General features: G+C 36.7%; 1 protein-coding gene across 1 annotated transcript; it reads right to left on the minus strand.

Annotated features, from left to right (window-relative positions):
* Positions 1-27,804: 27,804 nt before the first annotated feature.
* On the minus strand, positions 27,805-33,926 carry LOC121247222. Its single transcript, XM_041145595.1, has 5 exons — positions 33,670-33,926; positions 33,511-33,560; positions 32,783-32,888; positions 32,616-32,674; positions 27,805-28,344 (listed from the first exon to the last, which is right to left on the minus strand). The coding sequence occupies exons 1-5, from the start codon at positions 33,802-33,804 to the stop codon at positions 28,293-28,295; spliced, it is 402 nt and encodes a 133-aa protein (XP_041001529.1). The 5' UTR covers positions 33,805-33,926; the 3' UTR covers positions 27,805-28,292.
* Between the last annotated feature and the right edge of the window lie 38,163 nt (positions 33,927-72,089).

Here is a 72,089-nt window from a genome sequence, read left to right on the forward strand (position 1 = left end):
CTTAGATCCTTTAGTCGTATGAATGGTGAGGCATGATTGGTTATGGGTGATTTTAATGAGTTTTTTTTTTCATCATGAGAAGAGATGGGGAAAACCCAGGCCTGAGAGGCAATTGGCTGCTTTTTGTGAGTTTGTTGAAGCTTGTGATTTGAGAGATCTGGGTTTTTCATGAAACAAGTATACATGGTGTAATAGGAGAGAGGGTAGCCGCTGTGTTAGTGAAAGATTGGACCCTTTTTTAGCAAACTCTGGTTGGTGGAATTGTTTTCCAAATTTTAAAGTTACTCATGGTGTAGTAGCTTATTCTGATCATTCACCAATTTAGGTTGACTTTGGATGGTGATTATGAGTCTCGCAGTTTCAAGAAACATTTTTGATTTGAGGCCATGTGGGTGGGGGAACAAGCCTATGAAAATATTATTAAGGGTGTTTGGGACAGGAGCTCGAGTCAACCTAATATGGGAGAGGTTGCTACATTAATTCAAGATTGTGGAGCACAATTGGGTACTTGGAATAAACATGGTTTTGGTCATGTTCAGAGGCGACTCAATGAAGCTCATATCAAGCTAGGAAAACAACATGAACAAGATCCTAAAGTACATATGGATGCTTTGAATCTGGCTAGAGAAGAAGTTCAAGTTTGGTTGGAAAGAAATGAGGTTATGTGGGGCCAAATATCAAAGGTCATGGCTTAAAGAGGGAGACAATAATACTAAGTATTTCCATATGAAAGCTTCTCAAAGGTGGAAAAAGAACAAGATTGGAAAGCTTCAGGATGATCATGATCAATGACAAGAGGGGACAGCAAGGGACAGGGTCGTTCTGCAGTATTTTCAAGACCTATTTACCAGCTCTAATCTAACTGATTCCTTGGATTTTTTGGAGCCTCTAACTAGAAAAGTTTCTAATCTAATGAATATGGTGCTAATTAAGGAGTTTCATGTTGATGAAGTGAAGGAAGCACTACAACAAATGAATCCCACAAAAGCCCTAGATCCTAATGGCATGTCACCAGTATTTTTCCAAAAATACTGGCATGTGGTTGGCAGCTCTATTATCTCATCAATTCTTCATGCCTTGAATTCAAGTAATTTCCCCTCTTCACTTAATCATACTCATATTACTCTCATTCCCAAAAAGAAGAGTCCCATTAAAGTGAAGGATTATAGGCCTATTAGTTTGTGTAATGTGATTTACAAGCTTATTGCAAAGGTTCTCTCTAATAGGTTGAAAACTGTCTTATCCAATGTTATTAGTGAGAGTCAAGGTGCTTTTGTTCCCGGGCGTCTTATTTCTGATAATGTATTAATTGCATATGAGTTGGTACATTATCTCAAAAACAAAAGGAAAGGGAAAAAAGATTTTATGTCTTTAAAATTAGATATGAGCAAGGCCTATGATAGAGTTGAGTGAGAGTTCAAACAATCTGTTTTGGAGGTCATGGGATTTCATCAAAATTTTATTGCCTTGATCAGGTGTTGTGTCAGGTTAGTGTCATTTTTAGTGTTGATAAATGGGGAAGCTAAGGCCCTATAGTTCCTTCTAAGGGTTTAAGACAAGGGGACCGACTATCCCCTTATCTTTTTCTCCTTTGTACTGAGGGTTTGATTTCTCTTTTGAGAGATGTTGGGCTGAGGAAGGATATTTCAGGAGTTAAAAAATGCAGAGGGGCTCCCAATATAAACCATTTGCTTTTTGCCAATGATAGCCTTATTTTCTGTAGAGCTGATGTGGAGGAGAATAAAAGAATCCAAGATTTGTTGTCAAAGTATGAAGTTGTTTCTAGGTAGAACATAAACAAGGATAAGACTGATTGTTTTTAGTAGGAATGTAAGTGTGGATATAAGGACTGAGATCAAATCTTTGTGGAGTAACTGTGAGATCCAACAATATGAGAAATATCTTGGGCTTCCACCTGTCATTGGGATGTGATCTTATTAAAAGTTGTAGCTCTTTCTATTCCAACATACACAATGGGTTGTTTCCTTCTCCCTTCTAGTTTGTGTGTTGAGTTGGAAAGTATGATGTCAAGGTTTTGGTGGGGCCACAAGGGTAATGACAGGAAGATTCATTGGGTTAGTTGTGCTAAGACTGTTAGAGGAAAGCTCTTGGTGGGATGGGGTCTAAGGATCTTAGGAATTTCAATTTAGCACTACTTGCAAAACAAGGTTGGCAGTTGTCTCAAGATGAGAGTTCTCTAATGCATAGGGTACTAAAGGCAAAATATTTTCCTCATAGTAGCTTCATGCAAGCAAGATTGGGTAAAAGTCTCTCTTACACTTGGAGGGGCATTTGGGAGGCTTGAAAATGACTAGGGGCAGGGTGTAAGTGGAGAATTGGAAATGGAAAATCAATGAGTATTTGGCATGATCAATGGATTCCAGGACATCTCTCTTTACTATCAGAAGGGCTTGGGATGGTGGAAGGCTCAAGGGCTAACGGTTGACTCACTCTTTGTGGATAATGAGAAGGTGTGCGATATCAATAAGCTTAGATCTCTCTTCAATCCAAGTATAGTAGCTGACATTCTGAAAGTGTTCTTGTGCCCTACTAACATGGAAGATAGAATGGTTTTGTCTCATGAAAGGAGTGGTCAGTTCAGTGTAAGAAGTTGCTATAGATATATTTACTCTCCGCTTGGTACCCAAATTGCAGAAGCTTCTAATTGGCAGACTCAACATATTTTTTGGAAGCATTTGTGGAAGATGAGAGTTCCCAATAAGGTTAAAGTTTTTGCTTGGCATGCCTTTAAGGATGGATTACCTACTAGACAGAAGTTAGTGCAAAAACATGTTTTTTCTGATAGCACATGTAGTCTTTGTCTCTCAGAAGTTGAAACACTTACACATGTTGTGATGAGTTGCAGCTCCATTCAACATATGTGGTGGATGTATTTACCAGAAGTTTCTATTGATCCTCAAAAGTCAGTTTTCGACATGGCCTTGCAGTTATGTGATAGAAAACTACATGATAAGTTGGCACTTTTCTTTGTTCTGATGTGGAGTTTCTGGTTCTGTAGAAATAAGGTTGTGCATGAGCAATTAGTCCTAACTCCAACGCAGGTTACAGGCAATGCTTTGACTTTGCTACATAGTTTTGATAAAGTACAACAGAAAAATTGCTCCCAACTTCAGACACATTATAAATGGCAAAACCCTCCTATGGATTGGCTGAAACTGAATGTTGATGATGCAGTATTTACTGAGCTAGGCGGACTGGTGTTGGTGTTGTTCTACAGGATGCAGCAAGTAAGGTTCTAATGGCAACAAGCAAAACTAAGTTTAAGGTTGAAGACACAGAGGCTATAGAAATTTCAGCCATATTTCGAGGTATGCAATTATGTGCTACAATGGGAATTTCAAAACTTGTGGTGGAAAGTGATAGCTTGATCATTTTTGAAGCTCTACAGGATGACAGTATGAATAACTCAATGTTGGGTGTGTTATACCATGAAATTAAAAAACTGTCTTTTTGTTTTGGATCTTGTAGCTTTTCACATGTATATCGAGAGGGGAATATGGTAGCTCATCAGTTGGTTAGGAATGCTTTCAATGTTGAAAGTATTAATTTATGGTGAGATTGTATTCTAGACTGTATTTCTCAAGTCTTATGGCTTGATAATTGTCTATAATCATGTTTCCAATTGATTAATGAAATTATCTTTTCTATATAAAAGAAGAATATAATGATAGTGTTAAATTTCTTTCCCTTTGTAGTTGTCATCCTAAACTAATGTTTCAGAAGCCGGCTTATAGACATGAGAATTCTTTCCACTGCTTATGCTAAAGATGGAAAGTGTAATCAATGTGCTTCATCCAAGGGTGGATAATTGGAGCTACTTTTTTTTTTTTTTCCAATATGTAACTATTAGAATTAAGAAATCAGGCTTTCTTATCTAAATTAAACTTGACAAAAGGGACATCTCATTCTAGTCCAATGCCTAGGCCAATCAACCACCATGCAAATTGCTCATATCTGTATTTAATCGTTATTATTCAGAATATGAAATTTTACCTAATCCTCAACATTGAGTTAATCAAAGATTTGATAGTTGGCCCTGAAAAATTAGTGCAAAGAAGCATATATTGATGAAGGAAAATTCTTGTTGTAGGCGATCTGCGCACCCAGATGCAGTGAAACGGTGCGGACTTGAGGTATAAGGCAGTGGCAAAATCGGTATGTAGCGGGATTTCAAAATTTTGAATCCATTTACTAAAGTGGTGCGTTTAATCTATTTACTAAAGTGAAATTGAAACCCTAACCCTTTCATATGTATCTCCTCCCACACCTTTCCCCTTCTCCTTCATACATTTTCCACTAGATTTCTCTTCTCCTTCATCCATTCCCACACCCTTCACCCTCTCTCTCATCCATTTTGCACCTTTCTCCCAAATGCCATTCAGAAAAACTCTAACTTAAACGGTTTTGTCAATTCCTTGGGAATTTTCATCGTCTAGAAGCCCCTTCCTATCGATCCCAGGCCGAGCATCTGCTCTCCTCCACGTCACGCCTCCTAAGATGTGGTCACCGTTTAACAGTGCCTTCTCAGGTGAGGATCCCTCTCCTTTGCCTCTCTCTAGCTCTCTATGTCTCAAATTTTTGCGATTTGGGTGAATAACAGCTTTAGGCGGCTGTACCTTCAGGTTAGTCTCCAGATATTCAGAAATTGTGAGAATACTTTGCTCCAAATTAATATCATACGCCCTTTGAGACATTTCACCAAATATTTTGTAACCTCTCTTGATTTAAACTTCAATACGGATCATGTTTAAATTGAAACTTTAATTAGGTAGTAATCTAAAGTTCGGTGGTGTATTTAAGAATGTGGTGGTAGATTGGAAGAGTTAATTGTAATATATGCGCATTTATATCATTCAATATCTTGAAATTACACAAAAGCTCTGTCTAGAATATTCTAAGATTACTACAGGATAATTTGAAAAGAATTATTAAAAAAGGAAGACAAATTCAATAATTTATACATAATCACTTGTGTTAGGGGCTTGAAAATGGCTCAAGCTTTGCAATTATTTTTCAAACCATTTTCGCATTCTTATAGCATTTCAGAGAAAAGTATTTTTTATTTTTGGTGTGCTTATGTTCGATTTTGAGTTATGAAAATATAATTTATTGATTAACTCTTGTTTTTTTTATAGGTAAACGTTCAAGTGAGAGTTGAAATCTCTGAAACGGGAAAGGATATGATATATTTTTCTTGGTGAAGTGATGGAGTAAGTTGGGATTATGCTTTTACAGTGATTGGATTATACTCTTACAGTGATCAGTAATGGAGTAAGGCTGCAGTGTCGTGGATGTTTTTCATATTTGTATTAATATGATTGCTACTTTAATTTAGCCTAGTAGATGAAAAAAGAATTGATGTAATTATGAATTGCAAGATCTTTTGCAATCAACATTTGTATTGTGTTTCGTAATTCTATATTCAACTGATTTGCTCATAAAATTTCGGATTATAGCTATCGACTATTTATGCTGATAAGGATAGTTTTGCGGGTAGTATGCATGTGATATAAAATGCCTGAATGGTTGAGGATGACCTCTGTTAAGATCACGCTAACCCTTGTAATTCTAGCCCTTCTAGGAAAGGGTTTCTACACGCAAGATTTCACTTGTGTTCCAAAGGGGCTAATTTGGACAAGGCATGTAAATAGGTGTTCAGCTTTAGTGCTCACGTGAGCAATATTCTTTGCAATAATAATATTGATATTCTAATGGCATGCAGTATTCATTATGACTAATGACAACTTTTTTTGCAACTCTTTTTACAAGTCTATTTTAAATGGTGGGTGGTTTTCTCATCATTACAATTGAAGCAAATTATAATCCTGTTACCAAACGTTGCACAACAATTGGGACCAGAAATTAATAAAAAAATCATAAATCACACGCAACTCACAAGCCACTTGAAAATATCACTGATGGAGAAACTTGAAATAAACTTTTATGGGATTTCATTGATGAACAAATAAAATTTGTATAATTTCATCCACTTGGTACATAAACTTCCCACTTAGTGGGATCTAAGTAGTCCCATTTTCTTAATTGATAAACAAGATTTAATTATGCACAAGGCTACAAGATTCTAATTATGAACAAGTCTCATCATTGCTCATCATCCCACCATGATTGCAAACTTTTATCTTGTTGAACCCCTACGCCACCTTGCTGCCTGATCCACTTGTTCCAATCTTTCTAGTCCTCTACTATCTAAGGATTGAAGGTTTCATACTCTACCTTGAAGTTACTTAAGCCTTTAACTAGAACTACATGTTAAAACTAGCAAGTAGTAGAATTTATAGAGTTCAAGTAATTAATAGAAAAATAAATGAAAACCCAATTAGAGAATCTTGACCTGAGAGAAGAATCTTGTTAACTAGAACTAGTTGTCAAAATGACTGCACCTGCCAACAGGCTTGATCAGAAAAATCTAGATGCAACCTTAAAACCTGCAAAAGGAAGAACACGGTCAAGAACACATATTCAATGCCAAACACATAAATGTGAACTATAAAGCACCGCATCTTGTTCAACTTGACAACAAAAAATTTCAGATCTAATCAATAGGAAGTAAAAACAGGAAACTACTAAATAAAATTAGAAAAAATAAAAAAATCCAAAAGCATCCCAGATTCAATTAATCAATACACAAACCAAATCAATGAATGCTATAAATTAACATGAGCATAAGAAGATGGAATCGAGGGAGAAGTGGATTGAGAAGGGAGGCTAGATTTGGAGGCAATTTATGGATTTCTCTCTATTAGAATATTTTATACAGTAGTACGCCCCCATGCGGACAAGCATTGAAAATTGTATTGCTAACTAAAACATCTCTCAGAAAATACTAACTAAATTGAAACCACAATGCTCAACATCTCTCAGAAACCTGTGGTTATGTTTTTCAATTATCATTTTTGTTGGGATAAACCGGATATCAAAGACTAATTTGAAGTATTGCAGCAGAAATAAACAAAAGAAAATAATGACAATCACATACAGAACACCAAGATTTAAGTGGCTCAGCTTAATGTGAGCCTACGTCCACTAGCAGAGTCGGTATCAAAGCTTTCACTATAAACAAAGATGGAGTACAAGAGATTTAATACAAAACTTCTTCTCAAAGAAGTTAACTCTCATAATATCACTGTGCCTCTCAAAAAAAAATGACTGAAGTGTTAAAAAACTAAAGACATGTGTCGTTTCCTATTTATAAAAAACGGTGCGAACCCTAGTCTGAGAACATTGGCTCAAGCAAGTAGTCGAGCGGCACTCGAGCGAATGTAGGGTTTTGGCACCCCACTCGAGCTGACTATCGAATGGGTGTCGAGTGAACTCTCAGACTTGTATACCGCTCAAGCTGAATGTTGAGCGGTGCCGAGCAAAGTCTCTGACTTGCATTCCGCTCGAGCTGAATGTCGAGCGGTATTGAGCGAAGTCACTGACTTGCATTCCGCTTGAGCTAAAGAACCACCGCTCGTGCGGACACACTACAGAGGCGCTATTTCAACTAGATTCAAGCCACCTCTTAACAAATCTCCACCTTGGCTTGAACTCTACCAAGCCTAACACAAAAAATCTCTGACCACAGAACCAACCCCCTCCACCAAATAAATCCCTTAAGGGAATCACAAACCCCATACACCAATCAAGTCTAAACAGAGTTTGAACTTGTACACTACAACTAGCTTTGTCATCATATCTACTGGATTCTCAGAAGTAGCAATCTTCAGAATCTCTATAACACCCTCTGTAACAATCTCTCTGAGAAAATGATACCTGACATCAATGTGCGCCGTTCTCTCATGATAAATTTGATTTTTGGTCAAATGTATTGCACGCTGACTATCACAGAATAATGAAATCCCATCTTGCTATAGTCCCAAGTCACTGATCAAGCTTTTCAACCAAATGGCCTCATTAACAGCCTCTGCTGCTGCCATATACTCTACCTCTGTAGTTAATAAAGCAAAAGTGGATTGCAGTGTTGCTTTCCAACTAATAGCAGACCCACACAAAGTTAAAACATAACCTGTCAATGATCTTCTTTTATCTAAGTCCCCAGCATAATCAGAATCAACATAACCAGTAACTCTGGAACTGAAATCAACATCTCCATCAAATATTAAGCCAAAGTCCCTCTCAAATACCCGAGTATTCATTTCACAGCCTGCCAATGAGTCTTACCTGGATTAGCCATATACCAGCTGACAACGCTCACTGCCTGTGAAATGTCTAGACGAATGCAAACCATTGCATACATTATACTGTCAACTACACTGGAATAAGGAACACTAGACATGAACCATTCCTCCTAGTCTATATGAGGAGATAGGGAAGCTAAAAGTTTAAAGTGTGTAGTAAGTGGTGTACTTATTGATTTGGAATGTCTAATTCCAAATCTCTGAAGAACTTTCTCAATGTTCTTTCCCTGGGATAAGTACAACTTTCTAGCTTTCCTATCTCTGTGGATCTCCATCCCCTAAATCTTCTTTGCGGCACCTTAGTCTTTCATCTCAAACTCATTTCTGAGTTGGGTTTTTAACAAGCCAATGTCAGATATGCCTTTAGCAGCAATAAGCATATCATCAACATAAAGTAGCAAATAAATGAAAGACCATCAGATAACTCCCTGTGATAAGCACAACTATCAAAGTTACTCCTCAAATAACTATGATCGATCATAAAGGAATCAAAACGTTTATACCATTGCCTTGGAGACTACCTCAAATCATACAATGATTTCTTCAATCTGCACGCATGATCTTCTTTACATTCAACAATGAACCCCTCTGGCTAATGCATCTAAATGGTCTCATCAAGCTCACCATGTAGGACGTTATTTTAATATCAAGTTGTTGTAGCTCTAGGTCATACAATGCTACTATAGCACATAACACTATGAACGAACTGTGTTTCACAACTAGAGAGAAAACTTTATTGAAGTTGATGCCTTCTCTCTGACTGAAGCCCTTAGCAACTAAGTGTGCCTTGTATCTTGCATCTGTGTCACCTTGGATTCCCTCTTTTCTTTTGAAGACTCATTTGCAGCCAACAATCTTCATCTTCTTTGGCAACATAACCAAATCTCATGATTGGTTTTTGTGAAGAGACTCAATCTCTTCAATCATAGTTGCGCACCACTGTGCAGATTCCTTACTCTTAATAGCTTTTGAATAACTGGAAGGCTCCTGACCAACAATGTCATATGCCGTAGTAAGAGCATACATCACCATATCTGCATGAGCATTTCTCTGAGGTGGTCTAATCTGCCTCCTCTATCAACCAATAGCTATATTGTAGTCTTGCTCACCTTGTGCACCGCTATCAGAATCAAAATCATGCTCATCTGCAATAGTATGATCTTGGGCGCCACCTGGCAACCTCTGTGGTGCTTCCACCTGAAACTCAACCTTCTTGCCAATATCTTGTTCTTTACCTGTAGACACAGTAAACTCCTTTCTCGGATTAAGCATAGTTTTTTCATCAAATACAACATTCCTGCTGATTACAAACCTAGGTGATTTAGGATCGGTACACCACAGCCTAAATCCCTTCGCCCCACTGGCATATCCAATGAATATGTCTTTCTTTACCATTGGCTCAAGTTTTCCATCATTAACATGAAAATATGTAGGACAATAAAAAATTTTCAAATTTGAATAATCAGTAAGAGTGTCAGACCATACTCATTTGGAGTTTTCAAACCAATAGTTGTGGCTAGAGAACGATTGACCAGGAAGCAAGCTGTGTTGATTGCTTCAGTCTAAAAATCCATAGACAAGCCTGCATTAGAAAGCATATTGCGGGCTCTCTCCAAGACAGTCATGTTCATCCATTCAGCTACCCCATTTTGCTGTGGAGAATGTCTAACTGTGCGGTGCCTGGCAATACCTTCATTTTTGCAAAATTCATCAAACTCACCTTCGCAAAATTCCATACCATTGTCAATTCTAAGTCGCTTTATTTTATTGTCTATCTGATTTTCAATCAAGGCCTTCCACTATTTAAAGTTAACAAATACATCGTTTTTCTGCTTCAAAAAATAAACCCAAACTGTCCATGATAAATCATCAATAAATGTAAGCAAATACTGAGCTCCACCTTTTGATGGAACAAAATATGGACTCCAAAGATCAGAATTAATATAGTCCACAATACTTTTAGTTCTATGAACCCCTATAGAAAACTGAACCATGCACTATTTTCCAAATACACAATATTTACAAAAATCAAGTTTTCCTATCTTCTAGTCACATAACAAACATAACAAACCTTGCTTACTTAGAATAGACATCCCATTTTCACTTATATGACCCAAACGCATGTGCCACAAACGGGTGACATCTGAGTCTAAATCATCTGAAACAGACAATGTAGCTGCACTTGTCACTGTAATGCCCTGAAGGAAGTAAAAACCATTTGTCTTATCTCCTCTCATCACAACCGTGGAGCCCTTACTTTCTCTAATAGCTCCACCTTTACCAGTGTACTTAAAATCCAAAGAATCAAGAGTGCTCAAAGAATTAAGATTCTTCTTCAAATCTGGATTGTGTCAAATGTTAGGCAATGTCCTGACAATCTCATCAAACATCTTTATCCTGACTGAACCAATCCCGGCAATTTTACAAGCCATATCATTCCCTAACATAATGGAACCACCATTGACTGGTTCATAATTAGTGAACCAGTCCCTCTTAGAACACATATGAAATGTACAAGCTGAGTCCATGACCCACTTGTCACTAAAACGATTACTGGAGTCACTATTTGCTAAGACAATATCTGAGCCGTTAGACTTTTCATCAGCAACGCTAAAGGCATTAGATGAACTAGTGCCTTCCTCTTTGTTTTTCAATTTAGGACACTCATTTTTGTAATGATCAAATTTATGAAAATAATGACATTTAACATTTTTCTTGTTAAACTTCAACTGTGAACTGCCTATGGATTTACCCTTGTACTTCTCTGAACCCCTGTCACTGGACCTACCCCTGCTAGAGGAACCCTTAACAAACAAACTACTGACTTGTTCATCAATGCCCTTCACAATTAATTTATTCCTCAATTCCTTAGAATTCAAAGCAGATTTCACATCTGCCAAGGAAATTGTATTTCTACCATAAAACATGGAATTCATAAAATTTTCAAATGACATGGACAATGAACACAAAACAATTAATGCTTGATCCTCTTCGTCATGCTTAATGTCAATATTCCTTAGATCCATAATAATTTTATTAAATTCATCTAGGTGTTCAGAGATAGGAGTACATTCTTTCATTTTGAGAGTGTATACCCGTTGCTTCAAATACAAACGGTTGGTGAGAGATTTCTTCATATACAGGCTCTGAAGTGCAGACCAAAGACCAGTAGTAGTCTCTTCACCAGCAGCCTCCCTTAAAACTCCATCTGATAATGACAAAAGAATAGTACTATGTACCTTTTCTTCTTCTTCTTTTGAAGGTGCCAGAGAATCATCAGACACCTTCTCTTCTAATACTTTTGACAAATTCTGTTGTCGCAGTAAAGCCTTCATCTCGATGCACCATAAACTAAAATTGTTATGACCGTCAAATTTATCCACTTCAAACTTAGCCATAGCTATCCCTCCAGATCTCGCACAAAGCCACACTCTGATACCAGTTTTTTGGAATAAATCGAATATCAAAAACTAATTTGAAGTATAGCAACGGAAATAAACAAAAGAAAATAATGGCAATCACACAATGAACACCAAGATTTTAGTTTTTTTCTCAATGTGAGCCTACTTCCACTGGCGGGGTCGGTATCAGAGCTTTCATTATAAACAAAGATAGAGTACAGGAGATTTAATACAAAACTTCTTCTCAAAGAAGTTAACTCATAATATCATTGTGCCTCTCAAAACTCAAAGTGACTGAAGTGTTAAAAAACTAAAGACATGTGCCTTTTCCTATTTATAGAAAACGGTGTGAACCCTAGTCTGAGAACATTGGCTCGAGCGAGTAGTCGAGCGGCACTCGAGCGAACGTAGGGTTTTGGCACCCAGCTCGAGCCGACTGTCAAGCGGGTGTCGAGTGAACTCTCAAACTTATATACCGCTCGAGCTAAATGTCAACCAGTGTTGAGCGAAATCTCTGACTTACATTCCACTCGAGCTGAATGTCAAGCGATAACGAGTGAAGTCACTGACTTGCATTCCACTCGAGCTGAAGAACCACCACTCGAGCAGACACATTGTAAAGGCGCTATTTCAACTAGATTCAAGCCACCTCTTAACAATTTTCATATGTGAAATGCATACCAGCATGAACACACCATGATCTTCCAGTGCCAGGCTAATTATCCAGGAAAGGGACGCCCAATATCAAGCTATTATATTGGTTATCATTGTCTAAATCTATCACTTTGGTTAATAGCGCATATGAACTAAACAAGGAGTACCCCAAGACAGGATTTAAGTTTATCCATTTTGGAAATTGTTCATGCAATTCCAAATAACAGGAAATTGTTCAAGCCAAGAACTTCATGTTGTGCGTGGTACATGTCAAGGCACTTGAGCTATCTAACATCAACATGGTAAGATAACTGGAGGCGACTATTTCTTTAGTTTGATCGAAGTTCTTTTAGTCCTAGAATGATTCAGTTTGTAAAAGTATCATGCATGAGAATTAAACGATTTTTTAACATCCATGTAAAAATCAATAAAGATGGGGAAAGTGCCTTAGATAATTTTTTTATGCTAAAAACTGTTTCACTTCCTATTACTCAATTGGCATTGAAAGCAACAGTTTCAACTCTTTCTAGTGCTCAACAAGCATTTAACGTATGTGAGTGCATTTTGAATGGCCATAACAACGTCGATGTGCGCAAGTGAGGTTTTACACGCAATGAAATGCCCAATAACATCGCTAACAGACTGATGTATTCTAGAGAACCAAACTGTAAAGAAAATATCCATTACAAGCTATTATCTATCTCTAGACAGTCAGTAACATACCTACTTTACATAATGGGAAACCTATCAACATTCAACCATATAAATAAAATCATCAAGTTACCAATTTCACCCCAGAGCACAAAGATGAAATCATAATATTCACATACCTTTTTTTTTTTTACAGAGGATGGAGTACTTGAGACCGTCGACACAAAGGAGTCCGTAGCCGTCGAGCACAGAGGGGACCGTTGCTGTCCCGTCGTCGTCGTGTGCAGAGGAGCTGTCTGCCTGTGTTGAGGAAGAAATTTAGGGGAGATGAATGGTGTTGAGGAAGAGATTTGGGGGAGATGAATGTGTTGAGGATCAAGAAATTTGGGGGAGATGAAAATGAGAGCTACGTCGTTTTGCCTCCAAAAATGTTCTTTCTATTCTCCTCTCCATTGTTTCTTGCATTGTTTTTTTCTTTTTTCTTTTATAATCTCTGATAGAACTCGCCATGTAAGTAGTAGGTATGCAATTGGTAAGCACCACCACTTGCACGCAGAAGAATTGAATATGATATAATTGCTGACATCAACAGAGTGCGCCAATTCGCCTATACGTAGAAGAATTGTATTCGACAACTCAGATCAACATTTTAGCTATTATAAAAAAAAACAAAAAATCAACATTTTAGCTAATATAACTAGCCTTATAATAAAAGAATGAGTTCTTTTTTAACTATGTCTCTTTAATTGGGATCAAGATTTTCTTTAATTTTTTTCTAAATATGTTTTAGACAAATATAATCTGTGAATTTCTTAACATTAAAACACTACATCTCATATACTTCAATATTAAATATAGTAAGTTCACATGTTAAGTCTATCTCTTCAAATTATAGAAACTATTTGGGTTAAGAATAGTAAGAAAAAAATCTTTATCCCTTTAATTTTCATGTGTTATTTGAATATGTTCAAGAGGAAGAGATTTTGTTTTATTAGAATCTCTTTAGATATCTAACACCGTTAATTTTATTAAAAATTACTTGGTTTGTAAATTTAGTATCCCATTTCCCATTATATGTTTCATAAGATTTCAAGTCAACTACAAATAATTCTTCACTCTCGTTTGGTTACACAGATAGGATGAGATGAGATAAAAAATCTGTGAATAGTAGTGAGATAGTTTGTAAATAATAGTAAAATTATTTGAGTTAAAATGTTTTTTAGGGTTTTGGAAAAAAAAGAAGAGAAAGTTGAATAAAAAATATTATAAAGTTAAAATATTATTAAAATATTATTTTTATTTTGAGATTTGATAAAGTTGAATTATTTTTTGTGTTCTATTTAAAAGTTTGAAAAAGTTATAATGATTAGGTAATGATTATATGAAAAATTTAAAAATTTAAAAATTTAAAAATTTGAAATTGCAAAATGTTTGTGTTTGAATATAATTTGGATGTTACGATGAAATGAAATGAGATGATCTATCAAACTGTACATGGCATTAGCCCCATTACTGATCACTAGCTTGGCTTCAAATTTTCTCAATTTATTCTCTCAGTATATGAATATTTTTGCAATTAATTATTATGTTCATTTTCCTTCAATTCATCTAAGAGGTTACCACGTATTAAAATTTGACAATTCCACTTGAACACCCTTAATAAAACCAAAAACAAAAAAGAATAAAGTCTAAAAATAATTTAAAAATGGATAAAGAAATTTGAAAATAAAAATAAAAAATAATTATGTGGACACCCTCTCTTTTTTCCTCACTTGTCCTCCCTAAGCTTTATGTGGACTCTCTCTTTCTGGCCACAGACATGTAGCAGGAAACAAATTCTCAAAACTATGATGAAGAAATATTACTTGAATGAGACAGTTGATCAATGTTTTTTGGTTCGGAGGAGTCAATGAAGAGCTTATGCCGTTTTCTTGTTTTGCAAGAGCTCTTCACCGATTCGAACACGCAGAAATTTACACTAACAATAGTGAAATCATAAAAAGTGAAATCTATTCTGTTTCAGAAGACAAAAATAACTTAAAAATCTAGGTGAACTTTGAACCGTGGGTCCGTGGGATGTGATCATGTGATTACTTCCCCCACCTAAACATCCAGCAGAAAACGGCATATGATCACGTTAAAACGGAAAGGAATTCACTGGAATATGATGATGTGAGCAATTTTTTTTTCTGTTTTAGAAAAAAACATATTGCATTCATTAATATCGGATATTATAAACATGACCTAAAACATACATTACAAGCTAACTACAATATTGATAGCTCTCCAGTACACAACCATGATTGACATGGTCTAGTCCTAACTGCAAACCTCTACAGACCTAATGTCTGAGAGATAGCACAACTCTGTACAGAGTTAACCAAATTCTATACTCCGTCTAAGACGGAGTAGAGGACACTCTACAGACGAAGTCCTAGAGACTATGTGTTTTTTTATTTTTATTTTTCTAAAACAAAAGACAATACAGAAATTAAAAATATATAAAAAATTAACAGATTACATCTTGGAAAGATATAGATCTGCATTTTCAACATTGGAGGAAAATAAATTACAAAAACAACGACTGTGATGGCGCATGAGAGCCACACACCACCCTGGAGATATGGCGGTTGGTCAGATCTAAAGTAACCAGTGGTCCTGAGTCTAAAAATGTCGCGTGTAGCGGTAGAAGGGCACCCTTTGTGGTGGCGTGTAGGTTTCACGTGCCTCCTTTGGACCGCGCATGTGTCTCACGCACTGTGATAATGTGAGCAAATTAACTTGTATGTACCTTGCGAGAGGGATGTATTAACATTCATCGATGTATATTATAAGAGAAATGCTATAATCGTAAAGAAATCTCATAAAAATAAACTTACAAACTGACATACTTTGATATGAATTTATAGATTTACTTTTATACCTAAAACATTTTTCGCATCATAAGTCTTTACTTAGTACACTTAATAATTAATTAATTGTAACTTTGCACTCAAGTTGACCCAAAATGAAATCCCCACTTAACCATCCCATTGATTTCGGCTCTCAAGTGTTTCATCCATAATGATAATAATACATAAATACATACCACACATTTATTTCACTCCCTTTTCTTTTTTTTTTTATGTGATATTATTTGTCAGTCATTAAGTTTACTTTTAGAAAAGAAAAATTGATCTAAAATAGTTAATTTGACAGCATACTCTCTCCTTCAACAACCAAAGAACAAAGGAAAGGTCATCTCTCTCTCACACACACACACAAATCCTAGCCTGTATGCAGTCTCTCTCTTGAACCCCAACCACAAACGAAAATAAAAGACATTTGAGCAAATAAGCTGATAGTAATACAACAGTTGTCTGGAGATGCTTTCCAACATCTTGGACAGGTGACCCTGATGCAAATCAGGAGGGAATCATGGATGTGGATATTGACGCAGAGGCAAATCCGGAAGGGGTCGTTAATCTAAATCCGTAACCAACGGGGCTGCAGAGGAGTTTTGGAAGTTCAAGTTTTGGAAGTTCGCATTTTTAGGAGTCTAATTATGGATTCTGTTGTTTGGTCAATTCTGTTATTTTCCTAGTCCGAGTCTATTGCTTTCTTAATTTAATTTTCCAAGTTTTTTGCTTTCCTAGTTGGGATTGGAAGATTGTATTGTGATTAAGGAAATAATGAAATGAGAAAGGTAACTGTCGTTGTTGCCCATTCGAGATTTTCGAATTGTTGTTGGTGAGATTCCAGCGCTGCAGAGTGATTCTGCATTGGCCAACTCTTGAGTTCAATGAGAGATTGAACCTGGGGTTAGGCACCAATTTTGGCATCAGAGAAAGGTTCTTCACTACGGAGTTCTTTGTCTCATGCCTGTAACCCGTAGTGGTACTTCATACGCCATGGCAACAATCCAAACCCGAACAACCCAAATCCAAACGACCAAAATCCCCTCAACCAAAACACAGGCCAACCCCAGCTGCAGCACCAAATCGACCAACTCGCCACAGTCTTAGAGCAAATCAACCATCGGCTTGATGTTATGGATAAGCGTTACGTGCGAAAGGAGTATGGCCCTGTCAATCGACGAGGGCGTCGAGCAGTTCATGGGGAAGGAGTTGACAATAGTGACGAAGATGCGGAGGAAGAAGGGGACGAAGAAGAATATCAGGAGCTTGAGAACCATGGGCCGCGAGTCCGACGTCATAGGCGGAACTTTCGCCGAGGACATGTCGAACATGGTGCAGGTTATCAACCTCTTGATGAACTGACCAAGAGGATGAAGATTGATGTGCCGGATTTTTATGGGAAGTTAGAACCCAATGCCTTCAAGGACTAGTTAACAGCAATCGAGGATTATTTCGATTGGTTCGCTGTTTCGGAGGATAGGAAAGTTCGTTACATTCGGATGAAATTGAAGGGGCATGCACGAGCATGGTGGGGAAGTGTGGAAGAACAGTTACACCGTACTCGACGTCCAGTAGTTTCCAATTGGGAAGAAATGAAGGAGCGACTGAAGGAAAAGTATTTGCCCATTGATTATGAGCAAATGATGTTTGAAGAGATGTTGCAGCTCAGGCAGGGGTCGTTGAGTGTCGATCAATTTACGAACCGTTTTCACGAGTTGACTGTCCGCAGCAAGATCGTGGAAACGGAACAACAAACGTTAGCTCGATACCGCACTGGCTTACGAAGCGAGCTACACAGAGAAATGTGGACTGCTCACTTAATCAATGTAGAGGAGGTGTACCAGTTGGCTCTCCATATTGAGAGACATACTGTTCCAACGGTTGGGAGGAAGATGACATCAACAGATGCAAGACAAGAACGTGTTACTCCAACTCCATTCCAGAGAGCACTAGCTCCGAAAGATCACTTTAGAGGCTCGGGGAGTGGGGATTTAAAAGGGAAAACAAAAGTTACCAGTGAAGGACCCCTAGTGTTATAAGTGTAAAGGCTTTGGACACTATGATGTTGTGTGTCCGACAAGAGATAAGAAACTAGCCTTTATATGTGAGAAGGAGTTGTTAGTGGTGGAAGCTGATGAAGACACGGAAGGGGAGGAGCCCAATGAAGATAATCACAGTGAGGAAGAGCATTTGGGTGCGTCGGAATTACCTTGCTGCGTGATCAAGAGAGTATTGACGGGAACAAAAAAAAGAACTCCAGGCCAATCCCGAGTGGTTGCGCACCAATATTTTTCATACACGAATGGAGCATAACGGTCGGGCGTTGAATGTCATTATTGACAATGGGAGTGGTATGAACATGATTTCTGAAACTGCTGTCGAACGTCTAGGGTTAAAGACAGAAAAGCACCCCACTCCTTATCGAATTAGTTGGGTTGATGAAACTAATTCAGTCCCTGTAAAGCGACGTTGTTTGATTAAATTTTAATTGGGAAAAAAATATGTGGATGAAGCTTGGTGCGACATAATTCCCATGACCGTTTGCCACATGTTATTGGGACACCCATGGCTCTATGATCGAAGGGTTCTTTATGATGGGTATGTTAACACTTATTCCTTTGATTTTAAAGGTAAAAATTTTGTTTTGGATCTTCTACAGGTTTCGAAATTTGAGACAAAGAAGGAAGCTTGCCCAGTTTTGACGATGCGACAATTCACTCGAGTAATGCATGAGGACAACCTGGTGCTTATGGTAGTCAAACGTGAGGCGAAGCAAGGGGACAGTAATGTGGAGCTTTCGGCATTGCTGGAAGAGTTCCAGGATATCATGCCAGATGAAATGCCGAATCAACTCCCGCTAATGAGAGAGGTCCAACATGCCATTGATTTGATTCCTGGCTCGACTTTGCCTAATGTACCACACTACCGGATGAGTCCAACAGAAAATGAAGAACTCAGCCGACAAATTCAGCAATTACTAGACAAAGGGTTTATTCGAGAAAGCCTTAGCCCCTATGTTGTTCCAGTTTTGCTGACGCCAAAGAAGGATGGTAGTTGGAGGATATGTGTGGATAGTCGCGCAATCAATAAAATAACCGTGAAATACCGGTTTCCCATTCCACGTCTCGACGACATGTTGGATTTACTTAATGGTTCTTCTATTTTCACTAAGATCGATCTCCGGAGTGGTTATCACCAAATTCGTATACGATCGGGTGATGAATGGAAGATGACTTTCAAGACAAAAGATGGTTTGTTCGAATGGTTAGTTATGCCTTTCGGATTAACTAATGCGCCAAGCACTTTCATGCGTATCATGACGCAAGTTCTCAAACCATTTTTGGAAAAATTTGTTGTTGTGTACTTTGATGATATATTAATTTTCAGCCGAAGTGTGCAGGATCATTTGAGCCACGTTAAACAGGTAATGAAAGTCTTGAGAGCTGAGCAACTCTTTGTTAATAAGGAGAAGTGTTCATTTATGAAGAATAGTGCCAAGTTCCTGGGTTTTATCATCTCAAATCAGGGAGTCAAGGCCGATCCCTCAAAGGTACACGCTGTCCAGACATGGCCAACACCCCAGAAGTTTTCCGAAGTCAGAAGTTTCCACGGTTTGGCCACTTTCTATCGGCGATTTATTCACAATTTCAGCACTATAATGGCTCCGATCACTGACTATTTGAAAGAAAAAAAAAATTGTTTGGGGTGCCGCAGCAACCAAAGCATTCTCTGAAATTAAAGAAAAGATGGGACAAGCACCAGTGCTCAAGTTGCCAGATTTCTCAAAAGTTTTTGAAGTAGCTTGTGATGCTTCGCATGTGGGAGTTGGAGTTGTTTTGAGTCAGGAAGGCCATCCCATTGCTTTTTACAGTGAGAAGCTTAATGACACCCGCATACGTTACTCGGTTTATGATATGGAATTTTGTGCATTAATACAAACGCTTAAGCACTGGCACCCCTATTTAATCCATAGAGAATATATTCTTTATACAGATGATTCTTTAAAACACTTAAATTCTCAAAGCAAGCTGAATGCACGGCATGCCCATTGGATGGATTATTTGCAGCAATTTGAATTTGTTATTAAGCATAAGTCAGGGGCTGAGAATAAGGTGGCTGACGCCTTGAGCAGGAGACCTCATTTGTTACATATATCTTCCATTAATGTTGTAGAATTCGAAAGTCTAAAAACAGAGTATGCTAATGATGAAGATTTCGGCAATGTATGGAGTGATCTGTCCAATCATAACCGCCCATCTGGTAATGCGGATTTTTATTTTTCAAGTCACGCCTATGCGTTCCACGTGGGTCCTTTCGGGAGTTTCTAATTTTGAAACTCCATGGCGGGGGTTTAGCTGGACATTTCGGATATGATAAAACTTATGCTATTGTGGCTGATCGTTTCTATTGGCCTCGAATGCGGAGAGATGTACATACCGTGGTGGATCAATGCTGAATATGCCAACTCAATAAGTGAACCAAGCACCAGTCTGGACTCTATATGCCACTTCTCAATCCAGACAAACCATGGCAACATATTAGTATGGACTTTGTTCTTGGGTTGCCAAAAACTCTTCAGCAACACGATTCAATTATGGTGGTGGTAGATCGTTTTTCCAGAATGTCTCATTTTATTCCATGTCACAAAACATTTGACGCATCCAAGGTTGCAGCAATATTCCTGCAGGAGGTTGTCCACTTGCATGGCATTCCAACTTCCATTGTGTCTGATAGAGATGTCAAGTTTGTAAGTTATTTTTGGAAGACCTTGTGGTCGAAAATGGGGACAAAGTTAATGTTTTCAAGTGCATTTCATCCCCAAACTGATGGCGAAACCGAGGCAACCAACAGGAGTTTAGGGAATTTATTACGCTGCATTGTCGCGGATCACGTTACCTACTGGGATATGGTACTTCCTCATGCCGAGTTCGCTTTTAATAGCTCCGTTAACAGATCAACAGGATGTGCTCCATTTGAAGTGGTTTATGGATTTTGACCAAGCACTCCACTTGAGATCAACTCATTGCCATTGCCACCTAGGCCAAGCCATCCCTTGGATTTTTCTAGTTATATGCGAAATGTTCACGAAGAATGCAAACGGCACCTTACTTTCCATAAAAATTCTTATGCAGCTTCATCAAACTCAAAATGTAAGGATCGGCAATTTAACGAAGGTGATATGGTTCTTGTTCGTTTAAGGCCGGAGCGTTTTCCTCCTGGAAGTTTTACCAAGCTTCATGCGCGCCGAGCAGGTCCTTTTAAAGTTACCAAGAAATTAGGAACTAATGCATATGTTATTGAGTTACCCTCTGATTTTGGTATTAGCCATGTATTTAACATAGAAGACCTTACTGCTTTCAAAGGTGATGTTAGTGAATGTACTGCACTACCAGTTTCAGAGGTAACACCAGTTATGAGAATACCAGAAAATACAGCACCACGAGATGAGATTGCTGCTATTCTTGACCATCAATTTGTTTTGACTCGCCGGGGAGGATATTACAAGTTCTTAGTCCAGTGGAAGAATCGTCCGAATTCGGACTCTATTTGGTTGCAGGTGTCGAAACTCAAGCGTTTACAACCACATCTATTTGCTACTTACATTCAGCAAAACTTGCCGGAGTCAAGTTCTTTACGAGAGCCGGCAATTGATGCAAATCAGGAGAGAATCATGGATGCGGATATATATTGACGCAAAGGCAAATCCGGAAGGGGTCGGTAATTTAAATCCGTAACCAACGGGGCTGCAGAGGAGTTTTGGAAGTTCACGTTTTTAGGAGTCTAATTATTCGAATTCTATTGTTTGGTCAATTCTATTATTTTCCTAGTCCGAGTCTATTGCTTTCTTAATTTAATTTTCCTAGTTTTTTGCTTTCCTAGTTGGGATTGGAAGATTGTATTGTGATTTAATATTTAAGGAAATAATGAAATGAGAAAGGTAACTGTCGTTGTTGCCCATTCGAGATTTTCGAATTGTTGTTGGTGAGATTCCAGCGCTGCAGAGTGATTATTGGCCAACTCTTGAGTTCAATGAGAGATTGAACCTGGGGTTAGGCATCAGACCCATTTTTCAATGGAAAATGCTTTGGACCCATTAACTATCCCTAAATAGACCAACACATGTTTTTTTTACTTAATAGTTAAAGAATAGGTTATTAATAAATTTGTATATTTATTTTACAAATGTTTAAAAAATATGTGAAAAAAAAAAAACCAAATTACAGTGATCGGTCCAAACTATCAATACCTTCTATCGGTAGTTGTAGCAGGACCATTTTTCCATGGGGGTAGCTTTTATGCAAGACTCCAATTATTTGAAAGAGCGCCCCCACCATCCTTATAACAAATTCTTTAGAGTTGGTTTGATTATACAAAACATCTTATTAAATTATTATAATTTTTACAAACTTTTAAACAAAACACAAATTCTTATACAACTTTTTAAAATTTTAAAATAAAAATTATATTAAAAAATAGTATTCTAATAATTTTTTAATTTTATAGTATTTTTATTCAACTTTCATCTTATCTCATCTGTGTAACCAAACTTGACTTAAGTTAAGGCACCTCAATTTCAATAAAAATAAAGCAAAGTTTTAAAAAAAAAATGTCCGGGGTACAATAAAAACTAAAAAGAACAAAAACCAAAAGCCCGTGTTATGCTATTTCCTTCATTTTCATCATAAAAAGCATGCAACCGTCGCAGGACTATTCTTCCGGAATGAACAACCAGGTAGGCTATGGCAAGTCATACATCATGACTTGCAGACATGAACCGACCTAAACTTGATTTGGACCTAATTGGATCAAGAAATCAGAAAATACTCTCCAACACGTATGTTCAAATCCCATATAGCATTATTAATATCAAAACCACAGCAACCGAAATAGGAGAATCGAAGAGTTTCATAACTTTAGTATACGATTTCCTTTTCCTTTATATTTTTTTAAACTTGGGGGTTTTTTAGGAGTGAGCAAGTTCAGAGGCAGGGTGTAATGGACCCTTAGAATGACTTGCTTTGAGATAGTCAGGTCTCCAAGAATTAGAGAGAGCGAGAGAGAGATCATTAGGTCGTAAAAACCTCTAATTTGTTTTTTACCTTTGACCCTTTGCAGCAGCTATTCTATTACAAGGAATGAAACAACACCATTTATTTTATTACAAGAATCAAAATGGCACTGTCACTGCCTTACAAATAATCAGGGATCTATCCTTCCCCCTTTCCCAACTACTTCAATCTCAACTTTCCCTATATTCAACCTTCACTTCCCCAATACATGACATACTACCTCCCTTTAAAGCACTGTGCCCTCAAGGTGAGGATACTTTTCACGGAACTACGAATACGATTCCCAAGTAGCACCTTGCCACTGGACTAAAACCTCAACCAATGCTTGATTGTTTACTTCTCAACTGCGACGCTAAAGGATCTGTATTGGTTTAGATGAGAGCTCACCTTGAGGATCCATTGGTGTAAGTGTAGAAAGAGGAGATACATGCTGACCCAACTTCTTCTTGAAGCAAGAATTATGAAAAACGAGGTGAAGCTAGGTAGATGGAGGTAAATCAAGCTTGTAGGCCACCTTACCAATCCTGTGAGTGATTTGAAATGGGCCAAAAAATCGTGGAGATAGCTTCAAATTGCGTCGAACTGCCAAAGAATGTTGTCGATAGGGTTGGAGCCTGAGGTAAACCCAGTCACCAACGGCAAACTCCCTCTCAATTCTATGTCGATCATACCGAAGCTTCATCCTTTCTTGTGCAACTGCCAAGTTAGTCTTTAATATTGAAATTATTTGCTCTCGAGTCAATAATATATTATCTACTACTTGGTTAGGAGTCAATCATGTTATATAAATTGTAATTTGGTAGGAGGTACCCCATAAACAGCTTCATAAGGGGTCATTTTAGTGGAAGAACGAAAAATTGTGTTATACCACCATTCAACCAAGACAAACCAATCAAACAATAGTCGAGGTTTATCCCCCGAGAAACACCTCAAGAAATGCTCTAAATATTTGTTCATAGCTTCAGTTTGCCCATCACTTTGGGGATGATAAGCATAACTATAGGACAAATTAACCCATTGTAATTTAAACAGCTTTTGCCAAAAAGAGCTAGTGAAGGTGGAACCTATATCTGATACAATACTCTTAGACATGCCATGGAGTTTGAAAACATTAGACAAAAATAGGATAGACGCTGTAAAGGAATGTTTGAGAGTCATGAAATGTGCATATTTCGATAGCCTGTCCATAACTACCATAATGACATAATAACCTCTAGACATAGCCAATCCCTTCACAAAATATAGATAGACATCAATCCAAATTTGTTGAGGAATTGGCAAGGGTTGTAAAACTCCATCTAAATGAATATTTTTCACTTTGTTCTTCTTACACACCTCACACTCACAAATGAATTGATTCACATCAACCTTCAATCCAAGCCAATAAAAGTCAACCCTAGCACGTTGCAATTACTTATGAAATCCAAAACGCCCTACAAGAGGACTAGCATGGACAAAATGTAAAGATTTTGCCTTCAAGACAGCACAATTAGGGATATAAATCCTACCTTGTTTGAGAGTAAAAGAGGGATCGAAGGAAAGACCCTCTTGAAAAAGGCTGAATTGTTGTTGTACTACCAATTCCCCCAAATAAGCAGCTTTCAACTCCTCATGCCAAGTAGGTGTTGGAAATGTGATAGCTCCCAAAAAGACAGATTCTTCATTCTTCTCATTTCTAGACAAAGCATCAGCAACCTCATTCTCAACCTTCATTTTGTACTCAATATGAAAATCATATCTAAGCAATTTGGATATCCATTTTTGTTGAGCAAGCGCTCCAACCTTCTATTCAAGCAAAAATTTTAAGTTGTGATGATGTGTATGCACTATAAAGGAATTACCAAGCAGATAGGATCTCCAATTTTTTTACTACTATCACCAGTGCAAGAAACTCTTTCTTAATATGTAAACAACTATAAGGTTCTACCCTTTAAGGGTAGATTGAGGAAGGCTAAAGATTGTTGTTCTTGCATCAAAATAGCCCCCACTCCATTCCCACAAGCATCACATTCAATAACAAAGACTTTATCAAAATTTGGTAGAGCCAATATTAGTGGACTTGTGGCTGCAAGCTTGAGTAGTTGGAAGGCATAAGTGCCTACAATAGTTCATGAAAAAGTATCTTTTTTCAACAACACAGTTAAAAGAGTTGCTATTTGTCCATACCCCTTTATAAACTTTCGATAATAGCCTGTCAAGCCTAAGAATCCCCTCAATGACTTAACATTCTTAAGAAGAGGCCAAATTATTATGGAATCAGGTTTTTTAGGGTCAACCCTAATTGCCTCCAGAGATATCACATGTTAGTACTCAATCTCTGAACAAGCAAACTTGCATGTCGATCTTTTGGCATATAGCTGGTGTTTCTCCAAAGTCTAAAAAACTGTAGATAAGTACTGCAAATGGGACTATAAATCCTTACTGTGAACAAGGATGTCATCAAAGAAAACAATCACAAATCAACATAAGAAGAGTCTGAACACATCATTCAAGTCCTTAATATGTAGAAGGTGCATTAGTGAGTCCAAATGACATCAATAAGAACTCATAATGACCTTCACAAGTTCAAAATATTGTTTTATGAATGTCTCCCTTTTTCGTAAGATTTTAATGATACCCTGATCTTAGATCCAACTTAGAAAAGACAGTTGAACCAAAGAGTTCATCCAAAAGTTCATCCACTACAGGTATGGTTATTCATCTTTAACAATGGCTTAATTCAATACCGTATGGTTATTTATCTTTAACAATGGCTTAATTCAATACCCTATAATCAATGCACATTTTCCATGTGCCATCAACTTTCCTGACTAGCAATACAGGCAAAGAAAATGGGGACTGATTTGGTCCAATCACCTTAAATTTTAATAACTCCTAGACAATTTTTTCAATCTCAACTTTTTGGTAGTAGGGGTAATGGTAAAGTCTAACACTAACTGGCAGTGTCTCCTCCTTTAAAAGGATTTGATGTCCATGTGTTCGCTATGGAGGTAAACCCTTAGGTTCCTCAAAAGCTCTCATAAATTGTCCCAACAACTTAGAAAGGCTATCACAGTCTTTGATAATAGACTCCTGAGACTCACTTGTAACCAACTGATGCTCAATCTCAAAGGTTCTACAAAATTCTTTGTCATCAATTAATCCATTACAAGTGGAAGTGAGCCCTTTTAAACAAGTCAGCCTTCCATTATAAGTAAACTCTATCCTTAACTCAATGAAATCCCAAAGAATAGGCCCCAATGACAACAACCACTAAACCCTAATACAACATCACAACCTCCCAATGATAGGGTAAAGAAATCAGTAATAAATGTTGTACCTTGAATGTGGATACTAACTAATGCATATTTGCCTTTACGGCAAACATTTCCATTAGCCACATTCACCTGGATTGCATGTAACTTCTAAAAAGATAAGTTACACTTAGGAGTTACTAAAGTATCCACAAAATTATGGATACTTCTAGTATTAACTAAGATAACTACTCATTTCTTCTTCAATTGACCCACCCCACGCATAGTTTTAGGGCTCAGTATACACACCATAGCATGAAGTGATATATGACCTTCCACAAGTGCAGCATCTTCCTCATGTTCCACCTTTGACTCAATCACAATATGATCAGGTAACTGCATTCCTTCTAACAAATACAATCTTAGCTTAATACATTTATGACCATGATGCTATTTTTCTTCACAAAAATAGCAAAGACCTTTCCATTTATGTTCTTGCATCTATGCATCAGTGATTTTTTGATATGACAACTATGCTATAGGTTGTGTTTTGGGAATTCCCAAAATGGAACTAGATTGGCTAGGCATGTACATATTCATCACCGATCCTTGTTAATGGTTGTCAAGAACCCCATTTGTCCATGGCCTCCTACTACTCAACACATATTACTCCTGAATCTAGACTAATCCAAATGCGTCATTTAGGTTAGTAGGATTCAACATCCTAACAGGTAACCTAATTTAATCCCACAAGCCACTAAAATAGAAAACTAAGTTTGTTCTTTTTTAAAATGCCTCTAATTCTATTAGAAAACGCTTTAGATACAGCCTTACAAGTAGTCACCATACTAATCTGCTTTAATCTAGTAAGAGCCTCCATAAGATCATTATAAGGAGATGAACCAAATCTAATTTGAACTGCCCATATCGATTCCTCCCAAGTACAAAAGACTCCTGCCTCACTAGCATCCTAAAACAACACTAATGCTTCTCATCCATGTGAAAAGAAGCTATAAAAATTCTCTGACCAGGTAGAATCTAATGATCCAAAAAATATTGGTTAGCTCTATACGCCTAGGCTGAAGAGTTCTGTCACACATCGGTCAGAGTTGAAGAGATAAAAGGCATAGTTGAGAAGAAAAGAAGTAGAAGATTGAGACAGAAGGTGAAGGTTTGGTCGGTGGGCCTTGGGCTAGGAAGAAATAAAGTGGTCTTTATAAGTAAGTGTTAGTAGTTATGGGCTTGTGATCTGTAGCTCAATTAATGGACTATGGGTTATTTCATGGGGCCTGCGACTATTTAATGACTGTCAGTTGCTTTAATTATATTTCCTTTCCGTTAGTAATGAAACACCATATCACCGTAGCACCGAATGGGGTTGGTTATGCATGAATTTACAAGATTCCTTTCCTCTCTCTACTGTTCATCTTCTTCCCTTTCTCTCTAATATTCTGGAGGAGCCTACTCTCGAAGCAGGCAACCCATTTCTCACCTGTATCCATTCCTTATCAACAATCCATATATCAATCCATCCATAAACAACGTGTTACAAGTTCTTACCACCAAATCTTAGAAATTCAAGCTTAATTACTTTCGTAAAACTTCTGTCCAATATGTCACGATGACATACTTCACCCATAACTCCATTGACATCCCCATTTCAACCAAAGGTATGATTATTGTGGCATTTTTTTCCCGCTGCTTCATTACCAACCAAGCTATTAATTGATATTCTAGAAATTTGTTACAAGACTTAATTGAATCGTTTGTCCTGGGTCTCTCCGTCTACACGAGCTATTTCTTGTTGCTGCAACAAAATGGCAACGGTCTCTTCAATTTGCTTCTGCTGCCGCTCTTGCTATTGTCTAAGATGATTCAATGAGTCTGCTAATTGAGAGTAGGATCATGTACCTCCGCCATGACTAACTTATACAAATTGTAATGACACCATTTATAGCAGCTATTCTATTACAAGGAATGAAATGACACCGTTTATTTTATCACAAGAATCCAAACGACACCATTACTCTCTTACAAAAAATCGGGGATCCATCCTTCCCCCTTTCCCAATTACTTCAATCTCAACTTCCCCTGCATTCAAGCTTCACTTCCCCAATACATGACCCAAGGGCACAGCATAATAACAAAGTCACAATACAATACTTCAATATTCAAAGGAACCCTTGATGCCCTCAAGGCTCTCCCCCAATGATAGCCTGCAATAAATGAAGATCAAATAAATTGGTATCTAAATAGAAGATTAGGTACACTAGTTGGCATACTAAAAAAATGATGGACAAACAACACAATCCATCAAGAAATTATAGGACCAACAAATGTTTTGCATGAAAAAATTACGAGGTCAACCTTTACTCAGATGTTCTAACTCAGTTTTGGTTCATTTTAGAAGAAAAGAAGCATAAAAGACATAAAACAAAAATAATTGATTCCATATATATTTTTCATAAATCCATTTGTTGCTCTAATCCCTAAAACGCCCAACACCTTAATTGGTGGGGGGAACGGGATGGAAAGAAAATCCATGAAATCAGGGCACGTTAGGAAACCCAACTCTTCCACCCATTCCACACCAGATCGGCATAAGGCTTCTTCTTCCTAACCAACCCAAGAAGGGTAGCATTGCGTAAAGAACACTAATTTTTTAGGTTTTTGTTATCCCCAAACAATGCACTCACCAATGAAAGTCAACTATTAAAACGTATGTTGCAAAAAATTACTTCTTTCTCACATATTACTGGCTTAAAATTACCCATGTATTAGAGATTCCTTAAAAAATAATGCTACTACAATTGCATAGAAAGACCACAAGCAAAACCAAGTTAAGCACAGTGTAGCCAGATACTATGAAAATTATATCGTTTCTTTCCAACCAAAGAACAAACAGTGGAAGGGGCAAAGAAAAAGGTAGAGAGAATACTTCACAATAGGGCAAAACAAGGCCGCTGGTCTAGCAAAAGTTTTACTTTATTTGCAACATATATGCGTCACTGAGTTAGAGAGTTTGTTTTAGATAAGAGAGAGAGAGAGGGGGGGGGGTGTTCTATGGCATGAAAGAAATATTCAGCTCAAGATGACCCCTCATGGATTCAACAGCAAAACAGATGTAACACCCCGACCCCAAAAGTGTATTTTATTATTATTAATATTATTATTATTATTACTACTACTACTACTATTTTATTGTTATCTTTATTGTTATTATTTTATTAGATATGTTTTGAGGTAGTAATTTGTTTTGAATAGGATTTCTCAACTATACGCCTCTTTTATTTTTTGTTTGGTCTTCTAGATTGGAATAGGTTCCTAGTTTGAAACTAACTCCAAACTCGATCCAATCTCCTTATGATCCACGATACCCTTCTCCTTGCCTTTAAAACCCACCCCGAGACCTCCAGAAATAAACATTAGAAACCTTATACACATAGCCACCGTAGCAGCTTCCGCAAACCAAGAAAACCACTCTCACATCCAACCGAGACACCTACCTCACCGGAAACCACCACTAGCATGCCGACAGTGAGCCTTCCCTCCTCCACTACGTGCGTGACCCATAAGTCCTCTACGTCTTTGCTTTCCTACCCACCGAGAATAAAACAGCCCCTGCATTCTTCCCAGCCACCGTAAACCACACCAAGGAACGTCACACAACCTCTCGGCGGCCACAGAGATCGCCGACCAGCCCAACCCCGTCAAGCCCACTCCTTTCCGGTAAGCCATTACCGTCTGCCACCCTCCCCTCCCTCTATTTCTGTCGATCTTGACAGCTTCCCTCTCTAAGCTCTCTCTCTCTCTCTCTCTCTCTCTCTCTCGGTGTCGCACCACCATAGGGACCCACCAGTTGCGTCGCCGGTCACTCCCAGCCACCCAGAGCTGCCGTCGCACTCAGCCCTCTCTCGGTGAACATCGCACAGCCTCCTCTTCCGTAAGCTTGTTTTCTCTCTTTATTTCTTTGTTTCAGTTTTCCCAAAATACCCTTTCTACTAGGCTGATTTTTATTGGGGCTGGGCTTAGTTGTAACTTGACTGGTTTTTAAATCTGGTGGGCTTGATTTATTTCAGAAACTATAGTACTAGGATAAGTGGGTTGATTTTCATGCTGGCTTGAGGCTTAAGTTGGGCTGATTGTGTTTACAGAAATTGTTTTAGTAATATTAAGTGGGTTGTTTTCTCTAATTGGGGCTGGGCTGATAATTAAGTAGGCCAAGTTCTTAATTGAATAATTATGAGCCTGTAGACACATTTTTATAAAAGGTATTTAATGGATTTTAAAGCATATTATGGAGCTTATTATTTTAGTTAAAATTCCATTATACGTATTTAATTCGACACGTTTTGCTAGGAAATTAGTAACATCTAGTACCTCCTATAGGTAACGCATTACAAGTTGGAAATCAGGAAGCAGCACTATGCGTACTGTGAATATTATTGTTATGTATGAAAATATGATATCTTTATGATGATTATCTACGCTACGCTAAGAGACAAGTCAAGGTTAGATTCCTTTCACGATCTTTGATGAAATATGAGATGATGCTTGAATGAATGAAATTGTTGTTTGATTGATTGAATGTTACTAAAATCATATGAAAGCCATGAGATGTTCATGTAGTAATTCAAGTCAAATATGCCATGTAATAGAATAGCCAGATTATGTATGGCATGTTCATATAGTACTTAGATTATGAATGTCATGTTCATGTAGTACTTAGATCATGTATGCCATGTTCGTGTAGTACTTAGATCATTTATGCCATGGAATGTCATAAAAATGTTCAGATCATGTTACGTTATGTCATGTTATGCTATGTCATGTACAAGAAAAAACCATGTTATGTTATGCCATGTACAAGAATATGCCATGTTAAGAAAGTTCATGAAGCCTAATGAATTCTCATGCATTAAGAAAGGTAAGAAGTTTTAAGACAGTGCCACGGACTCAAGCGTGGTTAACCACAAGTTAAGTGAAACACGAACCCAAGCGTGTTTCACTCCATGTTATTCAATTAAGTGAAACACGGACCCAAGCGTGTTTCACTCCATGTTACTCAGTTAAGTGAAATACGAACCCAAACGTGTTTCACTCCATGTTATCAGCTAAGTGAAACACGGAGCCAAGCGTGTTTCACTCCATGTTAAGACAAGATAAACAAGTTATCATGCATTCACGTTACATGTTAGCCATGATTATATATGCTTCCGCTCATGTTAATGATGAATACGTATGCTATATGAATCTGTGACGATTTATAAGTAAAGAAAGTTAAGGTACGTGTATGAAATATAAATTTGTGATGCTGTATGTTATGAAGAGTCTTCAGAAATTAAGTGCATGCTAGGCCAAATTATATTTTACGGTATGATGCGCTACTTACTGAGTATTCGACTCATTTTTGTTTGTATTCTTGTTTTCTTCCATGTTTTAATTCTCACAGATGGTGATTATGATGACGCAGAGCTGGATGGCCAGGAATAGATCTAGTACAAAGTCTTAGGAAGGAATAAGTGATATTCACACAAAAATTAGATTTCTTTTATGTCATTCATAGGATTAGTTTATGTTCATTTACTTTACGTTCAGTTTTCGAAACAATCATGTTCAATTCAGTTTTAATAGTTTTGATTATTTTCAATAAATGAGGTATTTCAGGATATGAATCTCTTTACTGGGCATTATGTTATGAATGTTAGTAATATCTCTATCCAACGGGAATGGGGTATTACAACATATGAGTATTCTTCCCAAAGGTTGGACCTTAAAATTGAAGGCTTAATCATTATTCCTTTCCGAATGCAAGCCACTGCTTAAAGGAAGACTCTCATGACTTACATGCTACAACATGTAATCTTAGTGAAATTGAAGGTTATGACACATCTAATTAGTTTATTCAGACAGAGAACAGAGAATATGTTATAAGTGACAGCTTTTTCGGAGAAGGGAAAGGAGAGGGGGGAGAAGAAACAAAACTTAAAAGGGAACCATAGTAGGTCAAACTCTTCTAGGATATATGGAAGCTGTTTGTCCGTGTTCAAGAAATAGTTTTAACCAGGTTTTAGATAAGAAAAGGAAAATTCACAACTGCGATATTTTCAATCATTTGTTTTTTGCACCTTGAAAATGGGAATCTGTTTTGAGAGCCGCCATTATGTTCTCATAAAACAGCCAACTATAGGTGCAGTTTTCAAAAAGCTAAAAATAGATAACACCCACCCAAAATGAAATCTTCCGACCATATCTATGCTTATGAAAAAAAAAATGTTCAGAGCACAGTTCCGAACAAGCCAATATCTTCACAGATAACCCAGCAAGAGATTACCCAAGAAATGGAGAGAGAGGAGTATTTCTCTGAGCGGTGGGCACTATGTATATATCTTAACTAGACCTTAATCCCAACTCAACTGGGGTCACTGATATAACAACATGCACCTTTAGAAATAAAATTTACGGTTCCTACAAATCTCTAACTTACTTGTGCATGCAGTACTTGAACTCTTGGCTCCGAACCAGATCTTTCTCACCTTCCTCTAGCTACATTACAAAACCAAAATTAACAGTTTTAAGAAAATACTGACCAAAGGTCATAGAATCCTATTCTCTTTAATACAGGAATGAGTCAACCCATATAGTCAATCTCACCGGATCGCTTGCATAAATGAGTTCGTAACAAGGCGGAGCAAGGCAATGCAGAGCACAATTCTCCTTGGCTATCATTGAAGACTTGCATTTCCATCCCCACAATCCCCTGATCCCATAGTAAAAGCACAGGCGCAAAGAAATTCACTTAGTCAACCGATTACTGTCTTTGAAGTGATCAATTCTAAACACTAGATCTCTTATTAATTTTGAATAGTGGGAGCTCCCGCTGGAGCTCTAACATGTATTTTTATGTGTTTTTTTTCTAAGTTATTTTTTATATAGATTTTTTTAATAATTTTAAATATTTTTAAAAAATAAAAAAAATTTACAATATTATTAAAAAATACATGATTTTTTATTTTACTTCGTGATTAAGGAAGTATTTTTTAATATTTTCTTTTTTTTACTTTCTATTTAAGGAAGTGTTTTTAATGATGTTCTAAATTTATTTTTTTTTAAATATTAAAAAAATCTATATAAAAAATAATTTAAAAAAAAAAAAACAATGAAAACGTATGAAAAAATTGCTATAGCTCCAGCGGGAGCCCCAGCGAGAGCCCTAGCATCGTCCATTAATTTTTTAGCAGTCTATTGAAGTGTGTATCTTATCCCCAGGATCAGTGATCCTGCATGTGAAATATCAAGAAGCGTATAAACCCAGTAACCAAACACAGATTCAAAAAGAAAAAGAAAATTAAATAAAAATAGTATATTCCAAAAAAGGGTACCTCTCAATATCAGCATAGCACTCGTTCTTCTTCTGCCTAACCTCAGTGTCCTGCGTATTCCCAATAAGAAAACTACTAAAATTAGTATAAGCCAAAGAGGAGGAGAGGTTAAACTGAGCGAAGCAAAAAGGGGAAAAAAGGAGAAGGGATTGGGCATACGGAGATGGGGTGATGAGGCTTGGCGATGACTGCATGAGACAACAGCAGATTGCAAATTAAAAAAACCACAAAAGAAGAAGAAGACGAAGACGATGATGAAGATGAATTCAGAAGAAGATGCTTCTTAGTGGCCATTTTGAGATCGGATTTTCTAATCACGGATTTTACTATGTATGTCTCTCTTTTCAGAACCAGGGTTTCTGGACCTTTCGAGGATTCGGAGCATAGATTCGAATTCCGCACAGAATTTTTAGGCGTGGTACCCGATATACAATATATCTTTATTTTGTTTTATTTCAAAATTCTTTTTTTTTTCCAAGCAATTTTTATTTCAAATTCTACTCCGTTTCGGCTAATTCCGACACATTTCGGTCAAATTACATCCACGTTCAGATTATTTTAGATTATTTTAGTTAGAGTCAAAAGAGATAAGATAAAATAAATTTTAAAAATTGAAAAAAAAAATTATTAAAATATTATTTTTATTTTAAGATTTGAAAATTTTGAGTTAGTTATTATATCTTGTATTAGAATTTAAAATAATTGTAATGATTATATGAGATGAGATGAATCTCATCTTCCAAACCAAACGAGGCCTAGTGATAATTTTGTAATTTTTTTTTTTATATTTAGATGGTATTTTTTATAAATTTTAAATTTAGATATAATTCATGTAATATTAAAATTTAAAAATAATTTATATAATTTAAAATTTTTTAAATTCTCTCTAGTTGTTTAATCATAATTTGTAAATATAGATTAGTATAATTGTTTTGCTCATAGATTAGTAGCCCAGATAATAAGTATAGTAATTTATATCTATACTATATATAATAAGTGGGGATAGCTGTGAACAGTGAATTTGTAGTTCTCCGTGTGTAGTTTGCGTTTGGCGTGTTGTGTCTTTTCTATCATTAAGTTTTGTTCTTTTGTGTCCGTTTAAATGAGGGCGTTTTGATCTTTTAATGCAAGTGCATCATAGGGTTGGCTGATGGTCAGCTTTATCTTCTTCTTTTTTTTTCTCTTTCAGTCTCTTCTTGGGTCAGATGTAGGGTCGGCCAAATTTAGTCTTTTCTTTTTTACGTTTCCATCTTCTCTTTCATTTTTCTGCATATTCTCTTTCGTCTTCTCTCTCCAAACTAAATTCTTTTCCTTCTTTGTATCTTCATCATATCTCTTCTTAGATCTTCGTATCTGCAACTTCATATTTGTTTTCTGCAATGTTATTTTGTGTTTCATGTTGTTCAAGGTAGTTTGAGGATTGTAGTTTTTTTTTATGTTTTGATCTTGGTTTGAGGATTGTAGTTTTTTTTTCATATTTTTTATTTTCCGTTAAATGATCCGATTTCTTTGTTTGTGAAAAAAATAGATGGGTTTCTTTTTGGTTTGCATGTCATGATATATGAGTTCTGCTAGGGTTTCTTTAAATTTTCCATTTTTACTTCAGGTCCAAATCCCTCTCTCATTTTTCTTGCTAATGATATGTATGCATGTATGTGTCTCTGCCGCCTCTGCCAACTCTACGGGGGCTGCTTTCAAAATGATGCGTGTTACTGAAATCCAAACCATCGAAGCCATGGGACCCAACCCCAACACCTCTCTCTCCCTCTGTTTCCATCATCTCGACCACAACCTCTGCGATTTCCAGCGCCACCACCAATCGTTCCCCCTCTGTGTTGTAATAACGGCTCCACCATACCAAGCCACGTCGAGCCAACCAGATCTGCCGTTTCTGGTCTTGATCTCCTCCACTGGGTCTTAGAAACTATGGTTTCAATAGTTCTCTCTCTTTCTCTCTCTCTCCACCGTCCATGGCTAGAGATGTAATAGCTGGCTAGAAATTCAATAGTAGAATATTTATAGGCTTTAAGAATCTCGTGAAAACACCATAAATTTTCACGATTCGACCAATCGCGTAGATTTTAGTCTGTCAGCATAGCCAGAATTATGACTCACTATGGTGCTAGAAGTGCTATTTTATTTATTTGATGTAGTTAGAATTTTTAGGATTTTATGATGCAATAATCTCATTTTCAATTTTTGGACGAAACGCTTATTCGAAAACGTATTTTGCTTATTTCGAAGCACTTCGGGATTGAATTTCAATAAAATGAATTACACAGTAAGGTTTGTGTGAATATTTAGGATTTTACAGTGCAAAGTTTATGTTTCATTTTCCTGAAGTGAATAGTAACCCCTATAGTAGCATCCAATGCAGTATTTTCAAATTCACAGTGTGGATTGTTCAAATCAGGTTAGAGAAGTTTTATTAGAACACTTGCAAGATCTTAGCCACACTTGGTGAATAGAATTGGACACTTGGCACAAAGAGAAAAACCATGAGATGGACTGTGAAGGAATCAACGTGTGAGATCATGCCACCTAAGTGAAACTCTATTCTTTTTTCATCTAATCAACCATTTTGTGCCAGACAAAATAGGGTTTCAACCCTAGTGAAATCCTAAAAGGTTGGAATCCAATTGAAACCCCAAAATCTTGGTTGAAAACCGAAATCCTAAACGGTTTTCCCGAACCTTAAAGTTGGCCTCCAAGCCCTATTTGATCTAATTTCTAGCAATGTGTTTAATCACTTGATTAAATCACTTTCACATGCTATTAATTCCTTAAATTCATGTTATGACATCATTATCCAACCCTTTAAACCTTGAAATTTTGATTGGGTCAAGAAAAATTAGATTTCGGCTTGATAGCATCTCAAACCCCAACCAAACCCTCTTTAAACCCCAAATGAAGCCCACTTGTTTAAGGCCCACAAATTTTGGCCACCTTGACAAAACTTCTTGAGAAAGTTTCCACCCATCCATGGCTGACCATCCACTACTCATGACCCCCCAAAGTTGCACATGATGTGAGGGGAAAAAGCCACCTCATCACACCCCTTCTAGAAAGAAGCAGCAGTAGCCCACTCCCCATCCGCTATTTTTGCCTCTTTATGACCTAAGCACCATCCCTCAAGGGTCATTCAAGCCCATACCTCATCCTCCAGAAGTCTAGAGACTTGTAAGACACCATTTCTTTCATTTCATCACTTCTTATCCCCATTCTTAGAGAGAAACACTTAGTAACTCTCTCGGGAAGTTTTCTAAGTCATTTGGTGTGGCCATTTGTGATCCTTTTTATGTATTTAATCGTGATTACTTCTTCATAAAAGTTGTTTATATTTGAGTCTAGTTTCATTGGACATCTTATTTGTTTACTTTAGTGGCGATTTGATCAGTTAAAATAATTTTAACTATGGAATGGTCATTCTGAGTGTTAAACTGTGGAGTGTGTTATATTTAGGAGTTTTTAACCAAGCTAATGGATATATCTTGGTCTAAAACTTTTATGGAGTGTTGTTAACATGTGTTTATGAATGTTCATTAAAGAATTGTTGCATGACTAAAGCTTTTGATGAAATATTTTCTTAGATATAGAAACCTAGAAACTAGAAGTGGAAAAACAGTTTCTGTTTTAAGAAGGTTTGAATATTTCGTATTTTAATCTTACTCCAATGGCTTTAATATTTCTATTTGATAATTCTAAACCTCTTATATACATGTTAGAATGTTGGTTTGAAGATATTTAGTATTATTTTCAAAGATATGATTTTCCTATGTAAGAGAATTTTGGTTAGACCTAAGATTTGATGGTTTTGGGTTAAATCCATATTTTATTGATTTTTTAGCCATGTGATTTTAAGTTTGATAGTTAGATCTTCTTTCGCACACACTTTTAAACCATGTGATGTTTTAGTTTGATGATCTCATCTTTTTAAGCTATGAATCAAGAAATTGATCCAAGCTAGTTAAGGAAATGTTTCTATTTTTTAACTAAGTGTAGAACCGAAAACTCCAAGTGTTGTTTTATGATTTTTGATGACTTTTGTTTGATAATTTAAAGTATGATTAATCTTAGGATAATATTATGAATATGTTAGCTGTAAGATTTGATTTTTTGAAATTTTTGGAGATGTTTTGATTAAGGTCAAAACTTGTAATTCAATGGTTTGCCTTTTTGTTAAAAAGTTTAGGTCTTTTTACAAAAAGTTTGGTGTTGATGATTAGTTTTTTTTTCTTAATGGATATTTAAGTATATTTTTAAACTTAGGATAGGAAGATCTTTGTTGTAAAATTTCAGTTTAATCATGAGTTTTGAATTTGAAATAATTGCAACAAAAATAAAGGGAAATAGCCTATGTAAGTTTCGGCCCTATAGAGTTTTCATGGTTGTGTTTAATTTCAAATTTTTCATGATTTTATATGAGGTATGTAAATTTTGGTGATTTTTGAAATTAGGATGCAAAATCCTTAAATTATGGGTAAAACGGTCATTTTCTCACATGTAAAGAGTAAAATGGTAATTTTGCTCTAAGTTAGTATTTTTTTCATATTTTTAAGACTGTGTTTGGATGTTGAACTGAGTTGAGTTGAGTTGATATGATAAAATATTGTTAAAATATTATTTTTTTAATATTATTATTATTTTGAGATTTGAAAAAATTGAATTGTTTATTATATTTTGTATTGGAATTTGAAAAAGTTGTAATGATCAGTTGAGATAAGTTTATGAAGCAAACAAAGCCAAGTGATTAAGTTCTAACTTTTAGAAATCACTACTTTTAGTTCCTCGTGATCGAGCTTGAGTTTTTGCTTAGAAACGTGAAGACCAAGGTAAGTTAGCTTTTAAATTACTATCAGTTTAATGTGTATAGGTGATAAGTAATGGAAATACAGTGTATGTATGTATGCTATCTTATGTGTCATGTCAAGTCATTACATATTCATCTGTCACACATAATTTATTTTGTCATGAATTGTTCATCATTTTACTATACATTGCAAGTACATCTTGTTAAGTATTTCATATGTTACATGTATGTCATGTCATGTAATATTTACTGTTGCAAGTATGTCATGTTAATTATATTGTCTGTTACTATAACATTCGTCCTTATAGTGGGATTTTTTATAAAATAATTTTAGAAATGACGACGGGAATTACCGTTCGTTTTAAAACTTTTTACTTCCATACCCAGGGTGCAAAACTATATGTTATAAAATAAAATGTGATTTGAGAATAAAAGAGGTTACAGCCGAAAACATCAATCTTCCAATAAAAAGGTCTCTCATACAGTTAAAACTCTCAAGCCTAAACTTCTGTACTCTTCCTCTTGAGCCGTGTCCGTTCTGATGCGTACTGTTCATTTAGTTCCTATGGGGGGAGGGGTACACATAAAAACTAAAATGAGTCGAATACGCAGTAAGCAATACTTCATACAGTTAAAATATAATAACATAGGTTTACATTCATGCATTCATCACTCCATGCATTCTATACATACATGAGACATGCATTCGTTTGAAAACATCACTAGGCGGGATTTTTCTTTAAAAATGATTTTCTTTTCGTAAAACGTATCTCCCGTCAGTACTTTCATTTTTTCAAGAGTTCAATGCATTCATGCATTCTTTTTTATCATTTTCTTTGGCCGGTACACACTATTACACCCCGTGTGTTGGGGTTAACAGTCTTCCTTTAGACCCAAGCTCCGCCCCTGACCACAGGTTGGGAATCCCTTTCAATCAGGAGACAGCACTGGGTGCACTACCAGTACTACTTACCCTGCATTGCAATCTGCCCTGTCCTTTAGTACCATCATTCATTCAGTCATAGCCGTTATGTATTTTCATACATTAAACGTTCAGTCCTTTCTTTCAGTTCAGTTTTTTCAGTATTCATTTTTAGTCCTTTCATTTAACAGTTCATTCATGGAAAAAGTCATTTAAAAGCATGAGCTTAAACATCATCTTTCATGGCATCCATAAAGCATCAGTTCATATGGACATTTTAACATCGGTTCATAGGGACATTTTAAAACACTTTTTTCACGTCATTTAAAACATCGCTTAAAGCACGAGGCATAGGCCTTGCATTTCATTTCGTGAAAATACATACAATAAATACTGCATATCCACTCACATGCATGCAATTAATACTTTAGTTGCATAAAAAAAAGCTACCAAGAAGGGCCATACATGCGTATACTTTTAAACACTTAGCATGTTTTTTATGTCATAAAACATCATTTTATTTCATTTCATAAAGCATCGTAAAAAAAAGCATTTCATTTTCCATTTTCATATCGTTTAGAAAATTCTAGAAGAGTATGAACGTAATACTTACCTGGACTCCATGCTATACTCATTTCATGCAATCCATTCATGTGTGTGTCAGATGACAACCTATATGCATACACATAACCTTAGCGTTATTCTCTATCTATTGCATAAGCAACTAAACTAGAAGTAGAACTACACTTCAGTTGAAAACACTCTCCTTCTATCCCATGCTCTTACGTGTCCCTTACTATGCCAAGACCTTCGAGATCTGCTTATGGTCACTACCTCTTCCAACTCGACGTTCTACTTCGAGTGCCTTTCTACTAGAGTGAACCATTGATTCACCTTAGGATTAAGACACTAAGACCTTCGTCTTACTTTTCATTTCAACGCATGACTCAAACCAACTAAGTCACGTATCACAATCCTAGACAATACGTCCATCACTACCTTCATATATCTTAGCTCACTCTAAATCTTCATGCCCATCCATACACGCCACACAGCTTTAAGCAAATTCTAAGGCTTAAGCTCCGTGTAATCATGCTTAGGACAGATTACCCATTACATATGGTGAATCCGTCTGGCACAAGTGTCTAACCAGATTACACACGTACCTTACCCCTTTATCACCTAAGACCAACATATAATCCGTTGATCACTTGCTTGTATGGACAAGTGCAATACTCTGATACCAACCTTCTATTAACCCGACTAACATGACTCTTCATGCTACCTGTCCCTCTTGATAGTTCATCCTAACACTTAACACGACAAGATTCTATTCATAGCTACACCTTACGTCATGTCATATAGCTCGAGATTACTCCCAAGCTACATCATGACCTTGTTACGTCACCCGCCATTCCGCTACGTCATTTCTTACACTAACTCACCCATCACAAGCACGACTTCTTGTTTAACCATTATTGTTTCTAGTAATGAAGGGCCACTAAGAGCTAAGAAATGGATTATGGATCTCGAAAAGACCTACGAGATCTGTGGATGTACTCAGAACCAAAAGGTTCTATACGCTGGATACTTATCCCAAGGAGAAGTTAGAATATGGTGGGACACATGTAGGCAACTTCCAGTTAGGGAACTAGGAAGTCTGGCTGCATTGTCATGGAAGAGACTCAATGTAACGCTCATCCTTATGGTGAAACATTTTATAAAATGATTTTAGGAAAGATGACGGGAATTACCATTTGATTTAAAACTATTTACTTCCATAACCAGGGTGCAAGACACTACGTTATAAAAATAAAATGTACTTTGAGAATAAAAGAGGTTTACAGCGGAAAACATAATCTTAAGATAAAAATGCCTCTCATACATTTAAAACTCTCATACCTAGAATCTGTGCTCTTCCCCTTGGGCCGTATGCGTCCCGATGCGTACTACTCATTTAGTTCCTGTGGGGGGAGGGGCACACAAAAACTAAAATGAGTCTATGACTCATAAGCATTACTTTATACAGTTAAAATATAATAACACAAATTTTTATTCATTCATTCATCATTCCATACATACTATACGTACATGCATATATGCATTCGTTTGAAAACATCATTAGACGGAGTTTTTCTTTAAAAATTGACTTTCTTTTCGTAAAATGTTTCTCCCGTCAGTGCCTTCATTTCTTCAAGAGATCGATGCATTCATGCATTCATACATTCTTTCTTATTACTTGCATTGGTCGGTACACACTGTTACGCCTCGTGTGTTGGGGTTAGCGGTCTTTTGGACCCGGACTCCGCCCGTGGCCATGGGTTAGAAATCTCTTTTCAATACTTACCCAACATTGCAATCTGCCCATTCATTCGGTACCCTTTTCATTCATTCATATGGTTGTTACGTATTTTCATGCATTAAACGTTCATTTCATTCAGTCCATCCATTTCAGTCCTTTCAGTCCTTCCTTTACAGTTCATTTCAGCTCTATTTTTTCAATTCATTTATGGAAAAAAGTCATTAAGAGCATGGCTTAAACATCATCTTTCATGACATCATTTAAAGCATCAGTTCATGGCATCCTTAAAACATTAGTTCATAGGGACCTTTTAAAACACTTTCTTCACGTCAGTCAAAGCTCGAGACACAAGTCTCAACATTTATTTTCATAAAAAATACATACAATAGATACTGCGTATAGTCATCCATTCGCATGTGTACAATTAATACTTTGGTTGCATAAAAAGAGGTTGCCAAGGAGGGTCGTACATACGTATACCTTTGAACACTTATACTTAGTGATGGGAGCCAAGGTGGACCTATTCTTAAAGATCCTTTGCAAGTTCCAGATGGGCCAATTACAAGATCAAGGGCCAAGAAGATCAAGGAAGCAATGCACAGATTGGTGCAATCCACTTGGGATGAAGCTAACAAGAGCCCAACACTCAAAATGAGCTTGAAAGAAGGAGAACCAGTTTTGATCCGCTTGATTCAAGCTGTGGAAGACATGACTTAGAGATAGGGCCTATTGTTATTGGAGGCTTTCCATTTGGTTAAATAATTTATTTTATTAGTCTAGAATAAGTGGGCTTAAAGATGATTGGCCCACACGTCTTATTTTTAATGAACTAGGATTTTCGGGAAGGTCTTGTATTTTGGCCAATGGCTTATTTGGAAAGTTACTTTTTAGAAACTAGAGTTTCAAGAGGTTACTGTAGCGCTACTGTAGCCGAGACACTGTTCATCCAGGGGCATTTTGGGTAAAAAGGACTTTATTTTGGGCAAGGCTTTAATTAGGTTTAGTTTAAATACTCTTTGTAGCCTTATTTGAAGCTGTAGACAATATTAAATTTTATTTGTGAGTTGAGTTTTCTCCTCTTATTCTTGATTGAACTCTTAAACTTATCAAAGGTAAATCACAACTTTTATGGCGTTCCTCCTTTGTAATCTGGGTTTTTGAGACGGGTTCTTCAACGGGTATAGATTTTAATATAATCTAGGTTCATGAAACGAGTTCTCATCAGATCTAGGTTCTCCATCCATTGACTTGATTTTGGCTTTCTTAGGGAGTTTTCAAATTGATTGTGGGTTCAAGAGATTTCATTCCCGCGGGTTCATATCACTTAGCATGTTTTTCTAAAATATCTTTCATGCTGTTTCGTAAGGTATCGTAAGGGAAAGGCATTTCATTTTCATTTCGTATCGTTTTGGAAATCTCTAGAAGAATATGAACATAATACTTACCTGAACTTCATGCTACTTTCATATCATGCAGTCCATTCATGTGCATGTTAGATGGCAACCTACATGCATACACATAACTTTGACGTCATTCTTTATCTAATGCATAAGCAACTAAACTTAGAAGACATAAACTACAATTCACTTGGAACACTCTCCTTTTATCTCGTGCTCTTACGTGCCTTTTACTATATTAAAACTTTCGAGATCCACTTACAGTCACTACATCTTCCAAACTCAAGGTCTTACCTCGAGTGCCCATCCATTAAAGTGAAACCATCTTACTCTTCCTATTGACCACATTACGAAGCATGATTCCGACTGATGGAGTCACGCATCCCAATCCTAGACAATACACCCGTCACTACCTCCATGCACCTTAGCTCACACTAAATCCTTATTCCCATCCATATACGCTACACGGCTCTAAACCAACTCCAAGGCTTAAGCATCCTGTAACCATGCTTATGACAGATTATTCATTACATATGGTAAATCCGTCCTACACATGTGTCTCACCAGATTACATATGTACCTTACCCCTTTATTACCTAAGACCAACATTAACACATTGATCACATGCTCATAGGGACAAGCGCCATACTCCGATACCAACCTTCTCTTAGTCCAGCTAGCATGACTCTTCATGCTACCCGTCCCTTTTGACAGTTAATCCTAACACTTAACAAGACAAGAATCCATTCACAACTACTCCTTACGTCACGTCATATAGCTCGAGACTACTCCCAAGCTACACCATGACGGTGTCATGTCCCCCGACATCCCGTTACGTCATTTCTATGCCAACTTTTGACTCATCACGAGTACGGTCCCTCCCGTACTCCTGTTACATTGTGACATCTCGTTACGTTCTTGCTACGTCATTCCTACACTAACTCATCACCCATCACAAGCACGATTGCTAGTAACCATGTCACTTCGTGATATTCCCCAGTCATGCTTCCGCTGCACACTCTTACATTTGTTCTGTCATTTCACACATACTCCTAGCCATAAGTCAATTATGGTGATACTTGTCACATCAGACTACAAGCCACATCACAGCTACTTTGAGACACTCTTTCACAGTTCCTAACACTACTTAGCATGCTCTACGCCCATCAACCACACAACTATCCTTATCTCTGCGACACGCCACACAATGTGTCGCTTTACCTCATAGAGTACACTCCACGTGTACTCCCTCCATACACGCTACGACCCATCACCACTACGGCATACCCGCCATATGGTGCATCACTCCACCACATGGAGTACACTCCACGTGTACTCCCTTCACACACGCCACGCCTCATAGAGTACACTCCACGTGTACTCTTCCCATTCCACCTTACGCCAGGATGGTATATTTTACATAGACTCTCCTTATCCCACACTATGCCACAAGAGTACACTTTACATGTACTCCCTTCCCAATCCACACGACGCCACGCCACCATTACAGCACAGTCCACAATACTACATAGCACACCTCCCAATTATGCCCAACACTTGGTATACACAACACATCACATCACCACACTACATAGCGAACTCCACAATTACTAACAACACAGTTAACAACCTAACCAACCAACTAACATTTAACATAAATAACGAGGGATAGAGGGTTATACCATCGTTGGGGTAACCCGTGTGTTGCTAGTTGATCGTCATAGTTGATGACGTCGAAAGGTTCATACGTGGCAGCTAACCCACGTAAAGTGGTTGTCCACCACATAAAGTGGCGGTTTGGGCTTAGGGCTAGGCTAGGGAAGGCCAAGGGAGGCTGAGGGTGGTCTTCATGGTGGCTGGGGTGGCGGAACACGGCAGAGCCTTAGGCTTCCAAGGGTAACTCGTGTGTCTCAAAGCATGGAAATGGGGGAAAAAACTTGGCTGGTCGTGGTTGACCATGGAGCGGCTTAGGGGGTTGCTGGTGGAGCTGCGGTGGAGTTGGGGTGGCGCCACAGTGGCTGGAGGCAGCTGATCTAGGCCGCGAGGTAGAGAGGAGTTGTGAGAGAGAGAGAGGGCTTGGCTAGCTTAGAAGAGCTCGGGGAGGAGTCATGGTGGTTAGGGGAGGTGCTCGGCGGGGCTAGGATCGACGCACGGCAGCGCTAGGACCGTCGGTGGCGGTAGAACCATGTGAAACCCATTTATGGGTTGTGTGTGTGTGCTCGATGGAGAAGGAGAGGGAGGTTCATGGTGGTTAGGTTTGTGAGAGGTGGTTGCCGGTGTGAGGTGGTGGAGGTGCAGTGGCTTAGGTAGCCACGTACAGCGGCTCTAGGAGTTGCGCACGGTGAAGCCGTGCGTGAGGAGCTACGGGCGTGCGTGGGAGAGGGTGGTTGGGGGTGGAGACTAGGTTTGGTGGTGGGAGCTCGCTGTCATGAGGGAACGCTGGTGGTGGTGGTGGTAAAACTAGGCGGCGTGCGGCGACGTTGGGCTAGAGGAGAAAAGAATCAGGTAAGGGAGAGGGGGCTTCTGTCGGGTTCAAAGGGAGATGGAGGAGAGTGAGAGAGAGAGAGAGAGGGAAGAGAAAAGTGAGGGAGAAAGATAGGGGGTTTGGGCATTTAATTCAGACCCTTCATCTTGGGATCTACAAGACGATCTAATAGTGGCGAATTAAAACACTGATTTAAAATGCGTAAACATTAACTTAATTAAAAGCACTGAGAGGAATTAAGGTAAAATATTATTTAAACTAAACTTTAATTTATAAAATAATATTCCTTCATTATTAATAAAATGATGAAGTCTTATTTAATATCTTTAAAAGAATAAAGCCATTTAATTGATTAGAGCTTTTAACATAATTTAAATCTCATAATATTTTAAATTGTTGAAATCATTTTAATAAATGATAATAAAATGATTTTCGACAATTATAATATTTTTGGAGCTCTCCAAAAATATTATAATTGTCTTATTTAAAATCAAGTTTAGTTCAATAACACTGAAAATACCTCATATAAATATTTTCAGTGCATTTAAAACTTTAGCCGTACTTTAGAATTACATAATATCTTTAAAAACACGCCATCGAGGTTCGACACATATAACGAGACTCGCAGTAGCTAGAGAGAAGGAGTAGACTGTTACATAATTTTTGTCCTCGGAACCTACTTACATCAGAAGGAAGGAGCAGGGTGTTACACTCAAGGAAGAGTTCAACAACAGATTATTCCTGGAGATTCTGTCAAACAACTGAAGGCACAGGAGTTCACGACTTTAACTCAAGGCAATTTGACCATAGAACAGTACGCCGCTAAGTTTATGATGTTAGGAAGGTTTGCACCGCACTTGATTTCTACTCAAAGAATGTATGAGTAGAAGTTTCAAGCAGGACTTCAGCCAAGGATCCATAATCAAGTACCTTGCCTTAGAATAGAGAATTACCAAGAGTTGGTTAATGTAGCAGCCATTGCTGAAACAGAGTATAGGGCTTAACTACCCACATTAATTCGGAGAAGAAGAGAGCTTATCCATTCTCTGTAAGTGGAAGCTCAAATAATAAGAGGGAATTGTTCAGAGCAAACAAATGAAAGGGAGTCATGATTGGAGGACAAATGTCCATTCCACTACCCGCATGTGGAAAGTGTGGCAAGAAACATGGAGGTAAATGTAGACTCACTTCGGGGGCATGTTTCAATTGTGGTCAGCTAAGCCATATGAAGAGAGACTGTCCCAATGAGGCCCAGGAAAGTAGAATTTCCCCCAACTTTGACAATAAGCCAAAGCCAAGACATCATGTACCTGTTAGAGTGTACGATGTCACTCAAGGAGACGCAAATGCTAGTGCCCAAGGAACTAAAGGAGCTAGCGCCGTCACTGGTATTTTTCTATGACCTCTGTATTGTTTAGCTTAGTTAAGATTGATTAGATTGCAATTGATGGAATTATAGCATTATTGATATTTTGGGTAATGTTTGTTTCCGTGTCTAGTTTTAATTTTCGGTCGGGATTCTTCTATGATTTTTTGTTTCCCAGTCTAGTTTTAATTCTTGATTTTTCTTGAATACGGTGCTGGAGGCCCTGATGGTGACCACAACAGGTGGCTGTCATGGCTGAAGCCTCTGCCTAATGAGAATTTCTTTGTTCAGTGCAAAGTTACATGTTGATTCCCACAAGAGCGAATGTAATATGTACTGGTTGTTTAATTTTCATTTTTTTCCTGGTTGTTTGATTTTCGATTTTGATTTTTTACAGCTGGGTTCGATTGGGTCTTTCATATTTCTGGCCTCTCATCTGCTTCCTGGTATGTTTTAGATTTTAGTGTAAAATCGATTATTTTTATTGTGTTCCTCTGTTTTTGTTTTTGGTGGTGGTAGTGGTGGTGGTGATAGTTTCGTTGATTTTGTGGTGGTGGTACTGCTCTCTCTCGCTATTTACACACACACACACACACATTCCGTTTCTATTTGGTCCAATAGTCCAACGATGTAGTGCATGTAAATGTTCCCTTCTACATTACATATTTACAACAAAACTTGCCCAACTCATTATTCTGATTCAATTAACAATATAATTATCTCTTAATCACCTAGATTTATTGTTAAGAAATGTGAAAGAATGGGCCTAATTAAATGATAAACTATTTAAAAAAGTGCATTGATTTGTTTTTTGTTTTTTGTTTTTTTTTTTAAAATTGGCATCATTGTGATGAAAAATAAAACCTTGTTCTTGTATTTAATGTGATTTGTCTCTAGGTGCTAATTGTCTATTTGAATGTCAAAAAATATCTAGATTGGTTTTTCTTGCTTGAGCATGTTACAATATTAACAGTTGTCTATTTTTTTTATTTAATTTTGATTCGTGTGGAGAAAAGGATGGAGTGGAAAAAGGGTGTATTTTTAACTGAAATAATTAAGTCAAGTTTTATTCTAATTAAGTCAGGGTGTCTCTTTTAATCTTTATTAAGTTTATCTGTGCTTGAGAAAGTTGTTCCCATGCTGATATGCATGTGTATGATGACTAGACACATTTGCCTCCCATTTTCAGAGGCAATAGGGTTCAATAGCTTCAATTATAATCATTGGTAGTGGTATATCGGGTGTAGTTGTTGCACATATCTTCAATGATGCATCATTTAAGGTGATCATATGTAATGCAGTATATCTTTTTTTCTTCTTTACTAGAAGATTTAGGTATGCAAGAATCTGTCTTGCTTTCTACAATTTCTTAATATCGTCAATTTTTTTTTCCAGGCGATCTTGCTAGAATCAAGGGATAAATTTGGCAGTCGTATTCATACAGACTACTCATTTGGTTGTTCAGTAGAAATGGGAGCATCATGGTAAGTTCACTTGTTATTTTTTATGGATTGCTTTCCAAACTCTGGATGTTGTAAATATAAATGAATTCATTGGTTATACAATGAAAATTAAATGGTGTCTTTATCTATAAATTCACAATGTTGTTAGTTTTTTGGCACACTATCCAATATATTTGCTTTATTGTCCATTGTTCATAGGCTATCTCTGCATAGTGGTATCAGCTTTAGCATCAATTCCCCTCTTCCGGATTCAATTCCATTATCTATAGTCCATTATCTATAATTCAATTTGTATTTTCACCTTTTTTTAACAGATACTTCATAAGATCCTTGAAATATCAAAGACAACACAGTTACAGAGATGCTTCTACAATACTTTGTTGCTTAACCACATCTGGAAATTAATGCCACTATAAATGTTTCATCTCAATTCATTGTTGCTAGATGAATTAATGTTTCTTTGTTGCTTCTGTTTTTTGTATCTTCTACAATACTTTGTTGTTTAAAGCTCCTTGAACAGCAGCTTCCATAGGGCTGATAACTCTAGCTTGGTGAATAGCTGCATTTCTTCTATACCATTCACACTTTTTAAAGTTACAATACTAATGATTAAGTTATATTTTAACTTTGATTTATTTACTTATTTCTTTCTATTGCATAAAACTCATTTTCAATATTATTTCAGTTGTTGCCAATATCCTTTGAATCAATTGGCAACACTTTAGTTTCTCAAGCGAACCAAGGATCGAATCCCCCCTTCCCATGTATAAAAAAAAAAATATTATTCCAGTTTTTAAGCCACTTGCTCTCCTCTAATTTGATGAATTTGGGTTTTGAAATAGGTTGCAAGGATCACTGGTGAAGAGTATAAAAACATAATAAAAGAACAGAAAGGACCTTATGAAAAGGTTAACAGTTAAATTTCTATTTAGCTCGAGTCTCACTGTTCTCTATATTTGAAACTTATAGATGGAAAAAAAGAATAAGAAAAAGTATTTGCTAGAAATGGAAGTTTTCAAGTATAAGAAAGATGAAGAAGATGTCAACCTCAGAAAGGAAGAGGAAGAGCAAATGAAACTTCAGAAGCATGAGGCCTTTCAGCTTCTGAAGAAGAAGGAGAAAACTAAGAATATAATCAAGGTACGTTACCAAACAATCGTAAAAAATTTTTTATATCTTTACATGTGAAGACATTTACTGCTGCTAATATAGTTCTCCAATGTGCGAATTGGCAAAAAAAGAAGTAGCAGCACAAGGAAGATGTGACGCCCTCAGATTCCGCTTGGGATCGGACTGACATCCGAAGCGTCGGGACATGCAACACAAGGTTACCTGCCCCCGTTCATGACATATAAGATGCAATGTTCCTAACATGCATCTAGCATTATGCAATATTCGCAGCGGATAATTTTTTTTTTTTCAGCAATACTATGCACCAAACTTATAATATCCCAAATACTTAAAACATAAACTATGCATACTTAAAACATCTACAATTACCCCACGGGTCTCAGAAGACTGTAATCTCAAAACAATGAAGACTTGGCTCCATAATTACATTGCCAAAATATACTATTGGGCTAGTTCATTGAGTAACTCGCATAACTCGACTAACGATGCCGGAATACTATCCAAAGACCTAACTATGGAGGCTGCAAGCTCTGTGTTGCGTCTACAGCGTCTAGTCAACCTCCTCCAGTCTGCTAGTGTTTGCTCCTTGCTCTGATCATGACACATTGCCTACCATAATGGGGGAATGGTAGTTGGGACTACCACGGTGAGATTTGATTACAAATCTCAGCAAGTTAACAGGAACTTCCACACAGGTTAATGATGCATGCATGGCAGTAAAAGCATGAATGCATAATCAAAGTCATAAGTAAGCATAGCATAACTTGATATACAACATGGCATAAATGACATAACTTGAACTGAAACTGAAACTTAGCTTGAAGTGACATGGCATGTATGTGAACTTAAAACATAACATGGACTAGCAACATAGCATGAACGTGAACTTCAACATAGCATGAACGTGAATATACATAATTTGAACATGAGCTTGAACATAACATGAACTTGAGCATGACATAACATAAATGTGATCTTGGAACATAACGTGTACGTGAACATGACATAACGTGAACTTGAACTTGAACATGACATGAACTTGAACATAACATGACATAAACATGAACTTGAAATATATTCTTGTCTCCTGTGGTTACCATGATTGGCATGAACTTGAAACTCGACATGAACGTAAACTTGAACATGACATGACGTGAAACATGAATTCAATGTGAAATACATGAACTTGGAATCTTATTCAATGAACTTAATTAATAAGTGACCATACGGGTGCTACACGGGTCCCCTTGAGCTGTGTGTCCCTACCGATTACCGCATCACAACACAGGTGTCTATACCAGCTGTAAGTGCGTTAATACGTACTCCACAGTTGTTGTGGCCCACGTATTCTACGTGTCACAATTGTTGTGTCTCACGTAGTGTATGCTCCACAGTTGTTGTGGCCCCATGAATTGTTTGTGCCACACTTGTTGTGGACACACGTAACATAATGTGTGGCTCCATCGGCGTTAGTGCCTGGCGCGCTCCGGTGACCAGCTAGTTAGGCCCCATTTGCAACTTGTTGACTGTACTTCGTCAACCCATGGAATTTCACACTTATTTAGACACTCCAGCGTGAACAAAGGAGTTTCACTAGAATATTACTCCATCCTAGCGCTTAGGGTCGTGATTGACATGAATAACTTAACTGCCTATATGACATTTCGTAACGTGACGTGACATAAAGGACAGAGGTCCTGACGTAACGTAACGTGACATGAACGTAAGACGATAGACATGACATAAAATATAACAGACAACATTTCATAACATGGCATACATATAGCAGACAATATTTCGTAACTTGGCATAACATATAACAGACAACATTTTGTAACATTGCATAACATGTGACAGCGAATATTACGTGACATGACATACATGTAACAGATAGCATACGTAATGTGGCATACTTGCAACATATAGTAACATAGGACAAAATATATTATGTAACAGATAAATATTTCATGACAAAATAATTCGTATAATAGATAAACATGTGATGACATGGCATATATAACAACACACGAACGTAAATTGTAGTTCTCTTACCCATCACACATACACAGTAAACTGATAGTAAGTTAAGAGCTAACTTACCTCGATCGTCGTGTTCTACGAGATTAAAGTACGAAACACGAGAAACTGTAAGAGGGTATTATAAAAGTTAGAATTTTAATTACTAACAATTAGAAATGTGAAAAGAGAAAAATTAGAGTAAAATTACCATTTTACCCTCTACATGTGAAAAAATGACCATTTTACCCCTAACTTAAGGATTTCACATCCCAACTCCAAAAATTATCAAAATTTACATTCCTCATGTAAATTTTGTCATAGAATCAAATATCAATTCAGAAAAATTTAAAACCATTCACAACTATAGAAAACTCCCAATGGCCGAAACAGTCATAGGCCATTTCACTTGATTTTGGTTGCAATTTCTTCCATCTTCAAAACCCATGATTAAACCAAAATTTTGTAACAAAGATCTTCCTACCTAAGTTTAAAAACACACTTAAAATATCCATTAGGAAAAATCTATTCATCAACACCAAACTTTTTGTAAAAAGACCTAAACTTTTTAACAAAAAGTAAACCCTTTAAATCACAAGTTTTGACCTTAATAAAAACATCTCCAAGAATTTCAAAAAATCAAATCTTACCTCTAACATATTCATAACATCATTCTAAGATCAACCATTCTTTAAATCATCAAACAAAAGTCACCAAAAATCACAAAATAACACTTGGAGTTTTTGGTTTTAAACATAGTCCAAAACAGAAACTTTTCTCTCAACTACATTTGATCAATCTCTTGATCCATGGCTTAAAGACATGTGATCTTCAAACTAAAACATCACATGGTCTAACAATATGTCCTAAAGAAGATCTAACCATCAAACTTAAAATCACATGGCTAAAATTCAACAAAACATGGATCTAACGCAAAAAACATTAAATTTTAGGCCAAACCGAAATCCTCTTACATAGAAAAATCATATATTTAAAAAAAATACTAAATATCTTCGAAATAACATCCTAACATGTATATAAGAGGCTTAGGATCATCATATAAAAATATCAAAGCCTTTGGAATAAGATTATACCAGGAAATATTTAAACTTTCACAAGACAAAAACTGTTTTCCCACTTCCAGTTTTCAAGTTTCTAAATCTAAGGAAATCTATCATCAAAAGCTTTAGTCATGCAATAAAACCTCAATGAACATTCATAAACACATGTTAACAATACTCCATAAAATTTTCGGACCAAGATATGTCCATTAGCTTGGTCAAAAATTCCAAAACATATCATACTCTCCAGTTTCACGCCCAGAATGACCTTTCCATGGTTAAAAATACTTTTGACCAATCAAATGAGCATGGATTGAGACAAATAAGATATATATGGAAACTACACTCAAATAAAAACAACTTAGATGAAGGAATCATCGTACAAAAATACTTAAAAAGGGTCTAAAATGGCCACACAAAAAATACACAGAAATCTGCCCGAGAGAGCACTTTTGGGTTTCTCTCTATGAACGGGGGAAAGAAGTGATAAAATAGGGAGAAGTGTATCTTGCACGACTTTAGACTCCTGGAGGGGGAAGTTATGGGCTTGAAAGACCCTTGATTGGAATTGGATATGTGACATAAAGTGGAGAATAGTGAGAGGCATGGACTGCCTGCAGCAGCTGTGAGAGATGGAGGTTGATGGAGTGGATTTCTCCTTCACATCGAGGCACTATTGGGTGCAGCCAATGGCAGTGGATGGTATGCCATGTGGGGGAGGAAACTTCTCCAAGAAGCTTTGCCAAGGTGGCCAATTTCGTGGGCCTAGGTGGGCCCCAACCAAGTGGGCTTCAATTTGGGGTTTAAAGGGGGTTTGGTTAGGGTTTGAGATGCTATCAAGCCCAAAATCAATTTTTCTTGGCCCAATCAAATTTTCAAGGTTTAAAAGGTTGGATAATGATGTCATGACAAGGATTAGATTAATTAATAGCATGTGGAAATGATTTAATCAAGTGATTAAACACAATGCTAGAAATCGGATTAAAAAGGGTTTAGAGGCCAACTTAGGGTTTGAGGAAACCATTTAGGGTTTTGGTTTCAATCAAGCTTTTAGGGTTTCAATTGGATTCCAACCATTTAGGGTTTTGCTAGGGTTGAAACTCTCTTTGGTCAGGCACAATTTGGTTGAACAAATGAAACAAGGTTTTGCTTAGGTGGCGTAATCTCACACCTTGATTTCCTTCACAAATCCATCTAATGGCTCCTTATGGTGCCAAGTGTCTAATACTATTCACTATGTGTGGCTAAGATCTTGCCAAGTGTCCAAATAAAACTTCTCTAACCTAATTTGGACATTCTACACTGTGATTTTGAAAACACTGCACTCGATGCGCTTATCGAGGTTACTATTCACTTCAAAAAAATGCATAATAAACTTAGTACTGAAAAATCATAAATATTCATATTAACTTGTAGTGAAAATCATTTACCGAAATTCAACCCCAAAGTGCCCCTAAAAATAATTTCACAATTTTGAACAGTCGTTTCGTCCGAAATTATGAAAATGAGTTATTGCGCAATAAAATCCTAAATAATCCAGTGAGTCTAATGGCATAGACCATAACGCATTCTGACACTACTAACTACTTCAAATAATTAAACTCATATATCTAGCATCATAGTGAGTGGTAACACTGACTATGTTGACAGACTAAAACCTACGCGATTGGTCAATTCGTAACAACTTATGGAGTTTTCACGAGGTTCCTAAAGTCAATAGAAATTCTACCGGTAAATTTCTAGTGGGCTGTTACAGAAGACAAGAAGTCTAATACTTGATTATATTTAATGAGATTTTCTCCAATGTTTTGCAGTTTTTAGGATTGATGCAAAGCAATTGTCTCTTTTATTTGGTGAATTTAGGCACATGCTCTTCTCTCACTTGAGTCTTTTAGGTTGCTCCTGATGTTAAAGAAATGCAAACTTTTATTTTTTGTCTCAATCTTATATTTTATTGTCACAATATTTTATTTATCTCTTTCATTTTAATTTTTTTGTCAGTCTTTTATTGGAATGCTTGGATGCACTTTGAAACAAAATGTATCTTTTTTTTTTTTGCATTCCATTATGAAAAATAGTCGAATTTGTCTGTCTAAGTCATCACTTGTGTTGTTTATATTGTAGTTGCAACCATTTTTCTCATAAGATCAAAATATAATTTGAAATAGGTTGCACGTGGTTCCTTTATTTGAAACTGTGAATTAGGACTTGAGAGAAGCTGAATCCGTTATCAGAAGACTATTATCAATTGATTGGTATCGAGAGTACAAAATAAAGAACCATAATGGCCACTGAGAGGTATTCTTTCCACATTACTATTTTAGGATTAATTTGGAAAAACTTCCAATGAATATTTGAGGAGAATAGGAAGTTATTACGACAGTTTATGGTTGGGTTCTTCAAGTCATATTGTGAAATACAAAACCATGATAGTCTAGTTCACTTGGTTTCTTCATATTCTTTTATTTTTAACTTAAAAACTGTTTACTCCCGGAAGTGTTCTATGTCATTCAATTGTATAAACGGAAACTTGTATAAATGTCATGGTTTTTGCTATTTGGATTTTAATTCCCATAAACTATTATTAACTAACAACAACTAAAAGTAATTGTAAAGCTCCTAAAACTTTTGATCTACTTGAATGAGAACTTCTACCACTTTGACTTTTTTTTCTTTTTTGGTGATTTTTTGCATTTAGTTTCATTTGTAAGTTTTGCTTCAAATTTAGTGCTTAATCTGACTCAAAGTTCATAACCTTGTGCCCAATGGTTATCAATATCATAGAAAAAAATTTTGGAATTGAACTTATCAATATCATAGAAAAAGTCAATGACCTGGCCTTTCTGATGGCATATTGAATTTGCAAGGTACCCTATGTCCTTCACACCCTTCCTGAGAACGACAATGGAGAAATCCCATTGAGGAGATCTCAAAAAGCAGTTGTCAGAATTATCGAACTGTTGTCTATGAATTGAACTCTCAAACTATTAATCTTTTTGTAATACAATGATAAACTAGCTAATATTAAGATCAAAAGTATAATCTAATAATTAACCCCTATTTAAAATACAAGTATGATTTATGCTCTTGCTAAGATATCTCTATTAAGATAGATGAAATGTAAGGGATATAACATGATTAAAAAATTTAATTCCAATTACGTAATGTTCAAATTAATAATATGTACTTGTGACATGTTTCCTAATCACAATATATATGCATCTTCGACAACTTAATTTACACGATGATTATAAAGAGGTGTCATGCATTGCATGGTCTGTCACAAACCAGCCAGCTAGCATTTTGAACTAACCTTTTCGTTAAACTTGTATTAAACAAATTTAGCATAATGATCAATTTGCAAAACTTGTATTAAACTATGGTGTATTTTGAACTAATCTTTTTTTTTTCTAATCTATCCAAACATGTAATTATTGTACTTCACTAACATATCATTATCCAAAGATATTTAGTGTATTTTGAAATAATCTTTTTGTTTTCTAACCTATCCAAACATGCAATTATTGTACTTACAAACATATATTATCAAAAGATATTTGTTAAAATTTGTTTTTTGTTTCTATGCATTAGATAATTCATTAATCATTTTTTTAAAAAAAATCATATAATTTTTGTAAAAAATCTTTTTCACCAACTAGGCAAACGTTCCTTGGACATTGCTCTACTACTAGTATTAATAATAGGTGGTATAACCAGCCATGTGTATGAATTAATAAAAAGATAAGCATAAAAAATAGAAATCATGACTGATAAATTTGATTTAAAAACATAATACTTATAAGGAGATTAATTCTCCGAAGGATTAGAGACAAAAGACATAAAAGAAATATTACACAAGGGAATTGGTTCGGGAGTGAGGATGGACAGAAGGAAAGAGCATAGGATAAGATTTTTTTGAATGCCCTTCTTTGTTTACAAACTTCCTTTTTATATACACTTAAAACAATAACAAACAATAATTTTATACACAGTAATCTGATAATAGACGCCCAAAGTTGTTTGTCTTCATGCGTCGGCAGATAATTGATATCTAATGAATGGAACCACTATGCTTCCTTTGGTCGAAAGTGTTTTTGTCCTGAAGTGTCGGCTAGCTGGAATAATTGAGAGAGTAACAATAATTCTTCTTGTAATTTTTTCTTGAGGCTTCTGCTGGAATCACATCATAATTTGAGGGTCATAATCATCCAAATGGAACGGATCTTGAGAGTCTATTAAATGGATTGGATGGAAGATGAGATGGCCTGAAAAGGAGAGACCCGTTGAGTTGGTGATGATGTGACTTGTTGTAATGGAGATACTCTGACTTGATGCAGTGATAAGTCTTCTTCATCATCAATATTTGAAACTTGTGATATTACCTCAGCTAATTTCTTTAAATCTTTCTTATTGGTAATAGATGCTAATTAGGTCTGAAATCTACTTTGCTGGACTAGAACTTCATAAGCTTTGGTGATTTTTTAAATCATTTTTACGACATGATCATAATTATACTTCTCCCACTACTTGATTGAGACTTGGCAGGCTAAAAATATAATAGTATTGAAAGAGCGATAAAGTTTGATAACATATTCTCATTTCATGATCTAGTGTAATTCTAATTTAAGGAAGAAAATGAGAAGTAGCAGACAATGTTTTAATGTGGGTGGATGAACATTTTGGGATAAGAAATCTTTAAAACTTTCATAGAGAGGGACATGAAGAAGAAGAGGTCTAGGTCCATAATGATCCCACCACAGTAAAAACTATCGCAGAAGTATTCTAATTTCCTGTCTATACTTGTTGGTAATCGTAATAACCAAAATATGAAGGGCCATAAGGATGAGAAAGTCTCCTTGTCAAACAAGTATTTTTTCCCTATTATTCCAAGGTGAAAACTTGCTTAATAGTAACTTTATAAAATGCAATAATTAGATATGCAGGTGGAGAAAGTTAAGTTTGAAGAGAGTAGGGGATTTCATAAAGAATAATTGAATATGTATCTATTAATATGAATTTATAAAAATGTTGGTTCTTCTTAATCTTTTATTGAATGTAATGTCAATCTGGCAAAAGAAAGGTATCGAGTAATTTTTGGTGATCAGACATATGCTAGATTTCAGCCTCAATAGAAAAGACTAGATGCCAACGAGTTTTAATAATAATAGAGGATGCAGAAGGTTGAGATAAGAGTGGAGGACTAATAATATGAGAATGAGTAGAAGACGAAGAAGAAACAACTTTTGAATATGTTGGTAATTTTGAAAAAGTTAATGGCGAGATCGAGTTATAAGATGGCCTGATTGGTGGTGGTAATGTTCCTAATACTGTGTATGGTTTTAGAGTTGCAGAAGAACAAGATGAATGATAGGAAGGAGATGGTGGTTTAGTGTATGAGGATTTAGATTTTACTCTTGATTTTGAGGATGAAATGATTTTTTCTGTATGAATTCTCGGGATAGAAAATCAGGAAGAAAATTTGATTCTCCTTTAATATGTTTAATATCAAAATCGAAAATATTTAATATAGCTTATCATCTAGCAAATATTTGTTTAGCAGTCAAGTTTTTTACATCATTAATCAGAACTTCCTTGGCCGATTTCCAGTCTATTATAAGTAAAAACTCTTGATGTAATAAATCATCTTGAAATTTAGAAATGCATAATATAATAACTAAAATTTCATTTTTAATAGTATTATAATTCTTTTGAGTAGAATTTCAACATCTTCAATATAATCGAATAATCTGTTCAAAATTAAGGGATAATCTTTGTTTCATAATCCCTCATAACCAAGATCAGATGCATTTGTTTCAACGATTTTAAAAGTATGAGAGGATAGGAGTCCTTAGCATGATAGTTGCTTAACATGAGACTTGGGGGTTGTTTGAAAATAGATCTTATCTCAAAATTCTCATCTCATCCCATCTTTTTTTCAAACATAATTCAAATACAAGCATTTTCAAACTAATGATTACAACCTTTTTAAACTAATCATTACAACTTTCAATTTTTTCAAATCTCCAAATAAAAATAATATTATAAAACTATATTTAACAATATTTTAACTTTATAATATTTTTATTTAACTTTTTCTCTCTCATTTTTCAAAACCCAAAAAGTACTCAACTCAAACTATCCCACTACTATTCACAAACTATCTTGCTACTATTCACAAAATTCTTATCTCATCTTACTCTCTAAATAACCCTAATTTATTTTATAACATTTGAATGTCTTTTTGTCTATAGAGGTGGATACTTTTTTAATATTTTGAATAATGGTTTACATAATGGTTTGAGGACTATTAGCAAATTCTACTTCTCTACTAATTGGTGTAATAGTTCCTTGATAGATATAATGTCCAAGGAATCTAATATTATTGTAGAATAATTTTATTTTTTGTGATGAAACAACTAATCCATTTTATTTAATAATTTGAAAAAAAAATTTAAATGTTTCCAATGATGCTCAATAGATGAAGAAAAGATTAGTGCATCATCTATATAAACTATTGCAAAGTTAGTGAAAGGAGTAAATATTTCATTAATAATATTTTGAAATTCACTAGAAGCATTTTTTAATCCAAATGACATAACATTTCATTCATAATGTCCAAATGAAACTGTAAATACCATTTATACCGATCTTTTTTAATAATTTGGATTTGCCAAAATCCATTTCATATCAAATTTTGAGAATACGGTAAAATTATAAATGTGAGATAGTAAATCTTTTTTATTATGAATTGGACACCAAATCCATTATGATACTTTATTTAATTTTTTACAGTTGATTACTAATCGAGGAACCTCTCGTTCTAATTCCGCATGTTTTTAGACATAAAATGCATCACAACTTCATGGTGATTTACTTTTCCTTATTAATCCTTTTGTTTTTAATAAATCATTAATTTCATTTTTGAAAAATTCTAATAATTCATTGTTCATTTGAATTGGCCTCATCCTAGTAGGAACATTTTTTTCAAAAAATTCTTTATCATAGGATAATTCAATTATATGTTGTTTTCTACTCTAGAAAGTATTTGGCAAACGAGAGTATACTTCTTTTTCAACCATTGTTTTAGAATTATTAATTTTTTTGATTAATAATGGATCTTTTAATTATTTTTCAATTCTTTTATATTTTACTTCTTGTTTTAGGAAATTTATATGCTTTTCTTTTCTATTAATCTTATATTTTGTTAAAAAAATTAATTTCTTTAATTAATGAGACATCTTTTAAGGAATTATTTTCTTTTGAAATAGGGGAAATCAAGAATTTAAATTGAATCTCTTGTCCAATTATTTTAGTAGAAATTCCTTCTTTTGCTACAGAAAAAGTGTATAGTAAGGCAAGAAATGGATTCTCAAGTATTACTTTGGTATTAATATTTTTTATTAAAATAAATGCTGCTTTAAAACAAATTCTATTATTACAGATATGTGCATTACATAATTTATAATTTATATTTAATTTTGTACCATTGGTCTGTGATAATGCTTCTTTTATTTTTTTTCAAAATATGTAGAAGATATTAATATTTCTTAGTTGCGATTTAAATCTGCTCATGTGTCCAATAATTTCTTGTTGAAAGTCTTATAATGTAACATTTTTTTCAATTTTAAATCTACTTATTATTTCCGAAAAATTATAAGGCGGAGGTACTGAAGTAGTATGATTAATTTTGGTATCAAAAGTATCTTTTAATTTTACTAAATAATCCTTTCTTTCTTGTGGATCACGAGTTTTGTTACAAATAAAACTATCATTATTCAAACAATAACAAACATGAGCTGCATCTTTATTTTCTTCTGATTCACTATCAAAAAATTGTCCTAAAGAGCTTGATTATTTTAATTGATAAATTTCATCAGAAGAATTATCTTCTTCTTCACTTAACAGTGTTATAAAAATATTTAATAGTTTTTTTAATGTCTCAAGTATATCTGATTCATTAATTTGCTGTTTAACTCTACTATTTGACTTGTAGTGACTAATTTTTTTCACATTTATAACAAACAATCTAGTTTTTCCTTTTATTATACTTTTTTGTAATTTTTATTGGTTTATTATAAATTTGTTTATCTTTTGTACGGTGTTTTGTATTTTTGTTTTCTATTAGGATAATTCTTATAATTTCTTTTTCCCTTTTTATGTCTTCTAGAATGAGGTAATAATGGAGCATAATCAAACTATTTACAAAAGATATCCAAATCTTTCTTAACAAATTTATTTTCTTTATCCATTTGATATTTTAATCTTAAATCACTACACATGGTTAAACTAGTTCTATTAATAATAATTATAAAATCATCATATGTAAGATTAATAAAATCAATTGTACCATCTAATTTTACTAATGATTTTTGAACCTTTTGGATGAAGTAATAAGGAAGTCAAGCTACGAACTTTTCCTATGAGTATGGTTGTTGACAGTCATTTCTGATCATAACTTTAGTTGAAAATACATCTTTATACAAACAAAAATCAGATAATTGACGGCATCTTAAATTAATTAATAAATCACAGGTTCTTTCTTTAAATTCAATATGGTCACTAACAAAATGCTTAGTTAATATAAATATTAAAGTATTAACATCATCAGCAGTGTCGAGTCTTCGAAACTCGACCTTCCACTCCTCCCCAGGTGTGGCGCGTGTACTGCACGTGCCGCCACTGACAGTGGTGGCCCCTCGCAATGATTCATCTCAGTTTCTAGTTGCTTTCCTATGTTCCTGCTTTCCCTAACCAAGGATCGAGTAAAAGTGGTTGAAGTTCCTTTCAGCCAGTCTAGACCAACATGTTGCAGCACACAACCCTTTACTGTGGCTTCTAGGCAGCTTTATAGTCTGTTCAGCAGACTATTTAAAAACCGTCACCAAGCGGTCTCTCCTTATGGGAATTGGGTAGGAGCCATTTATTTGGATCCAGAACCCGCCTTTTAATTTTATTTTTTGTGTTGCAATATGTTGGTTTTGAGAAAACTATAGGGCACTTCCACCCTAAACTTATATCTTGTAACCATTAGTTTATCTATAAATACCTTATTTGTTGAGAAAAAAAAAACGAATTAAAATTTAAAACATTGATTGGACGAATCGAAGAACGTTGTTGGGACTTGGGAATTTGGGAGTAGTCGATATTGGTTTTTTTCTCTTGTAAAAAATCCTTTATCAACTTGTCTTTTTGTTCCCAAAAATCTGGTTGTGTTACAATTTCTTATAAATTCTGAAATGGAGAAAATGAATTGCAGCGAGTTTGGGATATCATCATACTTATACAGATTATACTTATCCTTAATCATAAGTTCAATTGTATCATCATTTAACTTCCATTCAGTACTAAATTTTCTTAAATAACTACCACTTACAATTTCCATTACCTAAAACAAAATCTAATTATCACCTTTTAGTCCTCTACACGTCACATACAATTCAGATTATAAGTATTAATCATAAAAACATATCATTATACACCAATAAGCACTAATACGAGAGCATTAACTTAGGCCTCGTTTAGGAACCCAAACCATCTCATCTCAAATTTTTTCATAATTTTCTTCACAAACATCACTCAAACACAAATACTTTTCAATTTCAAATCATTAACTTTTTATCTAATCATTACAATTTTTTCAAATTTTCGAGCAAAACACAAAAAATAATATTTTTTCAAATCCCAAAATAAAAATATTATTAAAATATTATATTCTAACAATATTTAACTTTATAGTATTTTTATTTACATTTTTCTCTCTAATTTTCCAAAACCCAAAACAAATCTTAATTCAAATAATTTCACTACTATTTACAAATTGTTTCTCTACTATTCACAGATTTCTCATCTTATATGATCTTAAATTCTTTATAATAATGTGCAATTAACACCAATAATTTTGTTGTCTATAACTTATATTAAACTCAAAACAGAGATTATATCCTCAATTAAAAATAATCTGAACATTTGAAACAAGTAAAACCTAAAAGCTCAAACCGAGACATGACATCACCTTCTTTGTTTAGCCTATGCTATAATTGTAACCCCCGCTCCTCTCTTCTTACGCAAACTTATCTCTTTCTTACGTAAGACTCATCCTTTCTAACGTAAGCAAATTTCGATGACGGAATTATGCAAGTCTGTCATTCTTTCTGGTGACTGCGAGCATCGTCATGTGTGCCGAACCATGACGACGTGTCTCTCGAGATATTAGATGACTTCTAAAGTACGTCCAGTATTTAAAATGTACTGAAAATATTTATATGAGGTATTTCCAGTATCGTTGAGTTAAACTTGTTTTTAAATGAGACAATTATAATATTTTGAAGAGCTCTAAAATATTATAATTGTTGGAGATCATTTTAATATTAATTATAAAAATGATTCCCGTTATTTGAAATATTAAGGGATTTAAATTATGTTGAAAGTTTTAATTAATTAAATGGTTTCATCCTTTTAAATATATTAAATAAGACTTCATCATTTATTAATGATAAAGAAATATTATTTTATAAACTAAAGTTAGTTTAAAATAATATTTACCTTAATTCCTCTAAGTGCTTTTAATTAAGTTAACGTTAACGCATTTTCAAATTAGTATTTTAATATCTCAACGTTAGATCATTACGTGGATCTTCAGGCGAAGGGATTGGATTATAAACCCAGACCATCTCTCTTTTCCCTCACTTTTCCCTCCCCTCTCTCTCTCCTCCCTCTCAGCTTGCACAGCACGCAGCACACGACTCTCTCTCGTCTGTAGCCTCCATGCCTCAGCCCGGCGCCGCCGTGCGCCGTCCACTCTCACCGCCGACACCGTCGCACTCCTCTCCCTCCGGCGAGTCCATCCACGGCAACCTCTCCCTCTCACGCTCTCTCCTCCTCTCTGCTGGAAGTGCAAAGCTCGAATGGGCTTGATGCATGTAGCGCCGCCGTGCGCCGCCCAACGGCGCCACCACTCCCACGGCAGCTTCTCCTCCTGCCGGCCATCATCCTCCACCGAAGCCAACCCCTGTTGCACAGCCCTCCCTCTCATTCCACGGCAAGAACCCGAAATGGGTATCTAACCCATTTCCTCACCATGCGCCGCCGTGCGCGGCACCCACGGCCACCAGCCACCACCATGGACCTCCCTCTACCTCCCCCTTCCTCCTCCACGTGAACCATGGCCAGTAGCTTCTCTCTCACCCACGGCTTCCTCTCCCTCAAGCGCACGGCCTTGCACAGCTCCACCGCCGTGCACCACCACCCACGGTGGGTAACCACCATCATCAGCCTCATCAGGCCACCACCAAGCTATATCAACCACCCACGGCCCCGATCTGTCACCCATGCACGCACACACTCTCTCACTCACCCACGGCCTCTCACCCACTGTGCGGCCAGATCCGCCGCCGTGAGCCACCGTGACGCCACCTCGACGCCACCACGAGTTCCACCGCACCTCCCTTAGCCGAGCCCTAGGGTCAAACCACCACTTTACGTGGTGGGTAATCACTGCATGTGACTGATCGCCACTGTACACGGTTAGGTACACTGTGTACCGCCCTTCATAGCCACCATCACGAGCCCTTCATGAGCCCTTCCAAGACCACACTTAGCTATCCAAACACCTAAACAGTCAACGTACGTGGGTTAGCCGCCATGTATGACCTCTCCAACGTCATCGGCTGTGACGATCAGCGAGCAACGCATGGGTTATCCCGTCGATGGTATAACCCTTTATCTCTCATTATTTATGTTAGATATTGATTAGTTGATTAGGTTATGGACTGTACTGTTAGTATTAGGGGAATGACTGGGTTGTATTGAGATGCGTTGTGTAGTGCGATGTGAAGTGTTGGGCATATCTGTGTAGTGTGGTGATCTGATGTGCCGTGTATGTGAAGTGTTGGGCGTATTTGTGAAGTGTTGTGGACTGTGCTGGGTAATGCAGTTGTGGAGGTTGTGTTGTAATGATGGCGTGGTTGTGCTATGCAGTGTAGTTGTGGGGCATGTGCTATATAAATGGCATGGCGTTGTGTGGAGTGGAAATAGTGCACTTTGAGTGTACCTTGTGTGTGGCGTAGTGTGGGATAAGAAGAGTATATGTAGAATATACTCTTCTGGCATATTGTGGAATGGGAAGAGTACACGCCGAGTGTACTCTGTGTGGCGTGTTATGTATGAAAGGAGTACATGTAGAATGTACTCCGTATGGTGGAGCGACGCACCATACGGCAGGTATGCCGTAATGGTGATGTGACGTAGCGTGTATGGAGTATACTCCAAGTAGTGGAGTGACGCACCATATGGCAAGTATGCCATAATGGTGATGGGTCGTAGCATGTATGAATAGAGTACACGCGGAGTGTATTCAATATGGTGGAATGATGCATCGTATGACGGGTATGCCATACTGATGAGAGGTCGTCGCGTGTGGGAAGGGAGTACACGCAGTGTAGTCCATGTGGTGGAATGATGCATCGTATGGCGGGTGTGCCATATTGATGAGAGGTCGTAGCGTGTGGGAAGGGAGTATACGCAGAGTGTACTCTATGTGGTGGAGTGATGCATCGTATGGCGGGTATACTATATTGATGATGGGTTGTAGCGGGTATGAAGGGAGTACATGTGAAATGTACTCCACGTAATGGAATGATGCACCATATGGCGGGTATGCCATAATGGTGATGTGGCGTGGTGTGTATCAAGGGAGTACATGTGGAATGTACTCCATATGGTGGAGTAATGCACCATGTGGCGGATATGCTATAATGGTGATGTGGCGTGATGGGTGTGAAGGGAGTACTTGTGGAATGTACTCAATATGGTGGATTGATGTACTATATGGCGAGGATGTCATAAGGGTGATGTGGCGTAGTGCATGTAAATAGAGTATGTGAAGGGAGTTGTACTCCATGTGGTAGAGCGATGCACTATATGGCGAGTATGCCGTAGTGGTGATGTAGCGTAACGTATGTGAAGAGAGTACACGTGGAGTGTACTCTATGTGGTGGAGTGATGTACCATATGGCGAGAATGCCATAATGGTGATGTGGCGTGATGGGTATAAAGGGAGTACTTGTGGAATGTACTCAATATGGTGGATTGATGCACCATATGGCGAGTATGTCATAAGGGTGATGTGGCGTAGTGCATGTAAATGGAGTATGTGAAGGGAGTTGTACTCCATGTGGTGAAGTGACGCATCATATGGCAGGTAGGCCATCATGGTAATGTGGCATAACGAGTGTAATTGGAATACACGTGAAGTGTGCTCTATGTGGTGGAGAGATGCACCATATGGCAAGTATGCCATAGTGGTGATGTAGTATGTGGATAAGGAGTACTCGCAGAGTGTACTCTTTATGGTAGAGTGATGCATCGTATGGCGGGTATGCCATATTGATGATAGGTTATAGCGTGTGGAAAGGGAATATAAGTGGAGTGTACTCCACCAGACAGCGACACTCCATGTGACGTGTCGCAAAGATAAGGATGGTTGTGCAGTTGATGAGCGTAGAGCGTGGTAAATAGTATTGGGAATTGTGGAACAATGTCCCGAAGTAGTTATGGGGTAGCCTGTAGTCTAAGGTGACAAGTGTCACTGTAATTGACTTACGGCCAGAAGTATGGGTGTAGTAGCAGAACAAGTGTAAGAGTACACAACGGAAGCATGATTGGGCAACGTCACGAAGTGACGTGGTTATTGACAGTCATGCTTATGATGGATAAGGAGTTAGCTTTGGAATGATGTAACAGGAACGTGACAAGATGTCACGATGTGACGGGAGTACGTGAGGAACCGTACTCATGATGAGTTAGAAGTTGGCGTAGAAGTGACGTAACAGGATGTCGGGTGACGTGACAAGGTCACGGTGTAGCTTGAGAGTAGTCTCGAGCTATGTGACATGACGCAAGGCATAGTTGTGAACAAAGTCTTGTCGCGTTAAGTGTTGGGATGAACTGTAAGAAGGGACGGCTAGCATGAAGAGTCATGCTGGCCAGGTTAAGAGAATGTTGGTATCGGAATATGGCCCTCATCCCTACGAGCAGGTGATCAACATGTTATATGTTGATCTTAGGTGATACAGGAGTAAGGTACATGTGTAGTCTAGCGAAACACGTGTACCAGACGGATTCACCATATGTAATGGGTAATCTGTCCACAATATAGTTACACGGTGCTTAAGCCTCAGAGTTGGTGTAGAACCGTGTGTCTTGTATGGATGTGAATGAGGATTAGTATGGGCTAAGATGCATGAAAATAGTGACGAGTGTACTGTCTAAGGAAGGGATGCGTGACTTAGTTGGTCTGAGTCATGCGTCAGAACGTGGTTAATGAGAAGAATGAGACAGAGGTCTTAGTGTCTTAATCCTAAGGTGAATCATGGGTTCACTTTAGTGAATGAGCACTCGAAGCAAGACGTTGAGTTGGAAGATGCGGTGACCACAATGGGTCCCTGAAGGTTTTAACGTAGTAAAGGGCACGTAAGTGCACGAGATAGAATGAGAGTGTTCCAAGTATAGCATAGTTCTATTTATAGTTAAGTTGCTTATGCACTAGATAAAGAACGACGTTAAGGTTATGTATGCACGTAGGTTGCCAGCTGACACGCGCATGAATGGACTGCATGGTATGAAAGTAGCATGGAGTCCAGGTAAGTATTACGTTCATGCCCTTCTAGAGTTTTCTAGAAATTACGAAATGAAAACGAAAAGCTCTTCCCTTTAAGAAAATGTTTACGAAAGAAGATACCATGCTTTCAAACGTATATATACGTACGGCCCCTCCATGAAAACCTTTTTTTACGCACCCAAAGCTATTAATTGTATGCATGCGAAAGGATGACTATAAGATGTATCTATTGTATGTATTTTCAAAGAAACGAACTGATGTAAATGCACGAAAGACGAGCTTGAGCCGACTCCTTCGTGGATCCCACGGACCGACACTGTCGCGAGCGCCGCGAGGTGATGCTGGCATGAATGAAAGAATGAATGAATGAATGAAAGCATGAAATGTATGAAGATACATAACGGCCACATGAATGAATGAAAGGGTACCAATGAATGGGCAGATTGCAATGCCAGGTAAGTAGTACTGGTAGTGCACCCAGTGATGCTCCCTATGAAAAGGGATTCCCAACCTGTGGCCACTGGCGGAATCCAGGTCAAAGGGCCACTAACCCTAACACACATGGGCGTAACAGTGTGTACCGGCCTATGAAAGTGAAAAAAAAGAATGTATGTATGTACGTATGTACGTATGTACGCATGCACGAACGCACTTTAAGAAATGAAGGCACTGACGGGTGACACATTTTACCAAAAGAAAGAAAAACTCCGTTCAGTGACGTTTTCAAATGAACGCACGTATGCACTCATGTATGTATGTATAGTATGTACGAATGATGAATGCATGAATGAAAACCTACGTTGTTATATTTTAACTGCATGAAGTAATGCTTACGAGTCTTCGACTCATTTTAGTTTTTATGCATGTCCCTCCCCCCACAGGGATGGAAATGAAGCACACGTCGGGACATACACGGCCCATGGAGAAGAGCACGAAAGTCTAGGCACGAGCATTTAAATGTAAGAGAGGCCTTTTTTTATTAAAAATGATGTTTTCCGTTGTAAATCTCTTTTATTGCAAAAGCACATTTTTATTTTATAAACGTAGAGTCTTGCATCCTGAGAAGAAGCAAAAAGTTTTAAATCGGACGGTAATTCCCGTCGTTCTTTCTCAAAATATTTTATAAAAAGACCCACCACAAGGACGGGCGTTACAATAATCAAAATTAATTTCACTTACTACTTGCATAACCATCATCAGTAACTCGTTATAAGCTTAAAACAGAACCTAAATTCATCTTTTACTCGTAAACCCGCCACCCATAAATCAATAAACACTAGTTATACATTAAACATATTAATGTTAGCCAAGACTTACTCCCTCATGGATAGATTATACTTCCATCAAATTTATCTATGAAAAACCCAAATCTACAATTTACTAATTATTCCATATATGAACCATAATCTGAATTAGAAGAGAAACCTTCACTTGGTCACAAGGCTTTGTGTTGAGAAGGAATCCTTCAACTCCAACTTTGCTTTACTCTCAATCGGAAAAAACTATCTATGGTTGTTTTTTTGGGTTTTTCTTGAGTGAAATTAAGAGAAAGCTTGAAGAAGCTTTGATAGAAATGGAGAAGTCGATGAACATGAAGAAAGAACCAGTTGGTATTAACACCATCAGCTTTTGTTCTCCAATTGGTGATGACAAGTGTGGATGTGATGGCAATGAAGCAATGTGGTGTCAAAATGTGAAGCTTGAGGTGGCATGTAATGTGATGATCGAATTTGTGTGGGACCCTTTAGCACATGGTTTACATAGAAATGGTTTCGTGGCTCTGATTGACAACTTGGTACATATAATTGGCACATGTCACTTTTGGTTCACTTGGAGCCATGTCATCACTAAAATCTTATTTTACCAAAAGTTTTTAAAAAATTTAACCAAGACAATGGTATCTTCAAAGTAGGTCAATTATGCTCCTAAGTTCTTCTAAAACTCTTTGAAGGTTCTTGTTCTTATGAAGTTTCTTGGTCATTACATAACTTATCCACACGATTCTACAGTGTCAATTTCCAATGTAATCCCTTCTTCACGTTCGCCCTAGAACTCTCGTTCCTAAGCCAATCATCTCACTTCGTGCAGTCTCACCGATCAGGTGAACACGACATCATCGCAATAGTTCAAGACTTGGTTGCGATGTCTCACAATCATGTCCATCGCTTGTTGATGCCCTTCCTCTAACAGCCTCACTACTTCACGCCTTTCCTCTATGAACCATCTGATCACTTCAGGTGGCAGAACAACCTTCCACACTATTCTTTTTTCACTAACCATGACGATATATTTCAAAAATCTCAAAGGGTGGTACAACTAAATCAAATGGGCTTGGTAGATATTTATAGCCGCATACCAACCAGTCAAATGGTCTTCATGCCCTCACTTCATGCACATAACTACCAAGAATGTCATTGGAATTCTAATAAGTAGGGAAACCTTTCCCTCATGACGATTTCACTTTTCCACATGACCTCTCGTGGTTCGTATATATAGGCTTCTCCATAGAGATAATGTTGCCAAATCTTCAAGGTGAGACCACTGCCGCCAATTGCAAATCATGGGTAGGGTAGTTTTCTTCTCATGATACTTCAAGTGTTGTGTGTCATACATTACTACCCATCCTTCCTACATCAAGACACATCCAAGTTTATATTTAGATGCATCACTGAAAATTACCATTGGCTTGTGATGCTCTAGCAAGGCCAACATAGGAGTTGTAGTCAACCCCCTTTTCAGTTCTTCAAAACTCCCTTCACACCTCTTAATCCATACGAACATGGCATCCTTCGTGGTCAAAGTCGTAAGTGAACTTGAGAGTTTGGAAAATCCTTCCACAAATCTCTGATAGTACTTGGAAGTCCCATAAAACTACTAATAAGGTTCATAATGTGTTCACTAGACACCTCATGTGCATGAATTCATGATCTCTAACACACTCTATACTTCCTATTTCCCTCTTTTTCAACCAATCAATGGCAAAGTCATTAGAGGTAGCATTGTCAACCATGATCGTAAGAATTTTATCAATACCCCAATAAATCATACACTCCTCCAACTCCCATTCAAATTTTGCCCCTTTTTGATTGATAATCCGAGTAAATAAAATGATTCAATTGTGCAACACCCAACTACTATCGATAAAATGATCTATAACACACATGTAATTAATGTTTTGGATAGATGTCAAAGTATCATTGGTTAAATACACTCTTTCCCTAATAATCAAAAAAAATTTCTTCAAACTATCATTCACCCTCAAGAATTGCTTCATAAAGCGAGAAGGAATAGGAAGCTTAAGATCAAGGGTTTTTAGTGTAGTCTCAAGACCCTTGGCTGTCAACAATCATAAACGGCAACTCATCTATTGTCACTATCCTAGTAAGGACAACCCTTATTTTTTTGTGGAAAGAAAAGAGAGAGTGAAGAAAGTGAGAGAAAAACAAAAAGAAATGTGAGTTTTTATGCTAAGGCGAGTCTTAATACTAACGAACTTGACGTATCTTTGCCTAGTGTTATTGTCTTTTTGTTGCAGGGATATGACGTCTTGTTTCCTAGAGGTGTGTTTAGTGGATTGCCACATATTAGGGAGATAGAGTACTACATTGATTTTGTGCCAGGTGCGACAATTCCTAACCGACCTTCCTTTGAAGAACATGAGTCTTTTTCACACTTGAAGGGACAAGGTAAGTCGTTGACTATAATGCATGCTAAGCGAGAGGACTGTGTTGAGACTTTTTCTCATGTATTCAAATACACACAAGGTATGGAAAATTTTGTGGTTGATGCTTTAGCAAGAAGGTACGTCATTATCTTCATTTTAGATGCAAAATTGTTGAGACTTGAATATAATAAGGAATTGCATGCTAATGATGATGACTTTGCTAGTGTGTACGGAACATGTGAAAAAGCATCGTTTGGTAAGTTCTATAAATTAGATTGGTACTTGTTTAGAGAGAATAGATTTTGTGTGCCAACTAGTTTTATGCTTAAGTTGCTTGTGTGTGATAGACATAGTGGTTTGTTGGGTAACTTTGGTGTAAGGAAGACTTTCAATATGTTGCATGAATGTTTGTGGGAGTATCATTTTCCATTCACTGATGTATTGCATGAACGTTTGTGGAAGTATCATTTGTCATTCATTAACGTGTTGCATGAACATTTGTGGAAGTATTACTTGCCATTCATTGAGTTTGCATATAATTGGAGTGGTGTAAGAAAAACTTCAGGTGTGTTTCATGAACGTTTGTGGGAGTATCATTTGTCATTCATTGAATTGCTACATGGACATTTGCGGGAGTATCATTTGCCCTTATTAGAGTGTGCATATAAAACCTTGCATACTACTATTTCTTATTCTCCATTTGAGGTTGTTTATGGTTTTAATCCACTTACTCCTTTACCTTTGATGGCTTTGCTTGTTGATGATAGGAGTAGCTTGGATGAACATTTTCAATTTCTTGAGAAAATTCATGAAAATACACATGAAGTAGATCTTTCAAGTAAGTATCAAGTTTTTGCTATTTTCAATGTTACGAACATTTTTCCTTTTGATCCAGGTGGAGATTCGAGGTCGAATCCTTTTGAGGAGAGGGGGAATGATGGGAACCAAAGTGGGCCTAGTCTTAAAGATCATTTGCAAATTCTAGATGGGCCAATTACAAGATCAAGGACCAAGAAGATCAAGGAAGCAATGCACGGATTGGTGCAATCCACTTGGGATGAAGCTAGCAAGAGCCCAACACTCAAGATGGGCTTGAAAGAAGGAGAACCAGCTTTGATCCACTTGATTCAAGCTGTGGAAGACATGGCTTAGAGATAGGGCCTATTGTTATTTGAGACTTCAAATTTGGTTAAATGATTTATTTTATTAGTTTAGAATAAGTGGGCTTGAAGATGTCTGGCCCACACGTCTTATTTTCAATGAACTAGAGTTTTCAAGAAGGCCTTGTATTTTGGCTAAGGGCTTATTTGGAAAGTTACTTTTTAGGAATTAGGGTTTTAAGAGG

Source organism: Juglans microcarpa x Juglans regia, chromosome 1S (genome assembly GCF_004785595.1).
Source record: "Juglans microcarpa x Juglans regia isolate MS1-56 chromosome 1S, Jm3101_v1.0, whole genome shotgun sequence".
Taxonomy (NCBI): domain Eukaryota; kingdom Viridiplantae; phylum Streptophyta; class Magnoliopsida; order Fagales; family Juglandaceae; genus Juglans; species Juglans microcarpa x Juglans regia.

Coding starts and splice junctions, on each gene's coding strand:
- LOC121247222 (XM_041145595.1), bottom strand. CDS start 33,804: ATGGCCACTAAGAAGCATCTTCTTCTGAATTCATCTTCATCATCGTCT. Junction 32,675..32,782: donor TCATTTATGCAAGCGATCCG/GTGAGATTGACT, acceptor TTTGTAATGTAG/CTAGAGGAAGGTGAGAAAGA. Junction 28,345..32,615: donor TTCAAGTACTGCATGCACAA/GTAAGTTAGAGA, acceptor CATTTATTGCAG/GCTATCATTGGGGGAGAGCC.